We start from the raw sequence: 72,089 nt of genomic DNA, 5'->3' as shown, positions 1-72,089 counted from the left end.
ATTCAACATTTTGCGACTTTTTCACATATTAGTTTCCGTCGGAACCCCTTATGATCCTTTGATAAAGCCTACCAACATGGGCTAGAACTCAATCCTGCTAAATCAAAAAGTCACCTAAACCATAAGGGTTCACACAATATGAAATCGAATATTAAGGTTATGAAAACCAAAATTAAACATCCAATAAACACATAGAAATAATATAAAGAATTCAAGCACAGGCTATGTAATTGAAAAACTATCACAAGAAAAATTATAAAATAATAATTTTATTCATAATAAAAGATAATTGTATTAAACATAGACTTTATTGAAATAATCAAAGACTAATGCCTATTTTTCAACAGATTTTTCAAAGATCATCTTCATTTTCCTCAAAATTTCCAGGATCTTCATCAACAACATCTCGACTGATATCTCAAATTCTGCACACAGTACCTTGATTATGTTCACAGGCTAAAGAATTAAACTTTTGATTAATATTCCGAGCATATTCCCTATTACCGATCCCAAGTTTAATCAACTTTCTTTGGTTACGGATAACAGTTCTTAATAGTGCCGCCTGTCTATGATGTGTTTCGATAGTACTGATGAGGACTTGTCGAAAATTGATAATATCAATCTTAGCATCCAAACTATTTTGTACAAGGAGATGAGTCATATCTTCCTTTTAGTTTTCTTTATCTTCACAACCATATTTTTTGAAGGTATTATCAAGATGAATAGCTTCATTAGAAGTCATTACACTCAAGGCTTTCAGAAGTTTTTCTTGAGATCTGGTTTGAGGATACATCATGTTACCATAGGTTCTCAAATAATATGAGTTCATATATTCGAGAAACATTTAACACATTCCAAACATAGGAGTCATCCTTAAATAAATATTTATGACCATATTTGAAAAGATTTTCGCACCTAATGTGTTAGAAAATCACAAAGATTCTTTAGAAAGAATCAACCTTTTAGATCAGACATCTAAAGGTGTTCTCAGATGAGAAGATTTATCCTGTTCACACAAGTTGTTGTAAAACAACCTTTCTATACTTGAAGACAGTTTAAGCATCTCTAGGTAGATTGTGTGTACTCTCTATAATGAATAATAGGTTGACATGATACCGATTGCCCAGGTATATGTGCTTCCTTACATCAGTAGACTGGGCATTGTAAGGATGCACATTCCAACGCAATAAAGCATTGGGGTGAGGATCTTCCTCACCGAATTCCTTTTGAGGAATTTCTTCCTCCTTATCTATAGTGACACTATCATGTTCCCTTGTGCAGGTTTTGAATCCATCCTTTTCGTTGGGAAGATTATGAGATGCAATATCCTTGATTACATATTGTGCCCAGGATGGTATGTTCCTTGAACTCGAACCCGTGTAGTCTAGATCTGCCATCCGAAAAATCGCTGATGTCTCTTGTTCAAGACATTCTATATGTCCTCTTAAGGTATACATTCCTTGTTGGAAATGTTTTTCTAAACACCTGTCTAGATATACCTTTTGACATGTCTCTGTAAGAATTTTCTCAATAAGGATCTTATTCCTTATTTTTGAATGTTCTAGCGATTGAGTAAGAATTTCACACTCTGTAGTATTTTGATGAACTTCGTTGCACAAGGAAAATTTTTGTTCCAAATAATCCGCCAGATTATTTTGAAGACTGAGTGTTTCTCGCTTTCCTTCACAAATTCATACATTCAATTGAACAATAAGTTCTAAGACATCATCTAGACTATCAATGGTTTTTCCCTTTTCGGAATAGTTTTCAACATGTTTGAAAAATCTTTCTAACATTTTACGAAATCCAGAACTTGGGCAGACTAGTGAATCTAATATCTTTTCACATTCGGAAACAGACGATTTTTTACTAGAGATTGGAGTCAGATCCAAAACATGTTTCGTGAGTTTCAGATTCATTCTTTTCTGATCAGGAACCTGAATTTCCATCAAGTTATTAGTCATAGACTTTTTCTTTGATTTTCGAAAAGACTTACGAGACCAATTTCCATTGACCTTCTCTGAGATCTTATTCTCATTATCTTGACATACGTTAACTGAGTTCTTCATAAGTTTAGCTTTGCTTTTTTTATTTTGACTCACATCTTATAGGTTGGATCGCACCAAACACAGATTGTTAGATCTTTTCGTGTTTGCCTGCTCTGATACCAATTGAAAAGACGAGGGTACCCAAATATACCTCAATCTAAAACTTTTCCACCTATAAGTCCTTTCTCCGAAAGTGATTGTCTATGGACTGAGTTGAGACAATACAACGAATCGGTTCACACTTCGTGTGATCGTCTTTGGATACGAGATCGAGACAATCCGACAACAAGATACCTTGCGTGATTGACTATGGATACAAGATCTAGACAATATAATAATGAAGTATGATTACTTAATAATAGGTTCGGACTTAACCAAACACTATAGGATTGCTATCAAGTTATTCGGAATTAACGTTTGCGTATATTACTTCTAATTATAATAAAAAAAATTATAATTGCGGAAATAGAAAAGTAAAAGACACAACAATATTTTGTTAATGAGGAAACCGCAAATGCAGAAAAAACCCGGGACCTTGTCCAGAATTGAATACTCTCAGAATTAATCCGTTATACAAAATCTTACCAACTTCGTATAGTTGAGACCAAGCAACTAAACCTATAGTTCACTTAGTTCCCTTAGTATCCCTGCGCCTCCAACTTGTAATAAGTCACGCACTTGGAACAATTCCTTTGGTTCGCATTTTAAACAGTAAAGGAACGACAAATTTGTTCGGTAACAACTCATTTCTAAAAACGTGATATGAGTTTGACAAAAGGCTCTTCCGTTTATCCCAATAAACTCCTTTGTCGGGTCCGAGATCTATCTAAAAATACAACTACCAAAGTAGTTGGGTTTATATTTTGCAATCAATACTCTTAGTCACAAAGACAATATATTGATGCCGAACTACACAACTAATCAATCAAGGTTATCACAAAGATAAACTGATTATAGCTGAATCCCTCCAGCCAATCAAGTTTTGTGCACACCAAAGATTATGAACTCAAATAAGAAATATTCTTTGTCTTCAAATCTTTTTAGATCTTCAATAAACACCTGCACACAAACAACTTGAATCTCTTGTGACCAATCACACGCAGAACGGAGTCTGTTAACTATGGATTATCACAAGACATCTTTAGATTTACAAACAGTCTAAAGACCCCCGTCGACACTTCGATCTAGTTTGAGTGAATCTTATATCAGAAGATAAGATTCTCAAGCATAAACAAACTAGTTGCAATCAAAGTTCAACAACCGTTAGTCAATCAAATCAATCGAAAACTAATAATAAACTGCAATTATCTAGTTTCCCACCAACGGTACTCGTAGAGCTTCTCAATCCCAAAGAAGTCTTTAAAACGAGCGGTCGTAAGAGATTTCTCCTAATTAGGGTACTTTCCTCTCCGAATAGACGGCTCAACCAGTAACAAAACAACTAGGTAGTTTTGCTGGCTCTGAGGATAAGTTTGCCCGAAATGCAAACTTCAATATCTATAGACCAATGAAGTTTGGACACCAAGGAATTTCCAAAACCGAATATTCTCAAAGATATGCAATAAAGCCAAAATAGGTTTCCATAATTCCTAGAAATGCACTGTCCAAATATTGACCGAAATCTCAGTAGAAAATCTCCAATTAGTAAATTCACATTACCAATTTTTATTTTCTAAAGATATGCATTTAATTGTTGGAAATTAAAAGCATATAAAAACTAAAAACCTTAATTAAAATATTCTCAATTTATTTTGATCCGGGGTTCTCCTATAGTTACTAAGGAATATCTTTGAACAATAAAAGATAAAAATTACTGCACATGTTCAAAGTATGTCGATATCTTTACTTTGTAAATCCTTTTTCATATTTACAATATTGGAACCGATTTTCCACACTTCCAAACAAGTTTAGAATTGGTTCATCTGACTTCCAAGAACTATGTGGTTGATTATCCTATCAAATCACCATTAATGGGTTTCACGGTTCTACCAAAACACAAAGCTTCGGTTCTACCTCCATGTGGGTATTAGGATCGGTCACACTAGCTTTCCAAAAATTGGTTGACTAGGTACTAGGATCGGTTACCACATTATTATGGAATTTACTTGTGATCGGTTGCATAAGTCATAGGATCGGTTACCAATTACTAAGTGTTTATGGGTGAAAACTATTGCTGCCGGTTTTGGTAATTTGGTGTGTGTGGATGAGAAATGAATCTTAACCCTAAACAAATGCACTGCACGGGAGTGCTTGTGATTCGAGAAATAAATATGTACAACTCTGGCCTAAACCAAGAAATGGCCGTTCCAGACTTGCTTCGGTCACAAAGTGAAGGAGATGGGTTGATCTTAGGGAGGGAAGCGAAGAAGGTGTTGAGATTGTGAAGGTGTTGGTTGTGTATGAATTGTATCAGAAAGTTGAATTGGCTTGCAGAGAGTAAGCTATCAGTTCTGGTGTTTGGATACGATTGTATCAACACTTGGTTTCTGCCTTGTCCCGTTCTGGAAATAGGGAGGAGAACCTATTTATACAAGTCATTGAGCCTAACCCTCGTATATCGTGGGAAGTGAAGTGATGGAGTAGTGGATTCGTGTGTTAGTTCCACACGATCGGTCTTGCCCACTTCTCCCGTCATCACTAACCGTTCATGACTTCCTGACACGTTCTTTTGATGGCGCGTTGTGCGCTGCACGCTGTAAACCACCAGACCAATACCCCATTAAGTATCCCCCAGTTTGTGACATGTTTGATGTCTCGAATGTGTGGATCGTGGGACCCACAGAAAGTAACATGTGATGCTAGATTAAATAACTAAGTTATTTAGGAAGTCGATATTTATGAAATATCGTGTGTATTCTATACAACATGTATGAAGCATCGTTGTTTTAAGGCTTAACGGTGTAAGTCACGAATTTAAGCGTCTTAAAATAACATCACATCCAGCCATCTTAGAGTGATCGTTTGGAGGCTATACAAGCAAGCCCTGATTTGTCCGATCACCCCATGTGGAAGAGTGGTGGACGGTGATCGTGGTGATGCCTCACTGGTCGCCTAAATCTTGTCTTAGGTTGTCCATTCAAGCTGGCGAAGTTGGACGGGCGAGATGACTTGCGACCCACATCTGCGACCGTCGGATTAAGGTTTAGGAGGTGCGCAAGTACCTACTTTCAGCTTGGTCGAATCCATGCATGGCAGATGTTTTTGGCAAGACCCACCGGGCATGCGTGTAGACAGCTTGCCGGTGTACACGTTCGTACCTCACTGTCCCATGGAGATGTGATCTAAGCCACTCGATTTGTCCGGCAAGGTTGAGTGGTCGAGGTCGGTTTGCAATTGGAACCGCGCGACCATGTCTAGTTTGGGCGCACGAATCGAGGCATCTATCCATGGTCGGACTTGGCCGATTGGTCACGCGTGTAGGCGGGCCCACGGTGATCGTGTTGACATGCTTGGGACCCTTTGAGTCTACATCTACACCCTCCATCTATGCCTGCGAAGATGGATGGTCGCGACTGATTTGCGACACATGTATTATGCCGCAAACCCTAATTAGGGTTTCATGTCCACGACACTTTGGCTGGACGAATTGGCAAGCTACGCTCCTATTTTGGGGAGGCCGACCATGCGGGGTCCACATTGGGCCGATGGTGAACATGCCAATACCTGTCTGACGGCTATGGGTCTGATCTAAGCCATCCAAACATGCTGGTGAAGTTGGATGGTCGTGATCAATTTAATACCTTTAGTGGAATTCCCTGCGACCATTAAAGCATCACGCCGACCGAACTTTGGGAGAGAGTTTGCTCCTCCCTAGCTAGGTCGTGAGAAAGTCGGTCATGTAAGGAGATAGTGGGCCCGCAGGTGTACAGGATAACGCTTGTCCAACCGGTCATGGGATGATCCACGTCGTCCAAACATGCTAGTGAAGTTGGACGGACGTGATGGATTTGAGACTGCCGTAGGCAACCTTTGCTCGTACGAGCTCCTCCAAGCCACTCCATACCAGCCTGGACATGCAACTTCAGGCTGGTGTTTGGTGGTCGTTTGGGAGGCGTGGTACGTATTCGACCGACCAAGGCATAAACGGGCCCGCTGGTGGTCATTAAGGTGGTAGCCTGCTCCTGCTGAGGATCGTCTAGGCTGGTTAAATCATGCGACCAACTTGCGTGGTCGTGATTTTTTTTTAGACTGATATGGGAAGTCCAGATTCAAATATGCTCAATCGGGCTAGTATAACACACCGAGAGATGTATGCTCAATCGGGCTAGTATAACACACCGAGAGATGTATACTCAATCGGGCTAGTATAACACACCGAGAGATGTAGCTTGTACGGGTATTTCGTGCATGCCTCACTATTAACACTTGGAGATTCGTGTTACTCTGCTGAGAGCAATACTCAGTCGTCATGCCGCAATAATAATGAGATTTCTGCGTGAACAACATAGGAAATACAAGGCTCGTCGCGCATTAATCAATAATGCTATAAATTCACAGGGTATATGGGATTGTTGCTACATGCTCCAACCTGGATGAATTTTGTGTATTTAATTCACAGAATACTGGGATTGTTGCCACATGCTCCATTCTAGGTGAATTAGTAAAGTGAAGAAGTATTCATCACTCAGATAGCCCTATCCTTTGCAGGATGTCATCATATTAATTTTTGGTTTTACAATTTTATCTCTGAACTAAAATCCACCATCAACATTAAGCCCCTGCCTAGCACATAATGGTTGCATTGTTGTGGGGTAGGAATTAGATGGTGACAAATAAAGATAAAACTTATGAGACAAAGTTAGATGTTACCAGGAGAGACGGGTCGTCCTGTCCTTGGAGCATGTCACGTTCAAGAGGTGTCCAGGCGAGCGTTCCCCTAGCATGATGTCGGTCTTTCCTGCTTCGGTCGACCTTGCTATGTCTGCTTCGCTCGACCTTGCTATGTATGCTTCGGTCGAGAGCCTGCTTCGTGTTTGCTCCTCTCGAACGTGGGATTGTTGTGCCTGCTTCGCTCGATCGTGGGGTTGTGCCTAATCGACAGACTGTTGCGCCTGCTTCGTTCGTGGGAGTATGCCAGGTGTGACGACGACCTTGGTGGGACCGGATTCCTCCTTCGGTTATTTGAGCCAAAAAGGGAATAGAACTTGTATGCTCCTCTTCCCATAGAAAACCGATCATGTAACCCTGGACGGATGTGGACCCACCATGTATATGCTTCGACCAAACGTCACCCTGTTGCACCTGTTTGATAGGCATGTGGGCACGCCTACTTCGCTCAACCGTGGGACTCATCATGCGCCTGCTTGATCGAACGTGGGCTTGTTGTGCCTGCTTCGGTTAAACGTGGGTCCACTATGTGCCTGCTTTGGTCGAACGTGGGACCCGATGTAAGCATGCTTGCTTCGAACATGGGAAGATGTGCATGCTTCGATCAAACATGGGTCCACCATGTACATGCTTCAAACGTCGGCCCTGTGCTTCGACTGAAAACCGACCCTGCTGTGTGCGCCTATTTCATTCGAATACCAGCCTTATGACCTTGATCAACACCGGCTTCGTGGACTCGAACAACACCGGCCTTGTTTGTTTACGTGGCCCAATACCAGCCTTGTTTGCTGACGTGGCCTAATACCATCCTTGTTTGCTGACGTGGCCTAATACCATCCTTGTGACCTTGATCGGCCTTGACCAATACCGGCCTGACGTGACCCAATACCAGCCTACTTTCGTGACGTGATATCAGTCTTTCTTGCGTGACGGGATATTAGCCTTGCGATCTAGACCAATACCAGCTTCGCGGACTTGAGCAACACCGGCCTCGTTTGCTGACGTGGCACAATACCAGCTTTGCTTGTTTTGCTCGTACGGTTTATGTGCTTGCTCGAGTGTCATCCTTGCTACTTCGACCAAACACCAACCCAACTAGCTTGACCAAACACCGACTTGCCTGCTTCACTCAAACGTGGGACCCACCGCGTGCTTGTTTTCCTCAAAAATGAACCTTGTGTGATCAAATGTGAATGTGGGTCCTGCAGAGAGCGTTGAAGCGGCTTCTGGAAAGAGCGTTGAAGCGGCTTCTGCTGCAGGGAGCATTGAAGCGGCTTCTGGTGGAGGGAGCGTTGAAGCGGCTTCTGCTGGAGGAAGCTTCAGTTTAACTCCCCCTTGAGAATTACATGCTTCTTGATTGACCACCTCTCTTGTGTTGAAGAAGTCCTTGACTTTGTCCATAGTGGTTATGGTGAAGCTCGGGATTGGCAGTCTTCATATAGTGGTAGAGCTTGTCTCGTCATCAGAGGGAGAAGATAATGATGGGACCGATAGCTTCCTCGATGCTGCCTCATGGAATGGAAAATAGGGAGACAGTCCCCCACCCACGAGTATCCACTGAGCCTTCGACTTATAAATGTTGTCACGCTAGGTTCCTGAAGCCGTCTTTAAGTCTCTTAGATCCCAGGTGCAATCTCCTTTGATAAAGCAACTACATTTTCTACGGTAGACGAAATTATGAAACTGTCTCTTATTGATGTTTCTGCCGTCAATCCATACATGGAATATCTTGGACGTTGTTTCATCATTGTGGCAGTAGTGCATGCGGTACTGGAGTTGGAGTTGACACGCAGGATGTTGTAACTCGGTGGCTTTCCTCTTACTGCTTCAGCGAAACTGCTTACAAAAGGCTGAAGGTTGTATTGCCCGTTGGTGAAATATATGCTTCCACGAACATCATGAGGCTCTTCATTACTGGTAGGATTGTTGTTTCTAGCAGGGAAGGTGCTGCCACAACTGAGCGTTTAGCAGCTTCACAGAGTTCAGAGGATGTCGAAAGCGCTGGTTTTTTAACAAAGCATGATTGACAGGTACCGCCCTGTTGATGCGAAATTACACCTTGAGGTGTCGGCTCCAGTAGATCTGAAGATGTGCCGGGTCCGCTCTCGTCCGGGCTGACATAATAGGAGAACCCTTTGTGATGATTTGAAGATGACAATATTCGTTGAATCTTCAGAAACGCTTCCTACTGTAGTGCGGTCCAAACGAAACTTGCTCCTTTCTTCAGCAAGGGAGTGAATGAAGCAACGAGCTAGGCTATCCCAGGTACAAAACTTTGAATGTAGTTCACCTTGCCCATGAAGCTTTGGATCTCCTTCACGGTTCGCGACAGCGGCATTGTGAGGATTGCTTGAGTCTTGGATTATGCTCATACATCCTTATCTGGTTGTAGCCGCTACATCCATCCATGGAGGAGAACATGCCGTGTCCGCTGGTGGCATCTACCAACAGGTCGATGTTAGGTAGAGGAAAATCGTCTTTGGGGAAACATTCATTCAAGTCTCTGGAATCCACGCAACACCTGATCTCGTGCCTGAATTGCCTCAGAGATTGTTTGACCGGCTTGGATCGGAGATTGTATGAATGCCTACACAAGGTCGAGCTGATGGAGATAGACCTAGGAGATTCCTCATCGTCGAGCTCATCAGTTGTGGAGTTGGTGCCGTCTAGCAGGGTTTCAGAAGCGATGTTTCTACGACTGACAGAAACAAGATGGCACTGCAAGCACCATGTATCAATCAAGGTTTTCCTGATCTCGAATGAACCAATGACATTATAATCCTTCACCAACCGTTCAAGACACAAGTGAATGGTCTAAATACACAATATGAGTGTTTTGCGACAAACCCGTCTGAAGTAATTTTACACTGCCCTGTACAAAGCGACGATCTAGGAGCAATTGGTGAAGAATTTAGGGATGGGTCATATACCGTTCTCTTCGTAGAGATGTCCTATACAACATATCCAAAATTCACAGTAATTGGAGAAACAAGCAAAGAGATGTGGCCAAAACATTGGACTACATGCCAGCTGAAAATTTTCTGGAAGTCTCCTGGAAGTTTACTGTTTCGCCTTTTTCATGCCCTAAACATGCTCAAAACTCAAAAAGCTTCTTTGGTTAAAGCTTGGAAATCCGACTTCGAACGAAGATACATATGCATATCGCGAAAATCCGACTTCGAACGAAGATTCTACGGTGTTATGGTTAAAAGGCTGAAGTCTGAAATTTTCTGGTGACGTATTTCAGCAAAATTACTCGTATGCTCACATGGATTCTCATTCATTCACAAATCAGAAATTTCATACTTCTATGAAGAGATTGCAGGATATATGCTTACTAGGGGAGTCTCTAAATCATTTGAAGGCTCGGCAATGCCGGAATCTCCATTGGCAACGCCGCTATCTCCATTCGGTTCGGATTTTGGGAATTCTCCATATTCCCATATCCCAAAGTAGAGCACGCTTCATCAACATGCTGCTTATCTACAATGATTTCTTCCTGGATTCATCAACAACAATTATTATTATTTCATTCAAGGAGATGCCACAATCATCTGCACGAAAGAAATACTTACATCGATTTCTTCATCAGATTCCTGAATTGTTTGGCCGGGAACAAGTTGAAGACCGTCAATCGATGGAGCAAAAGTATGAAAAGAAGTAACAAACCTTGTCTTGTGATCCTAATTGCACGGTCAAAGTCATGACACAAGGAGCGCTAACAACTCACCAAAGAAACGGCTGGGGACTGCACGTCATTTGCTAACATCATGCAGTCCTTACTTCTGGATTCTCCACTCCCGCAGACTTTCTTCCATTTCCGTGGAGTCTACATTGATCCAGGATCTCACTATACGATTATACTATGGTAAAGCTAATGAAATAACCAGGAGTACAACTCAGTATGAAGGATCTCTCACCACCACTCAGAGGTCCCAGAAGTACCATTTCTTAAAGTTTCGTCCATAGAGATGTTATCTCTGGAAACACCATCTTTGGAAGTGTCATCATGGGAGTCAGTCATTCTTGCAAAGTGGCTACTTTAGCACGTCGTTCATAGGATTCAACAAAACAATGAATCATGGAATAAAGGTGTTCACAACAACGTCTACAAAAATGGTAATCCTCAACTCTTACCTATTTACGGTTTCACGAACTTAGTGATAATAACGTAAAACCCTCAAAAAACTTGCTCGCTTCTTCAAACTTGACAAGACGAGCAAAATTCATTATTTAAAGTCAACACCTGACTTTTCATGAAACTATGAATAATTCACATAACCTTTCATGTGAACATTCGCTGATTTTCTACATGTGTGCATACACTGTAAAATCGCCAAACTCATACATACATTATTTCATCACGTATACAATTGTTTGCTTTCAACAATTATTCAAAACCATAACGTGATTTTCATAAAACTGTGAACAATTCACGAAACTTCCATCATGTAAACAATTCACATAATTTTCACTTTGTGAGCCACTCCCACTAGGTGAGCATTTCTGGGTTTTTGTGCATACGCTGACAAATCACAGAACCCAAACAATCAACGTTTTATCAAAAAATTGTTTACTCTAACAATTGCTGGAAATCAAAATTTTGATTTTACATAAATTTTTACTGAGTGAACATCCACTGGTTTTTCGAAAATTGGACAGACATCCATTCTACAATTGCGAAAACTCACATACATATATTATTTCACCGTGAATAATTGTCTACTTTCAATAGTTGTTCAAAATCAAAACATTGATTTTACAAAAATATATAACGTGAAACTCACGTAACTTTGAAAATATGTATTTTCTTGGTCCCTCTCGTGAGCATCTGTCTTTGAAACGAGAGTATATTTTCAAAAATAAATTTTTTCATGAAAGCTCATAGACAAAATTTTATATCATTAGACTCAGGTCTATTGGTTTGTTTCTTAAACTAACGAACGAACGTTTGTTCTTAAAACAAGGATTTCCTTTTTGGGTCGAACCCGTAAACGTTAAACTGACCAAAAATGGACGTCCGACCGACCAAATCAAATCAGCAGTGCCTCATCTCTCCGTGCTCATGGGATGACACTCTATCACACTATCAGAATCCTCACCCGAACATTTGCTCGTACATGACATCATTGGGGTAAATCGAGGATTCTGAAACTACCTATGTAGGCTGAGTTCAACCAGTGATCTCGTCAACTGAATCTCACTAAGCAGGGGACTTAATGTAGATGGTGGATTTTCAACAAAGGGCAAAATCGTAAAATCATGAGGCATGTTTTGACACGTCTTTCAGGCATGATTCATATTTTACGAAGCCATGACGAATATGTTTTCGAAAATCCTCCACTAGCAATGCGTTCGATCCCAGGCATTTCGTCGTGCCCTCTATGCAGAATAACGTATTTGGGCGGTTCTCCGTAGATTGAGAACTTAACGCCTTCAGGACGTCGGTGATACTCACTGTTCCCTGACTGTAGGAGAGAGACCCCCCTCCACATAGAAGAATAGTTGGGCGGCGGACGCCTTCAGGACGTCGGTGACACTCACCGTTCCCTGATTATGTGGAGAGAGTGCATAGATTCAGGAGGTTCTCCGTAGATTGAGAACACTAACGCCTTCAGGTCGTAAACAACATCGTGACTCCCTGACTGTGCACCATTCAGAATGGATGTGACGCTTTAACTGACTAATATCTTTTCTGAAATGGATTACTTCTGTCGTGACATTCACTACTGAATTCCCAGAATAATCTATTATTGCTCCTATTCCATGGTCGAATCCACGTCCTGATCCCATGGAATGGAAATAACAATTTCTCTTATTCCATGGTCGAATCCACGGCCTGATCCCATGGAATGGGAATAACAATTGCTCCTATTGTATGGTCGGATCCACGGCCTGATCCCATGGAATGGCAATAACAATTTGCTCTGATTCTATGATCGAATCCATGGCTTGATCTCATAGAATGGCAATAAAACAACGGTGCTATCTCATTACTCCGATTTCATGATCGAATTCACGGCTAATCTCATGGAATGGTAATAGATAATCATATTACTCTGATTCTATGGTCGAATCTACAATCCCATAGGGTGGTAATGTTTGTTTTATTATTCTGAATTCGTAGTCGAATCCACAGCTGATCCTATGAATTAATAATGAACTTCTATTCACTTTTATTACTCAGTTTCAATTATTCTCCACTGAATCTCATAAATTGGTAATAAATACTCAACAACTGGGCATCTGGACCATCACTGAGTAAGCCCCACAAAAATGGTGCGAGTGTATTCGACAATGATGCACGACTGAGCACCCGGATGCACGAACGAGCATCCAAAAATATGAAACAATGAGGAATCCTTCACAAAACAGGAGAGAGAAAATAATAATAATAAAATAATGGAGAAGCGCCCACGGGCCAGGCCCACCGGCTGGCCGTGCCCTAGTCATGGCCGGTCCCATGCTTCCTCCATTATTTTCCCCTTATTTTTGTTGTTTTCATAAACTCATGAAGACTTCTCCATCTTAATTCCTTATTTGTGCAAAACTCGTGAATTTTCCACAACTTCGTGGATTCACCAAATAATATTATAAATAAGGAAAGGTGTGCCAGATCGGGCATCCCAGCCGGCCGGCCATGCCCAAGCCATGGCCGGTCCCACACCTCACAAATCCTTAGCTTTTTATAATTAGCATTCCTAATCTCACGAAACTCCTCCGTTTCAACAAAAACTCATGGATTCTCCACAACTTCAAGGATTCTCCATAACTTCAAGGATTCATGAAAAATAATAATAAAATAGGAAAAGGTGTGCGGGACCGGGCAACCTGGTCGGACGGCCATGCCCTAGCCTTGGTCGGTCCCACACCTTGAAATCCCTAATATTTCATAATTATTATTTTCTCAACTCGTGAAACTCCCGGGTTTGAGCAAAATTCGTGATTTCTCCATGTTTTCTCAAATATTGCTCGAATCACGAAAAAACCAAAAGCCAACATGGTCACACGACTGGCTAGCCTCCCACATCAATTTTAAATATTAAAACACTTTTATTTTAATATTTTCAAAATATTGATGAATTGAGCATACATGCTCATTCCACCAAAAATCGAGAATTCTCAGTCAAGATGAAACTCTTCTGAAAATTCACGATAATGCTCAAACGCGCATCAGAAAATACTGAAACTCTCAGTATCGTGACACGGACATCATGGCGACACGTGCATGCCTCCATTACCGACCAGGTCATTCCTAGGGCTTGCACGAAGTCGGTCCCACACATTTTTGCACCTAATTTGCTCAATTTCTCATACTGGGCCCGAACTCTATCCAACCAACTGGAGAATCCACAAAAAGACCAACAATTGGTCGCGTGACCACCAAGGGCCGGTCCCATGCCCTCTTGGTCGGTCCCCATCTCTCATACCTAGGTTTCACCACCTAGTGCTGAATCCAGCAATATTTTCAGTAAATGGTGAAACCACCATCTAACCATTATTTTTCACCAACTCTCAAACTAAGAAGCCCTGGTGCGTGTTCACTCGAGCACTGGGCACCACATGGACGTTCCTCATCCCATGTGGTCGGTCCCTATCATTCATGATCAATTTTCAGAAATTTCCCAATTGATGGAGGATTGACCAAAAATTAGGGTTTCGAATGAACACTCTGTGAAACCATCATTCTGAGCACTCTTCAAACACTAATAAATTTATGTTGATCCAGCAATCTATATCTAAATTAATTATACAATATTTGGTAATCTACCAGTATTTTAATTAATATTTTACTGGGTCACGTCACCAGTAAATAATTGGTCGAATGGAGCAATACTTGCTCAATTTCCCGAATATTAGTCAATATTCAGCAACTCATCATAATTTGTCGAATTGAGCAATACTTGCTCAGTTGCACATCAGATTATCAAAAATCACTAATTTAGTGAATTGAGCAATACTTGCTCAGTTGCTCGTCAAATTCTCAATATTCAGCAATTTGCAGAATTGAGCAATACTTGCTCAGTTGCTCGTTAGTAATTCATCAATGAATCAACAATACTGACATCCCTTCAGAGAACCACATGTTCGATCCACGAATCGCGAGCATTCAACATTCATGCTCGATTCAACGAAACTACTCAGACTCATTGTCAACACTTGACTAATCAAAACACGTCTGCCCTGCAGACTCCACGATTTGTGAGACATCAATCACGTCACAAATGGGGGGATATCACGTAAGGTTTGGGTCTGGCGGTCTACGGCACGTGGATTCATCCACAACAAGAAATGTGCGTCAGTTGTGTAAACGGTTGAAGGAGTTAGCAAAGTAGTGGGTGCACGATCAGAAGTCTCCACACGACATGGAACTGACTTTACCACGATCTCTCATTTTCCCACTCTTTCACTCAATAAACCGTCACACTTACAGGGATCAAGGTGTTCACGACTCTGACAATATAAATAAGTCTCTTAAACCATGATTGAAGAGGATAGACTCTCGTCTAGGTAGAATTTCTCGAGCTATCACTCTCAGGATTTCCTTAAATCCATCAGAACTTATTAGAACTTATCAGTTCACCATTATTGCAGAAACCTTCAACACACCCAAAATCCTCGATCATCACTGATCCCACACAATTCTCAGCTTCCCTCCTACAGATCAACCCATCTTCCTCTTTGCGACTGAATTGACTCTGGAACGGCCATTGTCTTGGTTTAGGCCGGAGTCATACAGATTGATTTCCCGAATCTAAGCACCCCTTTGCAGCGGTGCATCTGTGTGAGGATTAACATTTTACCCGGCTAGGGAGTCTCGACAGCACGCTCGACTCTCCACTTTCCCGAAAAACCGGCGACCCGTTTTTCCCCATCCACAGTTTCATATTCCTATAATTTCTAGTCTAACCTATACAAAGTTGTCTCTAGTACATAATCAAGCGACTCTTAGATGAGTCTTGATTCACTAAAATATGACAACCAAACTTGACATACCAACGCTTGGTGGGTTCAACTGAGTTATGCTCTAACATAAGAGTTGATACGACCCAAAGTCGAAGATATAAACAAATTTGTCTCCCACAGAAAAGTCTATTCTGATAGATAAATCTGTCTCCCACACAAATACCTACGAAGTTTTTGTTCCGTCTTTTGATAAATCAAGGTGAACAAGAACCAATTGATAATCCGGTCTTATATTCCCGAAGAACAATCTAGAAATATCAATCACCTCACAATAACTTAACTATATGGTTGTAGAACAAGTTATTGTGGAATCACAAAGAATGAGACGAAGAGCTTTGTGATTACTTTTTATATCTTACCTATCGGAGATAAATCTCGAGCCAATCTTATAGAAGATAGTACTCAATACGATAAAACAAGTAAGATCAGAACACGCAATACAGAGAAAATAGTTGAGTCTGGCTTTAAAATCCGAATGAAGTCTTTAAGTCGTTAACCTATAATGGTTTTAGGAAAAACCTTGGTTAAAAGAAAATCGACTCTAGTACGCAACTACCGTCACACAAGAGGTGTGGGGATTAGGTTTCCCAGTTGTTAGAGTTATCCCTTATATAGTCTTCAAATCATGGTTTGATAGCTTTGAAACAAAGCAATCAATATTCACCGTTAGATGAAAACCTGATTTAAGATTCAAGCTAAGTTTGCTTAAAACTAAAGCAATATCTCTCCACCGTTATATGGTCTTAGCTTGTTACACACAAATGAAATATACCTTCATTTAGATATGGGTAGCCGTACCTAAACGTGTATATTAGGTTGGCTCAACAGTAGTTAACCATAGTTAGCCATATGAACATTGTTGTATTAACCACATTTATCTGACACTTTTAGATCAAATGATAATCAAACGAATCTAATTGTGTCACTCATAGAGTTGTTCAATTGCTTATATTCTCGTAGAAGTATACAAGACACAATTGAAACAAAATCGGATTGATTCAAGAGAATCAATTCATGAACATTAAGCCACGGTTTGCAAAGATTGCATTCCTTAATTTATAAATGTATTTGTTCACGAGTATGAAATCATACTTAAATGATTTTAGAACTTAAACAAACTTAGTTTGCAAACGGGTACGCAAACTTAAGTTCCGGACTTTGGTCTTGTCCGACAGTTCGCAAACCGGTATGCATACTGCCGTTCCGGACCTAACTCAGGTAGAACTAAGGTTGCACAAGAACCGGTCTAGAGTCCCTGTACCGGCCTGGAACTGAAAGAACCAGACCGGAACCGCACCGGAACCGGTGTAGCCGGTACAGGGACCGGTTCTCAACTTTCAGTCCCGGTCAACACCAGGTACAGGGACCGGTTCTGGGGGAAGTACTGGTATATACTAGCTTGAAAGTCCCAGTGAATAATAGACGTTAGATATTTTAGTTAGAAGTAATTTTGGACATAGATCCTAGGTATATACTCATCTCATCTATCGAGTAAACACTAGTCTTCTTCTTATTTTCTCAGAACTGAAAACCAGTTCACTTCTTATTCTTCTTTTTCTTCTTCTTCACCATCCATGAGTCACAGACAGTGAGTCTCTATCAGATTCACCATCACCACCACCTTTTTCTCCGCCACCACCACCAGATACACTCTATTTTGAATTGAAGAAGGAATTGATTGAGATTTAAGTGGAGAAGAAAAACAAAAATGAGAAGTAGATTGAATCTGGTGTTCTCGATCGATGAGATTTGATAAATTGAGAAGGAAATCTAGTAGGTTCTGCTAGTGGTGTTGAATTAGGTCGAGAAGAACATAAATATGGGTGGTTTTGAGTTTTGATGGATGATTGAGAATAAGGAATTGAAGTTAGTGTTTGAAATTGAAATTTTTGGGTTTCATTTAGGTTTTGAATTAGTAGTGGTAATTGGATTAAATTTGTGGAAGAGATGGGTGTTATTCGTAATTGGTTAACACCAATTAGTAGTAAGTTTTGAAGACATGGTCTGGGTTCTCCATTTTGGATGAATATGGTATTTTGTAAGATTTAAAAACTCATATTTCTCTTACATTTCGTATATGGGGTGAATGTTTATCACAAATTATTCCTATTAGTAAGTTCGTTGTTTATAATTCCTGCATTATTTGAGTCCTTGGTGTGAGTTTCACTTTCATCATTTGCTACTTGATTTACTTCTCAATGTTTTCTGGGAAGTAAATAAGTTGTCACACTGAAATATAATAACATTGTTGCAGATGCTTGCTTTCGTATGATGCTTAGCTTGCAATCGAGCTTTTGAGTGTGGAAATGAATTTATTCTTCTTAGGTTCTAAAGATGCTTTTGTTTCTCACATGATTTCATTACCTACATCAAGACAAAGCAAGAAATGGGTTTTAGGCGAGATTTCTAGGCTGTTGTACAGCCAGATAGTGAGTAGTGTTTTGGGAAATTTAATTCCATGTTTGATCGAATTTTTGAGTAATGAAAATTGGAAAGTTCAGGTAAAATCCCGGTACCGGCCAACACAAAGTACGGGGACCGGTTCTATAAGAGAACCGGGACGTACCGGACCATGTGCAGCCTTAGGTAGAACCATCCGCATACTGGTATGCAAACTTGGTTTCCGGATCTGAATCATATCACAACAGTTTTCATAATGGTATGCATACTGTGTTATATCCATACAATGGTTAATTGTTCTAAACTCCCATTTTAATCATTGAAACATCCATAGAAGACTATAATAGCTATCTCACACAAACTATTAGATTATAAGTAATTTTCAAGTGATCGAATGATCAATACGAAACATATCGACATCAAATGAGTGTCTCACAAAAATCATGTAAGATGTTTCAAGGAAATTTTCACATGATCATCTTTTAAGTTATTATTTAGTTTCCAACAAATAAATTGCTTCCAACTAAACTCGTCAAGAATAATGATGAATGTAGCTAAAGAAAAAAGCTTCCAACACATATTTCGAGAAAGTTATAAGCGAGTTAAACTCAGATCTAGATATCAAATGTGTATAATGTAAAAGTTTATATAGATATACGACTTAGTCTCAATAGGAGATAAAATAGAATAGACTTCTGAGTGATAGATAAGTTTTAGTCTCCACATACCTTTTGTTGATGAAGTTCCTCCAAGCTCTCCTAAGTAGATCTTCGTCTTCAATCGATGAACGTCGTGAAGTATAAAGCTCAACTATCCTAGTCCGAGACATAACTATAGTTTTGATCACCTAAACTTGACAAACAAGCTTGAGATAGCAACGCTTGCGAGTTCGACCGAGCAGTGCTCTAACATATATAAATAGATTGGTTGGAGGTCATAGGAGATTATAGAAATTTTAGGGGAGATTACCGAGGAGTTGTGTAAAGTTTTGAAAACTGCAGTGCGAGAAAGAAGAAATTATTGCTGCTGCAAGGGACGAAGAACACGAAGAACATTGGGATGATAAAGTCAGTCACAGAAGCAGTCTTATAGTCAACCACAGAAGAGAAGTATCGCCGTTTATTTAGTTCCAAAGGGCTTTCTGCGACTGCTGTTTTATTCTTTTTGATTCTTTTCACCTTTGTAAACATCTTTTGAGCAATGCATTCATATTTTAAGCTAGTTTCCAACAAGATGAGCTAATTCCCTTGAAACCAACGCAATGGATGAAGCTATTTACGCATGATTGATGGGTAACTATTTTATTTTCTCTAGTTTTATTATATAATTCACTTAACCACTGCTTCTTCAGAGTTTTAATTTGTTTGCATGATTTTCCTAATTATTTGTCATTCAATTTGATAGGTTATGCTTTGTTAAATCTATTGATAATCTATGCTTAAAAGTTGACTAGAGTTTTGAATTCCTTATCACTCAATCATGAGTAGTAGTGAAATCCAGAGTCTTGGTTATTTCTAATATCCCGATACCACTTTCAATTAAGTTTTATTTATTTTAGCATTAGAAATTATTCTGAAACCAAAATCTTCACAAGTCTGTGAACGAACTTTTCTTATCACTTAAAAAACTACATCGATTTTTGGCGCCGCCGACGCGGACTTGTCTTTAAGGTTTAGGTTTTAGAATTTTCTTCTTTTGTTTTTAGTCTTTTTTTAATTTAATTAGGATTTTATTTTATTTTATTATTTTATTATTTCCTAGATTTTACTTTGGTATTTTTTGTTTTTGGTGTGCAGGATTGACTCTAAACTAAAGTTGGAAAGTTGGACTTGCTTTCTATAAAAGGAGAAAGCCGGAAATTTTATTTTTAAGAACTTTTATTTCTTAGTTTCTTTATTTCCTTTTGGACTTGTAATTTTTTTTTATTTAGTTGCTTGTTATTATTTTATTTATTGAAAAAAAACACGCATACACCAATTGCATTTTCATCCGACACCGATTTTAGGAAGACACGTGGTTTAGTACGGTTAACCTTTTGGGCGTTATCATCTGAAACACCACAAACCTCATCCTTGTACCTGTGACCAGTCTTTGAATGTAGGTATATTTTACTGTAAGTAACCCAAGCTTACCTAATTTAGTGAGCCTAGCATTTGTATATGCGCAGATTTTGCCGAAGACTTGTATGCCTGAATGCAGAAGAGACAAACAAGGACGGTTTATTAGTGAGAAACCTAGTAGTTCTATTTTAGGAAACAAGGATCTCGACTACCTTAATCTGGAGAGTCTTAATTTTGGAAAATTCAGTTTTGAACGTCCTCTAAGTGAGAAAAGTAACACTAATACTCCGGTAACGCCAGAAATGACAACTTTGAAAGCTTTGTTAAATCCTATTAGGACTACTCGTCCCTCGTGTATCAAGTTAGCTGACACGGAAGAAACCTATGAACTGAAACCTGGGACCATACAAATGCTCCCAATCTTTTTAGGGAAGGAAAATGAAAACCCCTATTTCCATGTTAGGGATTTTGAGGAAATTTGTAGTACCCTAAGAATTAGAGGGTTAGATGATGATGCTTTGAAACTTAGGTAATTCCCTTTTTCCCTGAGAGATAAAGCCAAATCGTGGCTATATAGTTTGACTTCCGAGTCGATCGAAACATATGAATAACTTACATCTGCCTTTTTCGATAAGTTTTTCCTTAGGCACAAAACATCGTCTATTAGGACGTAAATCTGCACTTTTGCCCAACAAGAGGGAGAATCTTTTTATAGGTATTTGGAAAGGTTCAACGATTTATTAGCCCAATGTCCTCATCATGGTTTAGAAAATGTTAGGCTAGTTCAGATCCTTTATGAGGGTATAGATTATTCCAGAACAACCATGGTTGAGTCTATGTGCAATGGTGGGTTTAAAAACCAAACTGTTGATGCGACGATGGAATTTTTGAATGAAATCGCCGAGAAAACCCAGCAATGGGAAAATAGTAGGCAACCCCTGAAAATAATTCTTCTAGGAAGGGGAAACATTAATAGAATAGATGGAAACTTTGAATCAGATGCCAAAATTGTTGTTATAGCAAAAAGGTTAGAAGCTCTAGAATTGGGTCATACTAGTGGTAGAATTGAGCCTTTTTGGGAAGGCCAGTCTGTTGAAGAGTAAGCCAATGCTCTCTATAATAACACTAGATTCGATAACCATCAAAAGTTTGATCCATATTCAGAAACCTACAATCCTGGTTGGAGAAACCATCCGAACCTTTCATGGTCGAAGGGCCAGAATCAAGGTCAATTTAGTAATTATAATGCTCCCCTAGGTTTTGGATATAGTAAAATCCTTCAGGACCAGCACAATTACAGTACCCTCTAGATAAGAAGGTCATGATATTAGAAGAAACTCTCGCTCGTTTATTGAAAACACTTAAAAGATTCACCAATCGTTTTCACAAGGCATAGAATAAAGTAAAAATATAGGTCAAGCTAATTCTCAGGCTATTTCTGAGTTAAAAACCCAAGTTAATTTGATAAATGAGTCTTTGAGAAAAAAGGTAGGTTCCCTAGTCAAAGACAACCTAACCCTAGAGGAGTTCATGAAGTAGGTGCGAAACCATCACATCAATTGAATGCTATTAGAACCCTTAAGAGTGGTAGAGTTGTAGACAATATGGTAACCATGCCCGATAGTGAGCATACGATAGTTCACCCCTCAGGACCATCCATAGCTGAGGAGACTGATAAAATCTCTGATGATGCCAATTCGGTTCCTGAGAGGCCCTATTTTATGCCTAGAGCCTCATTTCCACATCTACTAGTACCAACAAAGAGTGAATCCAACTTTAATGACATAATGGAGGTTTTAGGAAAGTTACCATAAACCTTCTGTTATTAGAAACAATTAGGAAGCTTCCTTATTATGCCAAATTCCTTAAGGATATGTGTACGCGAAAGCGAAAGCTTAATGTCCCTAAAAAAGCCTTTTTAGTTAGTCATGTAAGTTCGATTATTCAGAACCCCGCAACTCCTAAGTATGAAGACCCAGGTGCGCCTACCATTGCTTGCACGATAGGAAAACACAGGGTAGAGAATGCTTTACTTGACTTAGGAGTCAGTGTGAACCTACTTCCGTACCATGTGTACTTACAGCTAAAACTTGGTGAATTGAAACCCACCAAGATAACACTACATTTAGCTGATAAGTCTGTTAAAATTCCTCGTGGAGTGATATAAGATGTTCTTATTAAGGTCAACAAGTTTATTTATCCTGTGGATTTCGTACCTGTCCCTGACCCATAAAATCAGATACCTGTGATTTTAGGTCGACCATTTTTAGCTACATCTAATGCGATCATTAACTGCCGAAATGGAATCATGAATCTATCTTTTGGTAATATGACTATTGAGTTGAATATTTTTAATAACAAGCTACATTCTGAGCTAGATGACAAATGCATTGAAGAGATGAACATGATAGGAACCTTAGTTCAGGAGTCATTACCAAACATCGGATCGAAAGATCCATTAGAGAGTTGTTTGTCCCATTTTAGTCTGGATTTCGATGATGATAACAACATTGAACAAGTAAATGGTATGTTGAATTATATACCTGTATTAGATACTAATAGATGGAAATCTAGGTTCGAACCATTGCTAGATTCCGAGTCTACCTTAATCCCTTGTTTAGAAGAGCCTCCTAAGTTGGACCCTAAATATGCATTTTTAGGCCCATCTGAGACTTTTCCTGTGATTATAGCTTCCGATCAGGAGATAGTCCATAGATCTTTCTTCAAGACAATAAGGAAACTTTAGGGTTGACCATAGAGGATATGAAACATATAAGTCCTACAGTTTGTATGCATCAGATGCATTTAAAGGATGAACCACCTGATTATAACTTAGAGAAAGCAATTGACCTTTTTCAGGAACCTGATGGTCTAGAAATTAGGAATACTGTGACTAGTCTATCTAAAATACACAAAATTCTAAGTTGGGGGGTGGATTTGAAATATATGCCTCTACCATTTCACAAGAGTATCTTCATAGAGAAGTTCAGTTATTAGACACCCATCCTCTGGTTGATGTGGTTTGCGGAGGCTATTATACCAAGATTGACCTTATTTTCCCACCAAATATTTTTCTTCCAAGAGTAGGAATGTATTATTTTCAAATGTGTCAAGTATTAAGTTTTGAGACTAAGCCTAAGTACTTTAGGATATTGGAATCCAGACATTTTCTTAAGAATGACCATCACTCTCATTTTGGTCAACCTATGTGAGTCAAACCTAATTGACTTAGAGGATCCTCAATTATTCAGGTTATTGTTATGTGAGTTTTTCTAGACTTTACAACCTGATAATTCAGATCTTACCTATGAGGAACACAAGCCCAAAGAAATTTATTTGGGCCCGTTTATAGAGGCTGAACCTGAGCCACAACTAGATGTAGTTGTCTTAAACATGAAATTATGCAAGGATGTGCTATGTTTGTTCATTTTTTTGGCATGTTGCAATTCTCTTTTATCCGTGATGAGACTTTTTGATGCAGATGACCCACAGTTGCTATTGCTTTATGATATGAGGTGATTAATTCTTTCTTATGTCTGGCTGAAGACGTTAAACTTATCACTTCTTGGGAGGTAGCCCATGATCATGCAACACAGTAATATCTTTCCTTAACTCCTTTGCTTCAAATGGTAACAGTTTCTCCTTGTTCATGCTTTTAATTTTATATTTAGAATATTGAGGACAATGTTAGATTTAATTTTGGGGGTATGGGAGAAACTTTTTAGTTGCGTTATTAAACTCTGGAGCCTAGAAATTTATGCCAACTAAGGATAACACTAACCAATCTAAGTGGATGGAAGCATCTTGGTTGTAGGAGTTGAGGAACCCAATAATAGAGTTTACTTATAAAAACACAGAGTTCAGGTGTTAGAAATAACATGGTAGTTTCACCGTATCTCAGAGTCGTCATCATATCACTTTCTGTTTTTATTTTTTTTTAAAAACTTATATGTTTCTCTAAGTGATTTTTTTGGGCACACGCATCGAACTGTTACCACCTATGGGATGAAGTAGAGTGATTGAGTTACTAAAAATAAAATAAAGAGACCAGGCCAATCATACCAAACGGAATGAAAGTAAAAAAAAAAAAAAAAGATTAACACTTGGATAGCAATATGTGTGTGTTCTCCCTGTCTCTGTCGCCTAAACAAACATGGAAGGCAAGATCCACGGGAATTACCATTCAATCTGATGACAAGAAGCATATGCTTGGATCCACAAGGTCTAATCATGTTGTTAGGAAAAAGAAAAAAAAAAGTGTGTTTGTTGATGTTCAATTAATAAATCGACCATTGGTTCCCTTGTATATGCCAGTTGTGTTGATATTAGTCTATACCAGTACCTCAATCCATTAGGATTCATAGGTTCGCCTTGGACGTGGCCTTCAGACAGATATGGAAAATACCGTTCACCTTAGTCAACATCATTGTAAAACATCTATTATGTCCATATCCATCTTCTTAATCTATTCACATGTGATTATGGTTTTTTGACTCCAGATATCGATGTCCATAGTGCGACTACCTGAGTAGAGCTCTTTCACTCACATCAGGGTACTTCCTCTTGTAGTCAATGAGAGTATGCCAACCAAGGAGATTCTTTAGTGCCTTCCAAGGTTCTGCATAGTGAGCTAGGGTTTGGAGTAAAAGGTTTTGTGGGTATTGTAGATGGGGAAAAACGATTTGATGGGATTTTAGGAAAGTGAAGAAACAACCGTGTGGACGAGACTCCTCAACTGAGCAAACTGCTTAACCTCAAACAGATGCACAACATGTGAGTTCTTTGAGTTTGAGAGATCAATCTGTAGGACTCCGTCCTAAACCAAGTCAATGGCCGTTCCAGAGTCAATTTGGTCACAAAGAAGGAGATGGGTTGATCTGTAGGATGGAAGCTTAGAAGTGTGTGAGATCAATGATGATCAAGGATTATGGATGTGTTGTGGGTTTCTGCAAGTTTTCTGTGAACTGTTGAGTTCAAATAAGTTCTTGGTCGATTGATAGAATTCTTGAGTGTGATTACTCGAAAAATTGTCTTGTCTTTCAATCATGGATTCAGAGACTTATTTATATTGCTAGAATAATAGACACATTGATCTCCAGTAAGTGTGACGGTTACTCGAGTGAAAGAGTGGGAAACTGGGAAATCGTGGTTTCACCAGTTCCAGGTCGTGCGGAGACTTGGTTGATTGTCCACCCACTACTTTGCTAACTCCCTCAACTGCTTGCACGACTTACTCACATTTCTCATCGTGGATGAACACACGTGTTGTAGGCCGCCAGACCAAAACCCTAATGGATATCCCCCATGTGACGTGATTGATGTCTCACAAACGTGGAGTCTTCAAGGCATACGTGTATTTGATCAATCAGTCGTTGACTCGATTAGACGATGGGTCTAAGTATTGTTCAGTGGAGCATGATTGTCGAATGATCTAGGATTCATGGATCGAGCGTCTGCTAGGATGCATAGTTCTCGAAATAATGATGTTGATAGTCTGAGTAAGTATTGCTCGTATACTGACTTGTTGAATATTGATGGTTGAATCAATATTCCTCGTTTGAGCAAATATTGCTCGTTTGAGCGAATATTGCTCGTTTAATGATTATTGGTAGCATGACCAACTAAAATATTAATTAAAATATTGGTAGCTGAACCGAATATTATATAATTAATTAAGATGTTGATTTCTGAATCAACATAAATTATTAGTGTTTAAACTTGCTCAAAATTACGATTTGCAGAGCATTCAGTTCGAAGCTCTAATTTTGATCAATTGCTGATCAGTTGGTGATTTATTGAAGATCAATCACTGAGTGAAGGATGAACCGGATACATGGGATGATGGACGACCATGTAGTGCCCAGGTGCTCGTGTGGGCATGCACCAAAGTACTTTGTTGATCTGGTGAAGGGATGATTAAATGTTGGTTTAATCATTTATTAAAATAATGATTGTCTGAGAATTAGGTGATAAAACCTAATTATGGAGAAGTGAGGGACCGACCAAGAGGGCCCGAGACCATCCCTTGGTGGTCGTGGGACCAGCTGATGGTCGTTTGAGAAAATTCCAAGTTGGTTGGAAAGAGTTTGGACCTAATAAGAGCAATTGAGCAAATTAGGTCAAAATTGTAAAGATGTGTGGGACCGGCTCCTTGCAAGGTCCTTCCTTGGTCGGTCAAGGAAGCATGCCCGTGTCGGTCTCAGTCCTGAGAGTTTTGGTATTTTCTGGTGTGCGTTTGAGCAATATTTTGGATTTTTCAGAAGAGTTTGATCTTTGACTGAAATTCTTGATTTTGCTTGTTTGATCAATATTTTGAGAATATTAAAATAATAATACTTTAATATTTTTCGTGAATAGCCTAGTCGGTCATGTGAACATTTGACTTTTTGGCTTTTTCATGGTTTGAGCAATATTTGAGAAAATATGAAGAAATCAAGGTTTTTGCTCAAACGGAGGAGTTTCATGAGATGAGGGACATAATAATTATGAAAACAAGGGATTGCAAAGTATGGGACCGGCCAAGGCTAGGGCATGGACGGCTGGCTAGGTAGCCCGGCCCCGTGACACCTTCCCCTATTTTTATTATTTTTCATCGTTTGAGAGAAAATATGGAGAAACCGTGAGTTATGCTCAAACAACGAAATTTGCTCGAATGAAGGAGTCTTCATGAGATTATGAAAATAAGAAAATAAGAAAAAATAAAGGAAGAGGTGTGGGGGACCGTCCACGGCGGCATGACCGGCCGGCCGGTGGGCTCGGTCCCTAGCCGCCTCTTTTTATTTTATTATTATTATTTTCTCTCTCCTATTTTGTGCAGGATTCCTCGTTTGTCCATATTTTTGAATGCCCATTCGTGCATTAGGGTGCTCATTCGTGCATCATCGTTGAGTACACTTGCACCATTTTCTAGGAGCTTACTCGGTGATAGTCTAGACGCCCGATTGTTGAGTAATTATTACTAATTCATGAAATTCAACGGAGAATGATTCATGAAACGGGGTAATAAAATGAATTGAGTATCTATTACTAATCCATGAAATCCAGTTGGGGAATTCAAGGAATGGAGTAATGAGATAAAATGGTTATCTATTACTAATCCATGAATCCAGCCGGGGGATTCAGGGAACGGAGTAATGAGACATAATAGATTATTTTATAAGAATTCAGTGGATGAATGTCACGATAGAATTAATCTATTTGCAGAATCGAGATATGAGATAGTTGAAGCATCATATTCGTTCTAAGGGGTGTATAGTCAGGGAACAACGAACGGCGTGACGTCCTGAAGGCGTTAAGCTCTCTAACAAACAATTATGTCTAGAGAACTACCCAATCATCAAGATTTTATACACGGTCTATCTACATAGTCAGGGAACAATGAACGGTGTGACGTCCTAAAGGCGTTAAGCATTCTAACAAACAATTATGTCTAGAGAACCGCCAAATCATTATTCTATATAGAGGTGAGTCTGTCTATGTAGTCAGGGAACAACGAGCAACGTGACGTCCTGAAGTTGTTAAGCTCTCTAACAAAAAATTATGTATAGAGAACCTCCCAATCATTTGATTCCATATAGAGGTCATGATGAAATGTGCAGCATCGAACGCTCAGCTGGGAGGCCTTTCGAGAAACATATTCATCATGGCTCTGAGAGGAACACTCACTCAGTCATATATCGTGAAACGGTTCACGGATCTTAAAATATGAATCGTCACACGCATTCCCGAAGCCGGATCAGAAACATGCAGTATCATGATTTTACGATTTTGGCCCTTGTTGAAAATCCACCATCTACATTATGTCCCCTGCTTAGTGAGGGACAGTCATGTTCCACAGTAAGCATTGAATGGTGATTTTCCAGTAGACGAGATAAGTAGTCGAACTTAGTCGTACAAAGGCATTTTCAGAATCCCCGATTTGATCCAATGATGTCATGTACGAGCAAATGCCCAGATAAGGACTTTGTTAGTATGATAGAGTGTCATCTTATGAGTACGGAAAGATGACGCACTGCTGATTTGGACGGTCGGACGTCCAGTTTTTGGGTCGGGGTAGCGTTTACGGGCCCGAACCCCAAAAAGAAAATCCTTGTTTTATTAAAATTGATATAAAAGGGAAGAAGCCCTAAGTTTTTTTTTATTTCTCCTTGATTGTTCGTTCAAGGGTTGTTCAAAACGAAATTTCATAGGTATACGTGCATGCATAGGTTTTATGAAAAATTTGTTTTTAGCAAACAGACGTTCGTCCGTTCGTCGGTTTAGGAAACAAACAATAATCCCTAACATGAAAGAGATGTGTATATATTTTTGAATAGACGTGTTCTGGTTGCAGTAGAGAAAATTTTGTCTATGAGTTTTCATGAAAACAAAATTTTATTTTTGAGCATGAGGACCTTTGTAGAACTTAGGAAAAGACCCATTTGATAGACGAACGCTTGTTCGAGCGATTTTTTTTCTGTAGTGAGTTATTCGCGTAATTTTTTTTTTCTGTTTTTTGATTTACGTGAGTTATTTACTCACGTCAAAGATTTTTTTGAAATTTACGTGAGTTTAATTTTTTAAAAATCAAATTTTGATTTTTCGAGCAATTGTTGAAAGCAAACAATTACGTGTGGTGAAATACAATTTTCGTGAATTTTGCAATTTAATAGTGTATACACAAAAATCAATGAGTGTTCACTCGGTGGGAGTCACTCACACGGTGAAAATTATGTGAATTTCTCACATGAAAATCAAGTTATTATTTTGAATAATGAGTTTTGTTCGTCGCAGGTTCTAAAGGAGCGAACAATCCTCAAGATTTTGCGTTGTTATCACTACATCTAGTGAAATTGTAAACAGGTAAGAGTTGGAGAGTTACCATTTTAACGCATATTGTTGCCAACTTGTTTTGACTCCAGCACTTCCAGTGACAGCTAATGGCGGATCCTGATGATGACCACGTCTCTGAATCTTCTGGGAAATGCTCCAGAAATACTAAACCGAAAATGAAATATTTAGCACATGTTCATACGAAGGATGATCAACCTTTAGACAGGGAGAGAGAACTGGTACGCAGCATGCCTCTTAACCTTCTTAGAGTGATTCGTGCCAAAATATGTGAGTTCTTGAACTTTGTGAATGCGGAAGCAAAACTGAGACGTGATGAAATATCTCAGAGGAAAAGAGATGAAAATGAGAAGCTCGCAATTTATCGGTAGAAACGACGTCGAGTTCAGCAAACAATGTTAGCAGCAGAAGATGAATTTCGATCCCATGCTGATAATGTAGCTCCTGATTCAGATGCAGACGAGGTTGAATCTGCCTGGAAACCTCTTGAACGCAGGATCAAACCACATGAATCCGGTATGAGAGTTTAACGGTTAGCCAAGGCTGATCTCCGAGTCAAGTATGAAGAAGATGAATTATTAGACGGGATGGATGATGATCCTGAATACCAATTGGAAGAAGTTGCCCAGTAAAGATTCTGATAATGACTCTGAGGAAGAACTTGAAGAATATTCCATGGAGGATGATGATCGTGAAGATGATGATGGATCCGATGAATCCGATAACTAGTCTTGCTTGCAATCCTCCTGAGTAGTTGACCATTTTATTTCTTGTAGAAGTAGATGTATTGATCATTTGAGCAATTTTGTAGATATTGAATTAGGATTTTCGAATGACAATCCTTTCATTATACATATTACTATTTTCTTTTATGCTTATGTTTTGAATGAAGTGGACGAACTTCCATATCATAAAATATTGATCATAACTCCTTATGGTATCCGTTTGTTCATATGTTGAAAATGCTAGACCGGGTAGACGTTGTTTGAGCTGAAGAAACGTGTGATATGCACGAACGGTCGACTCGAATTAGTATGCCGACTCTTGACCTTGTCCAATAATGGTCACCGGCTATCAGTCCCTGGTATGATTACTTTTCTTTGCGACGTGACCTTTTCTTTTCCATGTAATTAGGATCACAAAATAAATATTTTTTACCTTATTTCAGAGATTTGTTTCATCGATGGTCTTTCGACTTGCTCCTGCTGGGCGAGCAAACCATGCATCCAACACCATGGATGAAGACGAATCGATGTAATATCTCCTTCGTGCAAGCGATCATGACATTTCCTTGAATGAAATAATAATAATTTCTGTTGATGTATCCAGGAGGAGATTGTCGTGGATAAACAAAATATTGGTGAAGCACATTCCTCCTTGGGAAATAAGGAGACGGAGAATCTTAGAAACCCGAAATTGAAAGGAATTAATAATGCTACTAACGGTAGTTTCAACGACATCAATCCTTCGAACGATTTAGAAACCCTTCAAGTAAGTGCTCCTCCTATACTTTCTTCATAGAAGTATGAAATTACTGATTTTTGAATGAATGAATGAATGAATGAGAACCCATATGAATGAATGAAAATTTTTAGAGAAATACGTCGTCAGAAAAATTCAGAACCCAATCTTTTAGAAAAAACGTTGTAGAGCCTCCGTCCGATGTTAGATTTTCGCGGTCTACCCATGTTTTCTCATGCCCAGAAATTTTCCAAGATTTAGTGAAGAAGTATTTTGAGTTTTGAGCATGTTTAGGGACAGAAATAGGAGAAACAGTAAACTTCCAGGAGACCTCCAGAAAATTTTCAGCTGGCATGTATGTAGTCCAATGTTTCAGCCACATCTCTTTGCTCGTTTATCCAATTTTTATGAAGTTTTGATATTCCTCACCAATTTCTCCTAGTTCGTCGTCTTATACAGGGAAGTGTAAAATCTCTTCAGACGAGCTTGTTGTAAAACGTGTTTCTATGACTTTCACACTATTTTCTCACGTCTTGAATGTATAGTAAAGAACTTAGATAGTGTTAATTCACTTACATCCTGGATTTTATGATTGAAATTTGAACTCCATGCTTGGGCGTCCTAATCCAGTGTAATCTTCATGTCAAGTGCCAAATGTCGAAGTAGAGAATAGTGGAGCCAATGATGATTCCAACCATATGGTGAATCGTGTTGATAATATTACCATATATGCGCCTCAATTACATGAGAATATTGCTACTGAAGTTGTCTAAGATAATGAAGCACAAATCATCATCACTTCAGGGGTAGAAGAAACCGGACCCAGAATGGAAGAGACTGCTCCAACAATAGAAGAAACTGTTCCCACGACTGCTGAAGTTTCTCTAATGATTGGGAATCGCATAATAGTGCATGAATATCCTAATGCATGGATTCCTTTCGATCCTTCGTTCGGTGAGTCACTCCCATATTACACACTAGTTTGTGGATTTAAAGTTCCCAAAGGGTATGCTGCTATGTATGAGAAACTATAGAAGATGTACGGTTACATTGTTGTTTCCAAGGATCCAAAGCGCATTTAATTTTTGACAATGCAAGTAGGCCTATCTTGCGTGTCATAGATGATATACGGACCAGGGCTAGAAGTACTGTTACTCAAGATGTACTCTTTGATCGGGAGTATAACTTGAACAAATCTAAAGAAATTGGTTTTAACTTGAAGTGGCTTCGTCAAAGGATCAAAGCCATCAAGGATGCAGTAGAAAACAATGTACCTTTTACTAGTGATGCTGTGGTGAAGAAGATGGCCAAGATCGCTAGATTGACTGAAGAGTTGAAGTTGGAGAAAGAGGCCTTGCAAGTCTTGGACAATGCAGAGAAGCGGAAATATTACTTTGTCGGCTTCCTTTACTTTTATTTCCATAATCTCTTGAACCTTGAACTTCTGAGAGATGTGAGGTTTTATTTTGGTTTTGATTTTTTGATTGGTTTTGGATAAGTGAGTGATTGAGGATTTTCTTTTGGGTTTGATAGAGATTTTTCTTTGAATAAAAAAAACTTTGATAAATTACCGAATTCAAATACTGGATGCAAGTACTGCAAACGTTTTGGAGGAATTGAAAATACAGATGAAAGAAAATCCTAAAATGCATTAGGTGTCACGAGCATTCGTTCGTGCCTTGAACATGTGATACCCTAAATGCTGAATGTCTCAGGCGTCAAAGGCTTTGAGCCAATTCTCCTGCATAATTGGTACACTCGTCTTGCCCTTCATATCAGCCAGCTTGTAGTATCCTCCGGCCGTGGACTTGGTGATCATAAAAGGTCCTTCCCAGTTAGAATTTCATGTAGAATGGAGATTGCGTTTAGCTGCCTTAAGAACTAAATCCCCTTCATGAAATTTGTTAGGCTTGATCATTCGTGACCTGAATATATTCTGCTGGTTTGGAATTCCAGTGGGATTCCATGTTGGTGGATCTTTCCAATCTTGCGGCACATGTGGACACTCGTGCAAGGGAAAATATTCAGGATACTGCTTTTGGTGCTCAGTCATTATCCCAGCAATGACTGTATCAGTGAGACGTTTGATCCGGAGAGGCTCTGCGTCCAACCACTTGGTGAAATATTGCTGAGGTGAGGTTATCCATTCATAGCATTTTGAAATAGCTAAGTTGTTGGTGGAGTCTGATGTTTCTCAAAAGTTGTTGTGAATAGTGGTAAAAGGGTTCTTTTCGAACTTGTGAAGGTAACTTTTTTTTTTTAAGATTTAAACAAATAAATAAATGAAGGAAATTAATAGTAATGTCAAGATTTTAGAAAGATTAAGGCTCGGGATTCACTATTACTTCAAGTTGATTGATTATAAATAATATTTCAGAAATTATTATTAAGCTCTTTTTCTTATTAAATCACTTTTTACTTTAAAAGGTGTCCAAATATTAAGTTGTAATCCTTAAGCATGATTTATCAAAGAATATATTCTAAGCATAAAACATCAAACTGATTCACAAATAATTAAGAAAACCATTTTATCCCTTTTTTTTATATTCTTATCCAAGTGAATTAAATAAAATAAATAATTAACGAAATTATAAATAAAAATATTACCAATCAAACATGAGTGAATAGATCCTCCATTGCCTCAATCACCAGGTATTTTAGCCACTCATCATGTTGGAAAACCTCTCAAACAATTTCATTGATGCTCAAAAGTGTTTTACAATGAAGAGAAAGACAAGAAAATGATGTAAAACAGGATTGTGCGACCCACAGAAGGCGTCCAGAGTCAACGACAGAGCTGAAGTGTTGTTTTCGTTGGGAAACTACGACCCACAAGTGACAGTCGATGTCACTGTTGATAAACGACGGCCTTAGAGAGTCTGTTCTTCACGTTCTTCCTCCTCGCAGCAGCAGCAGCAGCAGAACCAGAATCTCTGCAACTTGGATTTTCTTGCTCTGTAGTGCTCTAAACCTCTCCCAATTCTCTCTAAACTTCGCTAACCCCTTCTGATCGACACTAGGGACCTATTTATACACAACATGTCACTCCAATCCTTGTAATAACTCCAAGAATATCCGGCCATAAAAAGAATATTTTCCGAAATATTTTTTATTTATTTCTCTGATTTGTTACGGATTGTTTCCTGGTTTATCTCTTTCACGCATCATCTCTGAGCTGTAGGAGAAGTTTCCAGCCAATAGAGTTAACCCATGCACATCTCTTCCATCCAACAATTCTAAGAATAGAATATCTTCCCTATTTGAGAATATCTTCCATGTTTTGATTCCCACCGATTATCTAACCAAATTTGACCGAATCCAACACCCATACCAGCTCTGTCTAGGCCCTATGAACAAACCCATTTAATTTGGGCCGTTGAATCTCACTGGAACACCTTCAAATCCTCAACCCTAGTCACGGAAGTTCAAGAACAAATTTTTTCCGCCAAAATTTGAATTTCAAAAGGCTGAAGATGATATGCCCCTTATCCTGTACTGGGGTGTGAATAGAAGATGCCTTGGGGGTGACCTGGGGGTGCCCCTTAGTAATTAGGTTACCCCTCATCCAAAAGCGAGAGTCCGAATAACACTTGTCCTCCGGGTGCCAAAATCAACTTTTCGAGCCGAATTTTCCAAAAATGTTTATTTCCTAAAAATACATAAAAACACAATATTAGTACAAAAATAGAGTTCCAACAATACAGACATTGAGGACAAAGTAGACACAAAAATGTGTATATCAAATACCCCCAAACTTATTATTTGCTAGTCCTCGAGCAAATCTAATCTAGAAAGTAAAATGACTACACTTGGCACGTGCAGCAAGCCGTTAAACCACTAGGTGGCCCTAGTGGCGGAGTGTTGTCTCCGGAGGGTTTACCAGAGGTGTACCCACAAAACCTTTATACTTCAGACCCTAGCTATCTACAACGAACCTTGGAAGGCACTAAAGAATCTCCTTGCTTGGCATACTTATTGACTACAAGAGGAAGTACCCTGATGCGAAATTCCAATTGATGTACACGAGTTTGCACTCAAGCATACTAAAACTCATATATAAGTGACAGAGCTCTACTCAGATAGTTGCACTATGGACATCATATTCGGAGTCAAACTAATCACATGGAAAGATTAAGAGATGGATATAGAAAAAACATAGATGGTTTTGATGTTTACTAAGTGAACGACGTTTCCCATATCTGTCTGAAGGCCTTCGCCAAAATGAACCTATCCTAATGGATTGAGATACTAGTTTGACTAATATCAACACAATGGCATATACAAGGGAACCAGTGGTCGATAACCTAACTCTAGGTCAACATAACTGGCATATACAAGGGTACCAGTGGTCGACTTTATTGAATTTATTCCTTTTGGTCAAATGGTCTGGTCTCAATATATATATTTTTTTGGTAACTACCATTTTTTTTTCATGGTATCTCAATTACTCTAATTCACCCTAGCATTGGTAACAACTTGAATCGTGATCCCCACCTATCACTTAGAGAAACATAGTTTAAAAACAAAATAAAAATAGAAGTGAAAAGGACTCAACGAGATATGGTGCAACTATCATGTTATTTCTAACACCTGAGCTCTGTGCTTTTATGAATAGACTCTATAGATGTTTCCATTTAATCAGATTGGTTCCTCAACTCCTACAACCAAGATGTTTCCATCCACTTAGATTAGTTAGTGCCATCCTGAATACGCATAAATTTCTAGGATCTGGAGTTTATTTATTGCAACTAAGAGATTTTCCCATACCCCCAAACTTAAATCTAACATTGTCCTCAATGTTCTAAAGATGAAGTTAAAAGCATGAACAAGGAGAAACTGATACCACTGGAGGGAAAAGAAATAAGGAAGGATATTACCGTATCACATGAGCGCGGGAGCCTCCCAATAAATGCTAAATTTATAGTCATTAGCTAGACATCAAATACCTCTAAAGGAATTGTCACCTTCCAAAGTCGTATACCAATAGTCGAAACAATTGTGGATCCACAAGACCAAATAGAGCTAACACAAGTATGAGACAACTACATTGGTTTAGACAAATGAAAAGAAGAAGCACGTCCTCATCTAAGGTTTCTGTCAAGACAACTGGGTTTGCATGATTGAGCTTCATATGTGTGTCTCGATAACTAGAGTCATCCGCAAAATGGGTCTCTAATACCTGGGTTACCTCCTGCACAGTATCAGGAGGATCGGGTTGCGGAGTCTGAACAGACTCTATTAGTATCTCAGACGTACAAGGTTCGAGTCCCAAGTTAGGGACTCGAATTAGGGACACTTGACGATCACAAGAATCATCACTACCCCCAAACTTAGGATTTTGGCCACTCTCAGACAAACCTCTGATTATTTCTTCAATTTCCGGATCATCCCAGTTCTTAAAATACTCAAGAGATTCTTCTAGTTCTCTACTCCAAAACTTAGGATTTTGGTTGTCTCTACATAGAGTGGTCACAATATTCCTAATTTCTAGACCATCGGGTTCTTGAAAAAGGTCGATTGCTTTCTCTAAGTTATGATCAGGTGGTTCATCCTCTACTTGCTTTATATCTGCTATGGTCCACTCTAAAGCTTCCTTATTTTCTTGAAGCACGGTCTCTGGCCTATTCTCATGTTCACTATCCAATTCGGAAGCTATAATCACAGGAAAAGACTCGGGTGGGCCTAAAAATGTATAATTAGGCTCCAACTCAGGAGGATCTTTAGGCTCTTCGGAATAAGGGCTTAAGGTAGATTCGGTAGCTAGTAATGGTTCAAACCTAGATTTCCATTTATCGGTATATCAAACATAGGAATAGAATCCAACAGAGCATTTACTTGTTCAATGTTGCTATCATCGTCGAAATCCATGCTATAACGGGCTAGACAACTCTTTAATGGATCTTCTAACAAAGTGTTTGGTAATGACTCCTCGACTAATGTTCCTATCATGTTCACCTCTTCTATATTCGAGTCATCTAGTTCAGAGGGTAGCTTACTAATATTAAAAATGTTCAGCTCAATAGTCATATTACCAAAAGACAAATTCATAATACCATTTCGACAGTTAATGATCGCATTGGATGTAGCTAAAAACGGGCGACCTAAAATCACTGGTATTTGGTTCTCTGGGTCAGGGATAGGTTGGGTATCTAGGATAACAAAATCCACCGGATATATAAACTTGTCGACCTCTATGAGAACATCCTTGATCATACCACGAGGAATTTTAAGGGACTTATCAGCTAACTGAAGTGTCATCTGTGTAGGTTTCATCTCACCAAGTCCTAGATTAAGGTACACATGGTATGGTAGTAAGTTCACACTGGATCCTAAGTCAAGCAACGCTTTCTCAACACGGTACTTACCTATTGTACAAGCAATGGTAGGGGACCCTGGGTCTTTATACTTAGGAGTAGTGGTATTCTGAATAATTAAACTCACATGACTAGCTATGAAGGCTTTCTTCTGGACACTGAGCTTACGTTTTCGCGTACACAAGTCCTTAAGGAACTTGGAATAAGAGGGAATCTTCCTAATTGCATCTAATAATGGAAGGTTGATATTAACCTGCTTAAAAACCTCCAATATATCATTAAAGTTGGACTCCCTCTTAGTCGGAACTAGCAGCTGGGGGAACGGGGCTCTGGGAACAAAGCCGTGCTCATCAGGACCCTCATTCGTCTCTTTGGAGACTCTATCAGTCTCCTCATTTTATGGCTCATAAGGGTGAACTACAGCATGTTCACTTTCAGGTATGTCGACCTTATTATCAACTTTCCTTCCACTCCTAAGGGTCGTAACAGAGTTAACATGACTGTACGATTTCTCTCCTCTAGGGTTAGGATCAGTATGACTAGGGAACCTTCCTTCCTCTCTCTCATTAATATACTTAGCTATTTGGCCGACTTGAAGTTCTAATTTAGCAAAAGACTTGGCACTATTCTTAAATTTCTGTTTGGTTTCCTCTTGAAAATTACCCTGGATTTTTACTAACATTTCCTGGCTTTGTGATAGCATTTCCTGGCTCTTCCTTAATATACTAAGGGTTTCCTCTAAGCTAGTTATTCTATTCTCAGATGGGTTTTGGGTCTGTCCTGAAGGGTTCTTAGTATAACCAAAACCTGGGGGAGGCTGAGAATTACTAGATTACGTGCAATACATTTTACGTTTTAATCGTAATGAATTAAAATGCCATAGTCGTGTGGATATAGCATTTTTTAAGGTCAAAAGGAAATGTGGGTCTGGAAAATCTGGATTTGCAGAGTTTGCACTGATTTATGAAAAGAAATTTGCCAATTTAGCAGTGTAGTCACAATGGAAACGGCTGTAATGATTTAACATCTAAAGATCTAAAAATAGAAAAGGAAAGGAAGAACGTCTCTATTTCTCCGTATCTATTTGATGTCAAAACTGCTTTATTCACCAATTTGAACAGAAATCAGCCGCTCATTCCTTTTGCCTGTAAACATTATTATCATTCAATTTCTACCACAACAAAACCCTAGATTGGTTAAGCCTACTGCTATGTTCTTAGCCACTCCCACCAATTGTTTCATTAGTATATAACCAGTTTTACTTCCCAAAACCCCCATAACCATGTTTTGGCACAACACTCATTTTCCTCTATTGGTTAGTTAATGACAAACTTACACCTTTTTCCGCTTCATAACCTGTCATGAACTGCTGAATGCTGCGGCAGATAGTGGGAGCAATCCCATTTCCGTAATCTGCTCTGAGTTGTTTGTTCACCCGTCATCTGATGCTTTCAGCCTGGTGGTCAATAATCATGCCATTAGAACTCAAAAATCTGGCATGCCACTTGACCTTGAAGTATACTCTGAGACCAGCTTCAAAAACATGGATGATTTGTTCTCCAATAATCGCGCAGGAGTATCAAACTCTGCAACTCGACCTACATCAGAAACACATAACTAACTCAGTTGAACTCTGCCAAAAGACACGATTGATGAAGGAATGAATCAAATAAAAGTTTAAGAAGGATCCCATTGTAAGCTACACGGTCTAGTTACACAGCAGCTACTCGGTTATACTGGTGTAAATGGAAATGATCGAAGTTTTGATTCTGTGGATAATTTCTAAAATCATCCCAACAAGGCAAGTGCTCTACATATAAAACCCTTGTAAACAGTTCATTGAAAATTTAACACTGTGAAGTATGATCCATGTTATCTACTGGATGACTAGGATCGCCCAACAAAGGCAGGTTCGCATATCAGGATTGAACCCTATACCTCGTCCAAGCTCCTATCCTGAGTTTTATCACCATTACTCAAAGCATCCAAGTTTAAATGCAAATTCAGGGTACTGATGTACTCACCATCACTGAGGACCAGAACCAGATCACTATCAATAACGGTTGGAATACGATGAGCAATAGTGCAAACAGTGCAGTCTTTAAACTCTGTTCTGATAATTTTCTGGATAAGATTATCTGTGCTTGTATCAACTGAGGCTGTTGCCTCATCTAATACTAATATCCTTGCTTGTTTTAACAAAGCTCTACCCAAAGAAACAAGTTGTCGTTGTCCAACACTCCAATTATCTCCATTTTCCAGCACTGCCAATTATACATAGAACTCAACTGATTAGATACCTACAAAGTCGGGTACATGTCTTGGTATCTTGCGACTATACGGATCTTGCACATTTCATTTAACGAAAACCATAAAACTTTACCAGGGGTGTCAAGCTTTTGCTCTTTTTGGCGGATAACTTCTCCAAGCTGAGATTTATCGAGTGCCTAAAGGAAATTTGCGAACGTTGTAAAAGAGGATTTTAAAATTAAGCCTGGAATTGTAAACAAAGAGTAACACTAGGAGAAAAGGTTGGGATTTTAATTTACCTGCCAAACCTCTTGATCTGAGTGCTCTTCAAGGGGATCAAGATTGCCTCTAATGGTCCCTTCAAACAAAGTTGGATCTTGAGGGATGATACTTAAACGGCTACGTAAATCGTGAAGACCTATCGTTGAAATATCAATGTTATCTATGATAATCCTGCCACCTGCTGGTTCAATCAAACGGAACAGAGCCTGGATCAGAGTTGATTTCCCACTTCCTGTGCGCCCAACAATACCGATTTTCCTTGCACCAGGAAATGTGCAAGTTACTCCATGAAGGACCACCGGAAGGTTCTCCTTGTAGCGAACCTGCCAAGGTTAAAGAAGAGTCGGATAAGATAAAAGCGGTACACATATACATGTTAAACAGTTTTTCGGATGAAGATTTTGAGAAAAAATTATCTCAACTTCTTGGTAGAACGAAATAATAACAACAAACTCTTGACTAACGAGAAACTGACTTCAAACCTTTAAATCAATAAGCTCGATGGTTCCATTCTCTGGCCATAAGGGTGAAGGGCGAGAGTTCTCAATTATGGATGGAGCTTCACTTGTAATTTGACAGTACTGATTAATACGCTCAATGGAAATGATTTTGTTTTCAAGCTTACAAAAGCTAAGAATCCATCTTGACAATCGAGCGTTCAAATTAAGACCATAAGTCACGGCAAGACCTGCCATACCTGTACAGAACAACAGCAAACAAGAAAGTTTGTGAAACCAGTCGAATATACAAAAAGATGTGTCACATATACTAAGATAAGGTAAGAAAGCACTACATACTTGGATCAATACTTCCATGCGGGAAACTCACAAGCAAAGTCATGCAGAACGCAAACACAAATGTCGAAAGTAATTCCATGCGCAAGCAGAGCCATTCAATGGCTGCAATGCTGCAAAAGAATGGACGGGCGAAGCAATCGAGAAGGTATAGGTTCCTCTTCATAAATCGTTTTTCTTGACCAAACCCTCTAATGGTAGCAGCTCCGGCGATTGATTCCCCAAAGAGATGGATAATAGGAGATTTTTGGATGCTAACAATGCGAACAAGTTCCCTTGACGAGGCCATGTAGTATTTCTGTATTTTACATAAACAAGACTTGTAGGAATACATACTCCAACCTTTGAAGCAAGACTACAAACATAACTTTGCATTAACTGGCACAACAAATAAAATAGTACTACGACAGCGAATAAGGATGCATGAAATCAATAACCAAACTGAAACATGATTGCTATACAGGAAGCCGTATCATCTACACGAGATACAGAAAAAATGGATGTAAGATATGTTTGCAATATAAACTTGAGTTTGAGACATATATAAATACACCACATTAATACACCACATTGAACCGCACTATAAATCCGGCCAGACCCAATATAGATCTAGCCTGGACCTAATCCGTTCTATACACTATTCACAAATCAAAACTACAGAAGATTAATAAAAATAAACAAGCTTGATATTTCTGAACACAGAATGATTTCTTCTGAAGTATCTAAGGAAGATTAATTATACAAAGGTCTTGAAAATTTTCGTTACCTGCATCCACAAGCAAGCGATGGCCATTGGGATGACAAGAAGTAAGACTTGCCATGTAACTGTTGTCATTACACCAACTATACCGAGAAGTTGTATTGTCGTAGATGCAAATCCACCAAGTCTGAAAGGAATATCAAGATCCACAACACTTTGATCCACGGAAACCTGGTATTTCATAAATAACCATGCAGATAGAGAATGTAAATTGAGGCAACATGACGGAATTTCATGAGGAACAATACATTTACAACATAAAACTCACTCGGTTCAATATTCTTCCAGCTGGAGTAGAGTCGAAAAAAGACATTGGCGCCCTAAAGACACATCTAAGCATCTTTATGAACAACTTCTGTGCCGCTGCTAGACCAAATGTAGCTACCAGAACAGCCCTAATGAAAACAAACCATGAGCTCCCGAATGCAAGGGCCATATAAACAAGAAGAAGGGTCATATTACTCGTCTTAGGATGGTCTCCTTTGGTTTGTGGATTTGCCCAAGCCATCCACCAGTTGCTTGCTATTTGGAGGACTTGAAATGATACTTGCGCAAGAATAATCAATGGAACCAGCAATCCTTTATATGCTGCAGCCATATACGACAAGTAGACCTTCATGCTGACCTTTCCTCTCTCCCGTTCCTCTTCTTGAACAAGTTGTTTTTTCCTCGACCGTTTTGCTTTCTTTTTTTCCTTCATTGCTTTTCGATCTGCAACTGATTCTTTCTCTCGGACTTGTCCCAAACTATCTAGATTACTCGCTGTTGAGTCACATTTTTTACTGAAGACTACAGAGCCCACTTGAGAAACATTTTCATCTGAATCATCTGAAGTTTGCATGGGAATGTCCATAGAGCCAATTGCTTCATGGTGGGCACAAACCAATGCATTGAAATCTGTACCAGCTTGCAAAAGATCATCATATTTTCCAGCTTGTATGATCTGGCCGTCCCTCAGAACCTGTAAAAGGGGATGAACTTATCACAAGACATTATCTTAAAGATGCAAAATAATTTTAATTGTCATTCATAAAGATCGTTATATTTATTTTCACTAGCTTTTCATTTTCTTTACAGTCAAAAGTTTAGCCTCAAATAGTGCAGTAAACAGCAGAAATGCAAAAACTTAAGGAGACTGTACCAGTATCAGATCAGCAGCTGGTAGAAACTCAACCTGATGGGTAACAAACCACTGTTTTTGTGGCTAGTGCTGTCATAATATACTCCTGCAGTTCAGTTTTAAAAGTTTAACCAGAAATGCCAAGTTATGTAAACCATTCTCCAAGTTCAGAACTACAGATTCAAGGAATCAATTGAAGTACTTTTTACCTTAAATAATTCTGATCCAGTGTGTGCATCTACAGCACTGAAGGGATCATCAAGCAAATAAATGTCCGCATCCTGATAGAGAGCCCTGGCGAGCTGCACTCTTTGTTTTGGCCACCACTAAGGTTTATGCCTCTGTCACCAATTATGGTCTGGTCTCCATGTGAGAAAAGTTCCAAATCCTTTTTCAGAGAGCAAGCATGGAGAACATTCTTATACTTTGCCTTATTCATTGGGCTCCCAAACAGAATGTTGTCCTCTATGTTGCCAGATTGTATCCAAGCTGACTGAGAAACATAAGCTGCAGACCCACATACTCTAACCTAAAAGAGCACCAGTAATACCAAGAAAATGTCAAAAAATAAGTCACCAACTTTACAGGGAGACGGTAACAAACAGTCTCTCTTTTGTATTTTTACATCAGCTCTTTTCTGATTTTCTCAATTTTCAGAGGTAAGAAAAAACAAATTTTAAATATAAAGATATGTGATTATTAGCTTAGTTCTTTTTTGACAGGTAAGATGAAACAAAGAAATGTGGTTACTAGCTTGATATAAACAACATACTTCTCCAGAGACTTTGGGTATCTCTCCGAGGATGCAAGAGAGGAAGCTCGATTTACCAGCACCAACCATGCCGCAAACAGCAACACGCATCCCACTCTCCACTCTCATTTGTATACCTGATAATGTCGGCCTAGTGCAGGAAGGATCCCAGCAAAATTCACCATCTTTAATTTCTATGGCCATATTCGTAACACCTCTAGGAAGAACAATTGTAGCATCTCCTTGAAGCTCTTCCTCCTGCAGAAAACCCGCAATTCTGTCCAAAGATACCTTTGTTTGAGCCATCATTGATACCAAATCCGGGAAATTCCTAAGTGGTTCTTGAAGGATTCGAAATGTAGCCAGTGCGGAGAGAACACTTCCAGCTGTGAGTTGACCACCCAACAGTATCGATGTACCAAAAGTAACAACAGAGACAAAAATGGGGGAACCCCAGAAAATGAATGTTATAAAAGCTTGCGAGTAAAGAGCCTTCCTTAGCCACCTGAATTCCACATTTCGCATGTCTTCCAGAATCAATCTATACCTATCTTCCCATGCTTGCAACTTGAGAATCCTCATATTCCTGAGACACTCTGAAGTTTTCCTCATCCTTTCATCCTTGGCAGTCATCAACTTGTCTTGATAATCTTCTTGCATTTTTGCAAGAGGAACAGTAACCACAATGGAGATAATAGTGGCAACTAGGGTTGCCAATGCAGCAATTCCAACATTTATGTATAAAATGGCTAAAGCAAGAATAATTTGCATAGGAAGCATCCATATATCGTGGAGATACCACGAGTAATCACCGACTCTTTGCACGTCAATCGCCATATAATTTACTATCTCACCACTGGTGTGGCTCTGCCTGGCTGAGCTTGAGAGCCTGAGGCCTTTCCGATACACCATTGCTGTTAAGGCTCCTCTTACATGCATACCCAAGATATCTACCCCTAAGTACCACTGCCTAGTGCTTAATGTTTCCACTAACTTAGAAATAAAGAACACTCCAGCTAAAATGTAACCCTCGTTAGGAAAAGCTTGAATCCCACCTAAATAATCGACAAAATAGCGAACCATGTAAGGGCCTACATATGAAACCAAAGTAGTCAATCCAGCAAATACAGCGTTACAAGCAGCTTCCTTCCAGAACGATTTCAATATAGCCCAAGCCAAAGAGGGCTGTTTAGAAGGATTCTCAGCCTTCAATTTCTCCCAATTAGAGTTTAAAACCTTATAAGATGTCTTTGATCGATCTTTTGGTGCTAAAAGAGGAATATCCCTGAGCTCAAGAGGACTTTTTGCACCAGTTGATAGCAGTGGGTTCAACCATGAAAGTGTAGCTAGACAAAAAATTCCTGCCCCACTATAAGGAGTAACCTTAAGACAACCAGCTTCTTCCTCTTGCAGCAATGGCTCTTGAAGACCAGCATTTCTATATACTTGTATCCCAGTAACACCTCGAATCGCAACGAAACATAGAAACGCAATGGCTGGTATGGCGACAATATTATCCACAACATGCACATTCAAAATCTCAGACCCATTTGCAAAGAATCTTTTACCATCAACATATAGTGAACACAAACAGATAACAAAAGTGACTAACCACCATATTCTTACCAACAATGGGTATTTCTCTAGCCCCTTGAATTTACAGTGAAACGCAGAGAAGCTTAACACAAACCAAGCTAGTATTTGAGCTATGGGTAAGTATATAAGTGACCAGTCATCTCTATCATCTCCTCCCCTAATTAAACTAGTAATATCAAACCCTAAGGCAAATACTTGTAGAAACAATACATAGAAACAAGAGCAAACAGTAATCTTAAATGCAGTACCAATCTGAATATTGTGAATTGAATCAGAATAGTCATCTCCTCCGCCTCGCCGTTGTCTACCAGTGGCATTTGATCCGTCTTCTTTGATGAGTGAATTCCCTCTATCAATACTACTCAAAATCCACTTACCTGATATGAATAAAAGATAGAATATGAATAACGATAAATGGATCGAAATTGATGCCTTTTCCAATATAGGTAATTCTTGAAACCCCTTAAGAAGGGATTCCATATTCGTCTCTGTTTCTGTTGATCTTCTTTTGTTTTTGAATAATGAATAAGATTTGATTGAATAATGAAAAAGGTCAGTAGTATCTGGGTTTGAAGAAGTGATGAATAATAATAATAATAAGTTGTTCTTATGAGCATTTCATCATATAGGTAAGATGTGAAAAAACCAATTGCTTAGAAACAACGACAGGTTTCAGAGATGGGTTTTTAGATAAAGAATCTGCAGACACATTGCACATGAATACAAATCAGATTTTTGTTTCTCATCTACCCAAATCACGGTTACCCAAAAACCAAAAAAGAAAAACTACCAGAAAATTTCTCTCTCTTTTTCTCTCTGTCTAATTCTAACGTAGTTTTATCTCTTTTAACAAACCACAACCAGACAAAAGAAACCAAAACCAAAATAAAAGAAATCAGAAAACCCCAGACGGTAAAATTGTAAAGTGAGCCGGTGCAGATTGCCGAGGCTGCTCTGATTTGTGTCGTTATAAGAGCAGCTGAGCAAACAGCAGCAGCAGCTTCTGCACCACCTTGTTATTATTAGAAGGAAGGAATCAACAAATTGGTAATGATGGTGAGATTTATTGACAGTTTCTGAATGTGAGTTGTTGTTCTCTTTCTCTCTCTCTAACAGAATTGAGCTTCTTCTTTGATGTATCGAATGTACATGTTGATGATATTGATGTACTTACCAAAACTATTCTGTTTTGATTTTTTAGTTCCAAAAGAAAAAACCTCTGTTTGGTTTCTCACTATCTCATTAAATAAGAGAGATAGATTTTAGAGACGTGAGAACATAGAGTTCTTTCTGAAAAAAGGAATGTGTATGTTTAGTGGGATTTACACATAATAAAATTACTGTTGTCATGTGTCACAATGTCCATTAATGTCTCTCAGATTGAAGTGAAGATCCTTGGTAGGAGTATACAAAAAAAAAAGGATATTAGGGTTTTTGTTCCATTGGGTTGTATCGTAGTGGTCTTTGTAGGCGCTGGTTTCGTGGTGGAGTCTGATAAAGCCGTGAGTATGAAACCATTTGTTTTTGGACTAAAGTTTTTAGTTTATAAATTATATTTATATTTATGGTATTAACGTGATCATGTACTATCAAAATCTTGAGTTACTTTGGATCATTTTTTTATTTTTTATTTTTTTTGCTTGTACCGTATTTTCTAAAAGGCTCGACTTTCTTTCATTTTTCTTTATATTTTGAGTACAAATATCTTGATTAGTAAAATAGGCATCAAATCATGTCTTGCCAATTTTTGACACCAAGGTTCGGCTGTTGGAGGACTGATTTGGATGCATGACTGAAATTGTTTACGGTGGTATCGCGAGGCTGTTCACCGTAGAGTTCTAGTGACTCAAAAGCAATTTCATTCCTAAACTCATGGTACATGGGGTGGTGGAGAAAGCATTACACCTACTTTTGACCATCCAAACAAACACGAGGGGTGAAGATGTTCGTTGGCTTTATGGAAAAGAGATTTAGAGACAAAGTAATCTGATTTTTCTTTGGTGGAGGGTGACTACTCCTGTTTAGGACCATGTTTATTAAAGAAAAAAAAAATGTAATTACAAGAATATCCCTGACCCTCGTAATCCAAAGGGGTCAAAGAAAAAGAATAATTACAAACAAAAAACACAAAATTGGCCAAAAAGACCAAAAGCAAAAATTCCTGGGTGAAATAGATTTCTAGGATTTGATACTGTTAAAGTCTGCGGGCATCCAACTCAAAATCAATTGGCAATGAGTGGAGCGGCCCTTCCATATTATATTTTAAGTTCATTATGCGGAAACTAGTGATGTGAGACTATTGTCCTTTCACACCCTCCCTCACGTGTAAGGCCAGACATTCGGCCTAACACGTGGACCTACGCATGTGTGGGTCATGGGTGTGCAGGTGACATTCGGTCACGGTCCACCCCACGTACAGGTCATACGAGTGACCAGTCATTCGGTCACGGGTGCACATGTGAACCAGTCATTCGGTCACGGTGGCCACTAATTCGGCCTACAACCCGCGTACGGGCCTAGCACTGATACCATGTTAAAGTCTACGGGCATCCAACTCAAAACCAATTGGCAATGAGTGGAGCGGCCCTTCCATATTATATTTTAAGTTCATTATGCGGAAACTAGTGATGTGGGACTATTGTCCTTTCACACCCTCCCTCACGTGTAAGGCCAGTCATTCGGCCTAACACGTGGACCTACGCACGTGTGGGTCATGGGTGTGCAGGTGACATTCGGTCACGGTCCACCCCACGTACAGGTCATACGAGTGACCAGTCATTCGGTCACGGGTGCACATGTGAACCAGTCATTCGGTCACGGTGGCCACTAATTCGGCCTACACGCCGCGTACGGGCGTAGCTCTGATACCATGTTAAAGTCTGCGGGCATCCAACTCAAAACCAATTGGCAATGAGTGGAGCGGCCCTTCCATATTATATTTTAAGTTCATTATGCGGAAACTAGTGATGTGGGACTATTGTCCTTTCACATATACTGTTTATATGGACAGTAATAAAAGAAATACTGTTTAAATAGCCACTTTGGATATTTCACCCAAAAAAATGTAAATAATCTAGATATTTTTGCCTAAAATAACCTTAATATGATATAATTTCTAGTGTAAGAGCTATTATTGAGAAAAGAAATAGATATTCGTTAAATTACAATTACTACTCCTACACAGTAAACGCCCGGCTTGTCTGTTAATCACACTACTTCATGTGCTAGCTACAATATTATATATCTTAAACATTACTCGAGCTAATATTCCCTACTTGTCCACCACCACCAATAGCTTTGTCATCTACTACCAACCTAAAGTCCTAAATCGTTCATGTAACTTATATCAGGAATCTTGTTCTTTTTCAGTGGTGCCTAGTACTTTTCTCGATTACCTATACATCCACACCACCAGCACTGGACGCTCCTTTTTTCGGATACCTAAACGGCAGAAATATACTGGGCAGGCACGCAGGTTGTACACACATTATTGTAATCAGAAACCACCACCTAGTTTTACCTATTTAGCTTACCAATATAATATAACGAAGCTCATCAATTCGATGTGCAACAGAGTTCGCTCCTTGGTGGAAAGGCCTGTAGATTCAAAAATAGTAGAAGTTAACTTAAGGTAGTTGCAAAACCCATGACAATTACTTATCTCACCCACATTTTCCATTTTCAGGTAACTGCTAGTTAATTTTTTTTGAAGACTAAACAAGATTAGAGAACAATTAACTGGGAATTAAATCTTGTGTACTTACTGCAGCTTATGTTTCAGAGCACCACCAAAAATGGATTTTTCTGGATTGGCTAATTTAGTTTCATTGGTAGCCTCTGAATTAATGATCCTTATGCATGTTTCCTGACCAAGATACCAGCATTCATGGTTTGTTGTTCTCAATTTCCAAAATCCAACATTTTATAGAGAAATCATGATCGGTGTCCATGCCCCTGGGAAAACCTAGAGAGAGCATAAGGATAAGTTGATTAACACCTTGAGCTAAAAGATACAAAAAGTATCTATGAAGGTATCCAGGAATATGCATATGTGTGATATATGGTTTCCTCCTGCATGTTTTGATGAAAATGCAATTATATTACAATCTTACAACTAGATGAAATTGGTTTCTTCCTGAGTATTCTGACAAAATTGAGGTATATCAACATGTAAGCTATATGAAATTGGTATCATCCTGCATATTTTTACCAAAATACAATTATATCAAAGTCTACAACGAGATGAAACTAATTTCATCCTGCATATTTTGTTGAAAATACAGTTATAAGACAATTTACAGCTAGATGAAATTGGTTTCATCCTGCTACTGACGAAAATTAAGGTATATCAATGTGTAAACTAGATGAAACTGATTTCATCCTGCATATTTTGTTCAAAATACAGTTATAAGACAGTTTACAACTAGATGAAATTGGTTTCACCCTGCGTATTCTGAAGAAAATTAAGGTATATCAATGTGTAAACTATATGAAACTGATTTCATCCTACACATTTTGTTGAAAATGTAGCTATACGACAGTTTACAACTAGATGAAATTGGTTTCATCCTGCTTATACTGACGAAAATTAAGGTATATCAATGTGTAAACTAGATGAAACTGATTTCATCCTGCATATTTTTTTTTCAAAATACAGTTATAAGACAGTTTACAACTAGATGAAATTGGTTTCACCCTGCGTATTCTGAAGAAAATTAAGGTATATCAATGTGTAAACTAGATGAAACTGATTTCATCCTGCACATTTTGTTGAAAATGTAGTTATATGACAGTTTACAACTAGATGAAATTGGTTTCGCCCTGCTTATTCTGAAGAAAATTAAGGTATATCAATGTCTACACTACATGAAACTGATTTCATCCTTCCTACCAAATACAACCCAAAAAAACTAGTATCATCGGTCCATGCTTAAACTTTGATGAAAATAATTTCAAACCAATCAAAAAATGATGAAAACAGTTTCATACAAACCAAATTCAACCAATTTCAAACTAGATTCTACAGAAGCTTAACTTAGATGAAACTGGTTCCATACAAACAAAATTCTATGATTTTTAAACTGGATTTTACAAAAGTTAAACCAATATGAAACTAGTTTAATCCAAACAAATTTTAATCATTTTAAGCTAAATTTGCACAGTACGTCAATGCAAGTCATTCAGAAATTATAATTAAAAATAAAATTAGGGTTAAGAAACTTACGTTGTGAAGGATTATCAAGAACCAATTCATTTTTCGAGTTCCCATTTTGTGAATCCACGGATTTAAAACCCAATTTAACCTAATTTAAGGTTATGATATGATGATGAAATTGAAAAACTTTTAATGAAATTAGGATATTCAAATTTGTTGGTGGAGGAAGATGGTGGTCGGTGTTGGTTATAGTTGTTAGATAATGGTGGTGGTTGTAGTTATTGTAGGTGATGATGATGGTGTCTTAGTTATTGTTGATGGGGGTGGTGGCTGTGATTATAGTTGATGATGGTGGTGGTGGTGATTGTAGCTAATGGTGTGGAGAAAGAGAACATCAAGATTGTGGAGAACAGAAGATGTATACGATGGTAACGGGGGTGTTGATGGTTTTTTTGGAGATTGATGAGTTTTGGAGATGGCAGATAGAAGTGAAGAAGATCGACAGTTTCTTTGTAAAAGAAAGAGGAACCAGGGTATAATAGTTAGTTTCTAATAAAACTATTCCTTGTCCGTTTGACCCGGAAAATATTTTGCCCGTCCATATGGACCAGGAAAAGTATTTTTTTGGCTAAATCACCCATTTTCTGAACAAAAAACAATTGCATCACACCAAAAAAAAAAAGTCTAGCTACGATAGCCAACTCCTCTCAAACTTCCTCTTCGATTACTAATTCTATAAGGTTTATTTTTGGAAAAAAATTGTAGACATAATGTCCATATCCTCATAAAACCCCTCATAAAATTCTTATTCTGCATAGGCACCCGACACAAGCTTTATTGGAGATTTAGCCGGTTTCTTAGGTGCCTGAACCCTTAGATCTTGTTTTTCCTTAAGATATTCTTTTCTATAGGCAGGATGCCTAATGAATTTTGCACGAATTTCATCATTTTTAATTTTACTGACAGAAGATTATAATCACGTTGCTCCTTCGAAGTCCTAGGAGACGCTCCCTTAAGCACCTTTTTACCAAGCCCGGTGTTAAGAACTTCAATACTTTCTCCCGAATCCGAACCTTATCAACATCTTTATGACCCACGGAAACAGTCCCAAGTCCACAAAAAAAAACAATAGAGAAGTGGGGCATCGATCCTCATACCTCTCGCATGCTAAGCGAGCGCTCTACCATTTCTTTTGGAATACTTACCATTATACTACAACGAAAAAATGGCAGCTTCAGGCTAAGCAAGACTGACGCCGCGTAGCATAACCACGCATGGCTAGCTACTAACGAGACCAACCTAAAACTGAATAATTAGAGGACACCAAATCGTATATGTTGGAGCTCATCAAATTAGATGTATCCAAATGGAAGAAAATCGATTGGACTATCATTGATCGCCTTGTTTGGTTTGGAATGACCAAGCCTTTTATGCTAAGCATTATGGTGAGGAATTTCTCTTAGCTATATCTTATCTTAAGCTGAGGGAAACGGGTCCCAGGCCAAATTCACCATGGATGACGCTATCCCTTAGCTAAACCCCACGGAAACTCATTTTCCGTGTAAATATTGCCAAATAGAAATTGAGCACCTATTTTCTTTTTCCAAAATATTCTTCCGGTGGAATATTTGTATAGGTTAAAAGATAATTAAGAGGAAAAAAAAAGAGATATAATAGGTAAAAAGAATCAGTAAATAAGAACAATGAAAATGAGAAGTTTTAGTATAAAAGAGTAAACCAGAAACAGATCCGTTGAAAATCACATAGAAACTGAGTTTCAGTAAAGTAGTTTTTCAAAAGAAACTTAGTTTCCGTGTGATTTCCCTTAGCTACAACGTGGATCAGATCTAATCACCGTTCAACTGTAGTTAAGGGATGTTGCTACATTTAAGCGACACGGAGGACCATATTAGTTGGATTTCGCTACAATTAAGCTATAGTGAAGCGAAATCGTGGAACATAGTGCTTGGCCTTAGGTTATGCTTATTTTACTGGTTTTTTTTTTTTTTTTTTTTATGAACAAGGAACCTTTTCATTAATGGAAATCCGAGGTTACAATGAGTTTAAGATCGAAAATAAGATAATGCAAAGTAACACGAACATACCATAAAAGTATAATACCGAGAAATCCGACAAGAGAAAGGGAAAGATTACAGGTGTAATACTATGAAAAAGATCCAATTAAATTAGAGGAAGATGGTTTTTCTCGGAAATAAATTCCAACCATTTAGTTTGTCTTTCTTCTTTAGAAAGATGTGATCCCAAAATAGGGTGAACTTCTCAAATCTCTTGTAACTAGTAATGAAGCTTCCGTCCTCAATGAAATCACCGATGAAAATTCCGTCGTCGGATAAGCTGCTGATGAAGATTTCGTCGCAGGAGACAACAAAGAAGATTTCGTCGTTGGAGAGCATCACTATTGATCTTAAAACCCAATCTAATAACCAAGAATCGTCATTAAAACGAAGATAAACCTCAAAAGAGTAGATAAAATCACCATAATGGTTTAGATAAGTAGTAAACATAATAACAACTAAGATAAAACTACTAATTAACCTAGAAAGCAAAAAATAGTGAAGAAATCTTAACAAAAGGTGAAGGGTTGTTATTGATGGTTTTGTTGAAGAAGAAGGAATGAGAGAGATAGAAGAGAGGAGATTAGAATAAGGGTTGTTTATTTTACCGATTGGAATCCCTTAATAAAAGGTTTTAACAAAACCTTTTGACAAAAGTTAGTAATTGTGGGATGTCATACATCTATTGGTTTTTTTAGGTGATGTATCCTTTAATTAATTTACTCCTAAGTTGTGGTTTTAAATATGTCCAACCAAACCTAAATATAGAAATTATAATGAAAAAATAATGACAAAAGTTTATGAAAATGTATAATTGTATTTGTAAATCTATTAGATTGAAAATTAATCTTATTCACATACTTTCCTCTTATAAAGAAGACAATAATATCCATTGCATCTCCTTGATTTACACTCGAAATTATTATTTTTTCATGAATGTTTTGAATAGTATACATGGAATCATCAATCAAAATATCAAAACTTGAATTTAGGAGGAAGGGGCAGAACTTTGATTATATTATGTTGTTGGATTAATTAATTTTGCTTTTAAGTCTCTCTCAGCTCACCCTTGCATCCAATAAGATTCGGTCTCTTTGTTTGTATGACTTGCTTTGATTTTGAGTTGTCATGTCAGTTACAAAAAAACAAAGTCATGCAACATTTTAGAACCAGATGAGGACAATGATACAAGGATCTTTGGAAGATACCTTCTTCCTACAAACATGCCGATTCACATAAAAAAATCGGGAAGGAGATTGAAAATAAAAAACCATCGTAAAGGAAAAAAAATCATTTAAGTTTATGATTTGATATTCTTTTCGTCTGTTGAACATTAAATTCTTTTTCCGGAAATTTGTTATTTTTTCTTAAAACTTCTCATTATTATATTTTCTTTCCTATATTTATGCAATCATGTTTGACTTGTCACTTGTTAAATCCAGACGCATAATTAAGTGTCATATTATCCAAAATATAAGTCGTTTAGATATCTGGGGTCTTATGGTTAGTAAATTTTGATGAAAGGTTTTGTCAATTTTTTTAAGGGATCTCTATCCTTATTTTATTGGAATGACGTATGGAGCCATTCATTTCTCGGAAAATGTCTGTCTTATGACACTCAGTGGACAATCTCATTAAGACTATTCATATGAAACGTGGCAACATTACCATACCAGGTAGCCTGTCAAACCAGCTGAGCTACTATGATAAAAAGAACTACGTGATTGAACCCCTATCGAGCGATATTGTCTATATTTTCAGTGATAGTGACTCTATCGATGGCTATTTTCTGGATATCGCTCGATATTGTTAATATCACCGACGTTCGACTCGATATCGCCAATGGTCAACTCTATAACACCCATAAATACCACACTTCCCCTCTTATATGAGTGAGAAAAGAAACAGAAACAAAAAAGTCAAAGAATCTACTAGCACCCCAGCAAGTGGATTAAATTATGTGCAGGATAAAAAAATACGAGTTTCAACCTTTTAGACAACTAGACGTTGATGGTGTATTCCTTATGCACATGTCTGGCCATCCAGAGGGAGTTAATTCAATCGCTCTAAGAGGTGGGTGATCTGAGTTCCGTATGATGTTCAGGTTACTTCCCCCTTATATTCAAGAAAAAGTCCGAAGATATCCTTGGTGGCGTTTATATGATATACAATCTAGAAATCATATGACTCAAATAGTTCAATTTATATTGGATCGATGGTGGAAGACTACGAACACGTTCTTTTTCAAAGATTTTGAATGTGGTAAGTTTGTTTTTTCTCGTAATTAAATTTTTAATTTTATAAAATTCAACAAACTCTAATTATGAATATGTTGTTAAATAGGAGTTACACAATTAGATTTGTACATGTTGATGGGAATTCCATGTGAGGGAAATTCGAAAAGGAGAGGGTACCAAGAACACCACCAACTTTTTCGCTCGGAAACTTGTATGGACAAAACTTAATACAATTGCAAGTAGACCTGAAAAGGCGAGGGTACCCAAATATACCTCAAGCTGAAACTTTTCCTACCTATAATTCCTTTCTCCGAAAGTGACTGTCTATGGACTGAGTCGAGACAATACAACTAATCGATTCACACTACGAGCGATCGTCTATGGATACGAGATCGAGACAATACAACAAGGAAGTATGTTTACTTGATAAAAGGTTTGGACTTAAAACACAATAGGATTGATATCAAGTAAATAGGAACTAACGTTTGTGTAATTTACTTTAATTATAATAACAACAATTATAATTGCAGAAAATAAAAGTAAATGACACAGCAAGATTTTGTTAACGAGGAAACCGCAAATGCAGAAAAACCCCGGGACCTTGTCCAGAATTGAATACTCTCAGGATTAAGCCGCTACACAAAATTAAACCAACTTCGTATAGTTGAGACCAAGCAACTAAACCTATAGTTCACCTAGTTCCGTCTGTATTCCCAAGCCTCCAACTTATGAATAAGTCACGTACTTGGAACAATTCCTTTGGTTCGTATTCCAAACAGTAAAGGAACAAAAAATCTGTTTGGTAGCAACTCTCTTCAACCAAGTGATATGAGTTCGATAAAGGCTCTTCTGTTTATCTCAATAAACTCCTTCGTCGGGTTCTTAGATCTATCTTATTCTCAACTACCGAAGTAATTGTTAAGATTTTGCAATCAATACTTTTAATCACAAAGAATTATATTGATGTCGATCTATACAACTAATCAATCTAATGTACTACAAGGATAAACCGATTATAGTTGGATCCTCTATACCGAAACAAGTATTGTGCACACCAAAGATTATGAACCCCAAATCAGAAATCTTCAATATCTTCTTTGTCTTTAAATCTTCTTAGATCTTCAATAAACACCTGCACACAATCAACTTGAATATCTTGCGATCAATCACGCACAGAACGGAGTCTGTTAACAATGGATTATCACAAGACGTTTGTAGATCTATAAACAGTCTAAAGATCACTGTCGAAACTTCGATCTAGTTTGAGTGAATCTTATATCAGAAGAGAAGATTCTCAAGCATAAACAAACTAGGTGCAATCAAAGTTCAACCACCGTTAGTCAATCAAATCAATCGAAAACACAAGATAAACCGCAATTATCTAGTTTCCCACCAACGGTACTAATAGAGATTCTCAATCCCAAAGAAGACTTTAAACTGAGCGGTCGTAAGAGATGTCGCCTAATTAGGTTACTCTCCTCTCCGAATAGGCGGCTACACCAGTAACAACACAACTGAGGAAGTTTGCTGTCACGAAGGATTAGTTTGCTTGAAATGCAAACTTTCATATTTATAGACCAAGGAAGTTTGGACACCAAGGAATTTCCAAAACCGAAAATATTCTCAAGTTCCAAATTCGGTTTCCATAATTCCTGGAAATGCTCTGTCCAAATTAATGACCGAAAATCTCTTGGAAAATCTCCAACCAGTAAATGCACATTATTAGTTTTCATTTTCCTAAAATAAAATAAAAACCTTAAATAAAAGATTCTTAACTTATTTATGTTTCGATCTTGGGATTTTCTTCCTTTATCTATTAAGGAATAACTTTGAACAATTAAAGATAAGCGTTACTGCACATGTTAAAAGTATGTCGACATCTTTTTACGTTTCCACATTAACCAAATATATTTTCGGTATATCTAATATTTCTAGAATAATAGAAAATTCGAAAATATATTTTTGGATAATTTTTTGTGTTAAAAACACAAAACGTGCTCGGATTGGGTTGAGATTTCTTGTGACCGATTGCACATGTTCATAGGATCGGTTCCCACATATTTATGGTATCTAACTTGTATTTGTTGCACATGTTCATAAGATCGATTCCCCTTTCTGCTAAAAATTTGTTGCACCTCATACAAGGATCGATTCCCCTTTGTGATAGGTTGCACCTCTTACTAGGATCGGTTCCCGTTTACCCAGAGTCGGTCATACACAAAATCACAAAATCGATCATACCATCTCAGGTGATTACTTAAGATCGGTTTCACTAATAAAAGTCATACCAATACAAAAGTCGGGCCTTTGTGAATAGTTTTACCAAGAACACAAACAAGTCATGAAAGGTTATACTAACCACATATATTGGTAGTTCAAAAGATAACAATACCAATAATGCCTAGATATTTCCTTTTCGATTCACAAAACAAGTTTATGAATTCACTTCCTTAAAACACATGTAAAACATTGTTTCCTAGGATGAAATACTCACCTTGTACCCATACATAATCTCAATAGCATTCAAAAGATTATGTTGATGTCTTATCTACAAGGTTTAATGGTTAAGCAATAAAACCTCATATTGTATTCCTTAATACTATGTCTAACTAGAGTGTTCATGCTTCGCAGTTTTGTTTTCAATATGCACGACTTGAAAGATACGTTAGGGAATGAAACAGTTCAAGTCAAATATCACTAACCTGAACTGGAAGGATGATGTTGTCATTGTAGATTCTTACTTCTTCACTTCTTCAAGTCTTCGCAATACTTGTAATGTCTCATATACTAATGCTTTCAAGCTAACCTATACGAAGTTGACTCTAGTACATAATCAAGCGACTCTTTAAATGATTTTTGATTCTCTAAAATATGACAACCAAACTTGACATACCAACGCTTGGTGGGTTCAACTGAGCTATGCTCTAACAATCTCCCCCTTTTTCAATTTTAGTGACAAAACTCTTACATCATATGAATAAACAAATTACAAGAATTCATTACACATACGCTTGATTCCCGTATTCAACAGCACAATAACCTGTATACATTCAATCCTTAAATGTCGTTGTTGACATTATAATAACAAAGAATATTACTCCCCCTAAAGGTAAGATAGGTACATTTTGTCAATCCGCACGTCTTTGTTATTCCCTTTGTAATGATATGTTACCCCCCTTAGTCTATGCTTTTACTCTTTCGTTAAATAAACGTTTAAGCACAATTGTCCTTTCCCTTAGTGATACCAATAAATGCAAATCAATACCAGTATCACTTGTTTACTCCATATATTTATCCCCCTTTTCGTCACAAAATAATAATGAAACGAAAAAATAAAGAACAAACCGAAAAGAATCTTACAAATCTCAAAATAGACTTGCAACCTATAGAGTTAAGCACGAGGGTTCCACACACCATTTTTGATAACCAATATCAAAACCGAAACTACAAAGTAATTATGTTTTGATATGTTATAAGAAAACAATTGCCCGAAGAAATTTTCCCTAATAGTTTAGCAAACCAAAAATCAACTAAGCACCTTAGTTCCTTTACTAAACCGATTGTACAAATACAATCGCTTGTTCGATAAGACCAAAATAAAGATAACTCTATTTTTCTCATCAGGTTCTAATTATCCATATAACTTAGACCTTTAACTTTTAAACAAGACAAGTACTAGGTTAGTTAAGTAGCATTTCTTGTTAAGGCATTCGATTAGACTTGAATAACCGAAACCTCCACTTTGATAAGTCTAACTAAGATCAGAATTAACTTAGTTTCTCTTATCCGGAATCGAATTGGACTAAACAATTCATCATGTAAACCTTTTATTTCGTTAATCCATAAACAATTCATACAAACCAAAATAAATCAACTTGCATAATTATTCACCTCAACCAGAAGCAATTGAAACAACATAAACATTAAAGCACCGCAATTGCACCAAAATTTTGTAAGCCTAAACAATTGATACCACACAATAAAGCAAGATAACAATATTTTTTCTTAACCGGAACCAATTGAATCACACACACATCCATACACACATAATGGAATAAAACATCAATTATACCGAAATTTTGTTAAGCAAAAGCAATAATATATGAAATAAAATCAGGCTTTTGTTAAACAAGAAAACAATTAACTAACAAGATTGTTACCTCAAATTTCGCATCCACTTCTCCAATATGTTTGCATCTTCTTTCAGGGAGAACTGATATCGAAATATCATTATGTTGTCATCCTTATGCAAAAAAAAAGAATAACAACAACCAACCTTTACCAGAGAATGGTTTAAAACCGATTTTTAACTATTGCAAGCAAAAGTTAAAAACCCCCGAAACACATATGCTTTTATGCTAAACCAAAACCGATTCAACATATTGTGACTTTTTACGTATTGTTTCTATCAGAACCCCTCATGATCCTTTGATAAAGCCTACCAACATGGGCTACAACTTAATTCTTCTAAATCAAAAAGTCACTCAAACCATAAGGGTTCACAACATATGAGATCGAATATTAAAGTCAAAAAACCGAAATCAAACATCCCATAAACTGAATATTCAAAGCAAAAAGATAAACATTCATTCGTATGAATTTTCTTCTAGGAATCGGTCGTACCACACTTCCAAACAAGTTTAGAATTGGTTATAACATACGAATTCATACACAAAACAGTTTTAGACATAACTTTTACATACTAAGTCTGAATTCAGTGATTTTTGGCTCGTTTTGACCACGAAATACAGAGCTACACAAATATGATCAGTAGATATCAACATCATCAACTCAAAATTACCGTTTCTATCAAAAGCTCAAAAAATAGATAGAGAAGGTATGAGTATAGAAGATAAATCTCCATAAAGATGTTAATTAGTCATAAAATAATCGAGAGATCATATGCTCAGTTTTTCATGTGCTTTCTCACCTTTAAAAAGATTGAGCACTAAGGTGAGTATGCACATTCTAACACAACTAGGTGGTGTTAAGTTGAGCCTTATCTTGTTCGTCATGAGTGACTAAGAAAGACTCATCATTCTTGACCTCTTGATTGGTTTGTTTTCTCTTGTTCCATCTCTTGTTTCTCTTATTTGACTTGTGATGATGATAAGCACGAAAGTGCTACATTTTATACCCATATTTATATTAGCGAGGACTCAATATTTTGACTAATGACACTATTTTAGTGCTTTTGCAGAAAGTACAAGTGAATTCGATCATCCAGCGAATAAACATCAAAATGTGAGACTTAATGGTGAAGCGATTCGATCTCAGCACACTAATGCCACCTAAGATTGGTCAAGAGTGACTTTATTATTGTTAGCATAAGAATGGAAGAATATCACCTCCATGACCACGTGCAAATGAAGAAAAAGGAAAGATTAATATATCTTGTCCTTACATAAGTACTCTTGCTATATTTATATAAAGAATCCGAAGGAATATTTAAAGCCAACTGACGTCATTTTGCAAATACAGTTAAGGTGGGACCCAGCAAATGCAAGAAAATATCATGCTTTCTAAATGAAATTCATATACTATGGAAAGTGGATATTCGATGATACTTTACAATGTCTCGTCATATTATGACACGCGGCACAACATCATTGGGTGAATTTATATTTTCATGACATGTGGCAGACTTCTATTGGGAGGTAATGTGGCGACGAAGAAGAAAAACGTGAATTCATTTGTGAGCTATATTTATGTGTTGTTTCAAAATATACTAGGGGGGACGCCCGGCCACAGAGCTGGAAGAGAAACAGGAGAAGGATTTTGGAGTTTTTCTTATCCATTTTTGCTTAGCTATTTGATTTTAATCTTTTTATGGTTTTTTGTGAAAGCCATGGCTAGCTAAAGCTATGTTAGGGTCTAGGTAGAACCCAATTTTATTATGAAAACTCTATATTTATATGCTTAATACTGAGTTGATTGATTAGTAGTTTTTCTTCATTTGGCTTGGTATTCTATTGTTGGTGTGATTTTCTAGATTATTTATGCTTTTGAATTGATACTGCGTGCTTCGGTTAAATCCCTAGACGTGGTATGCAAGGATAGATAGGTAATGCTTTAGAATCACTACTCATGAAGAGAAGACAACTACAGCGGAGAAATAGTATTTGAAAAAGCATGGAATATACTTTTAAAGATTAGTAGAGTTTGCATAATTAATTGGTGGAAAATGAAAATCATAATAACCCACACTCGTTTTGTTTATCTTTAAATTATTTATCATTTCATTTTGTTTCGAATTTATAAAAATCCTTAAAACATTATCTTGTTGATTATTTAATTTTTGGTATTAGTTGGTAGAGTATTTCACACTCCCTGTGGGAACGAACCGCATTTGATATCTATATTACTATTGACCTGTGCGCTTGCGGATATAACTGGGTTTCATTTAATCATTAATTTTGGTTATCTAAAATCTACATCAAGTTTTTGGCGCCGCTGCCGGGGAGTGGTAGCAAAATACTCGCTAGTTGATATCATTGTATATAGATTATTTTTAATTTTTGTAAATAATTTATTTTTATTGTTCTTTTAGTTCTTTTTACGCAGTTTGTTTGATTTTTTTTTTAGGTACTTTAGCCTGAAGTGCGGGCGAAAAGAAAGTATGCACTCGCAAGATATTTGCAAGAGCCACTTGGGAGATCCATTAGAGGTTTGCTTAGCTCATTTTGGGTATGATTTTGATGACGATAATGTTATTTGTGAAGTCAATGCCTTGTTAGACTCCACACCGCTGTTAGACACTAATAAATGGAAATCAAAACTAGAACCTCTAGTTTTGTTCGAGTCTCGACTAGTTCCATCAGTCGAGAAACTTTCGACCATGACCTTTAAGCCATTAAGTTCAGAATTTTTTTGTCTTGATGATATTGATAATGAAACCGTTTTAGATGATAACGGGTCTATGAGTCATGATATTATTGCTCCATTTGAGCCAACATATGTTTGTGTGCCCTATTTTGCTCAACTGGAACCAATATCAGCCATAAAAGTTATTTCTGCTGATTTAGAACCTGATTTAGGGCGTGCACCTCAACTAGAAGCTATTGAAAAATTTATACCTCTTTGTGTGAATAATTTACATATCCTGACAATGCATGGATTGATTACTAAGGATTGTTATTTATGGGGAATGGATTCACATATATCTTTGGATGATTATAGTTTTTGCAGGTGCATATTTTCAGCTAACCGGATTGGTTGGGTTGATCCCCAACTTTTCAGACTCTATATATATGATTGGCAGCTTACTTTGGGGTATCAACCTCATTTTGTTTGAGATTATGTGCTATTGAAAGCAGGGAAACAATACATTTCGCTTCGTGGGAGTCAACGTTCCCTTTTCTCTATCTTTTATTTTTATTTGTTTATTTTTTTTTTGCAATTTATAATTTTCCACCTTGATTTCTACGTTGGATGACTCAATTACATTGAGGACAATGCAATATTTAAGTGTGGGGGAGTGGCACTTTGGTTAGGATTTACAAAAAAAAATTATGACCAGCTGTATAGCGGGTCTAAAAAAAAATGATCAGTTGTGTAGCGGGTCTTAAAAAAAATAATATTATTATCGTTATGGTTTTTAGGGTCATGGACAGCTGTGTAGCGGGTCTTTTGTATGGTATTTTCTATCACCGGCTGTGTAGCGGGTCTCTCTCTCTTTATCTTATTATTTGACTAGTTGTGTAGCGGGTCTAAAAAAAACAAGAAAAAAAATGATATGACCAGCTGTGTAGCAGGTCTCTATATTCATATGACCAGCTGTGTAGCGGGTCAATTCTTTGTTTTGCTCGAGGACTAGCAAAATATAAGTGTGGGGGTGTTGATAAGCACGAAAGTGCTACATTTTATACCCATATTTATATTAGCTAAGACTCAATATTTTGACTAATGCCACTATTTTAGTGCTTTTGCAGAAAGTACAAGTGAATTCGATCATCCAGCGAATAAACATCAAAATGTGAGACTTAATGGTGAAGCGATTTGATCTCAGCACACTAATGCCACCTAAGATTGGTCAAGAGTGACTTTATTATTGTTAGCATAAGAATGGAAGAATATCACCTCCATGACCACGTGCAAATGAAGAAAAAGGAAAGATTAATATATCTTGTCCTTACATAAGTTCTCTTGCTATATTTATATAAAGAATCCGAAGGAATATTTGAAGCCAACTGACGTCATTTTGCAAATACAGTTAAGATGGGACCCAGCAAATGCAAGAAAATATCATGCTTTCTAAATGAAATTCATATACTATGGAAAGTGGAGATTCGGTGATACTTTACAATGTCTCGTCATATTATGACACGCGACACAACATCATTGGGTGAATTTATATTTTCATGACATGTGGCAGACTTCTATTGGGAGGTGATGTGGCGACGAAGAAGAAAAACGTGAATTCATTTGTGAGCTATATTTATGTGTTGTTTTAAAATATACTAGGGGGCACCCGGCCACAGAGCTGGAAGAGAAACAGGAGAAGGATTTTGGAGTTTTTCTTCTCCATTTTTGCTAAGCTATTTGATTTTAGTCTTTTTATGATTTTTTGTGAAAGCCATGGCTAGCTAAAGCTATGTTAGGGTCTAGGTAGAACCCAATTTTATTATGAAAACTCTATATTTATATGCTTAATACTGAGTTGATTGATTAGTAGTTTTTCTTCATTTGTCTTGGTATTCTATTGTTGATGTGATTTTCTAGATTATTTATGCTTTTGAATTGATACTGCGTGCTTCGATTAAATCTCTAGACGTGGTATGCAAGGATAGATAGGTAATGCTTTAGAATCACTACTCATGAAGCGAAGACAACTATAGCGGAGAAACAGTATTTGAAAAAGGATGGAATATACTTTTAAAGATTAGTAGAGTTTGCATAATTAATTGGTGGAATCCGAAAATCCTAATAACCCACACTTATTTTGTTTATCTTTAAATTATTTATCATTTCATTTTGTTTCGAATTTTTAAAAATCCTTAGAACATTATCTTGTTGATTATTTAATTTTTGGTATTAGTTAGTAGAGTATTTCACACTCCCTGTGGGAACGAACCGCATTTGCTATCTATATTACTATTGACCTGTGCGCTTGCGGATATAACTGGGTTTCATTTAATCATTAATTTTGGTTATCTAAAATCTACATCAGATGAAGAGTGTCATTATCACAACGTCCATTAGTACAAGAGAATTCAGACATGATGTCTTTCTTTAGTCTTTCAAGAAAACTCTTGTAACTAAATTTTGGTCCCTTCTTGGCTAACTTTTTTCACCAACAATTAACAGCTGAAAGTCATTCTTGTGACTAACTTTAGAGTTGGGTTTCGCAGGAGCAGCTTTCTCCTTCATATCATTAGGATCATTGTCCTTTTGAATATTTTGCGAAACACCCTTTCTCCAATTTGGAACATCAGATCTTGTTTTTGCATTTAAAAAGTCATCTCTATTTCTATAATTAGGTCTTTTATGAAACGACCTTGTCGAGTGATATGCAAAATTTGAACTATCATTATAATAATTCTTTTTCCTAAACTTAGGAAAATACCGATCTGAGTTCCTTCGGGGAGCAATCTTAGCCAATTCGTTTTATACAAAATAAAGTGTGTCTTTTAACTTACGAATATTGCATCCCCATTCCACATGCCCTTTATTACCACAATAACTACAATGCTTAGTAACATACGAAGTGTGACTTTTAATGTTACCTTTTTGTGGATCCTCTTGCATTGGAGCTCGACGATTCTTCTTCTTCTTCTTCTTCTCTTTGTTCAACATTGTTGGTTTCTTAACATTAGCAGAAGTGCTCTCTTTGATTGCTGCTGGTTGAACACAATTCTTAGGCTTGACTGGTTTTACTTCTTTACAAGAAATACGAGCATCTTTTACATCGGTGGAAGCCTCTGGTTTAGAAGAATTTGTAGCTTTAACGAATTTTACCTCTTTGCTAATATTTGAAGCATCTATTCCCTTATAGCCCAATCCTCGTGTATCACAATGATTTCTACTTGCTTCTAACATTGAGATTAAATTGTTTGTGCTATCATTGAACTTTTCAATTACAAATTTTCTTCTTCCAACGTCTTGATTTTATCAAGAGCAACAACTAGCTCAGCCTCAAGGCATTTTTCTCGTGAGAGATATGTGCCTTTCTTTTCTTCAAAACTCTTTTGTTGAGAGATAATCCTTGCTTTAGATTCAGCAAGTTTTTCTTCCAAGGATTGAATCTCCAAGGAAGATGTATTCTTGAGAGAATCTAATTCCGCTGTCAAGGAGGAAAGATCATGAACAAGTTGTTCATTTTCATCTTGCAAACAACCTAATTCTTCTAGAAGTTTTCCTTCTCTTTTTAGCCCAAGAGTGAGTTCAGTTGCACAAGAGTCAAAAGATTGTTTTAACTCTTGTAGATCGGAAGTTTTTACACATACATGATCAACCTTTTCATCTCCTACAGAAGATTTTTCAGACTCGAGGTCCTTGATCATAAGTACAAGACTTAACTTAATCTCATCTTGAGAATATTCAGAAGTATTTTCAACTGAGCTCGTAGAACTCGATGAGGATGTCCATTCTAAGCATTTTTTAAAATCAAAACTTCCAAAGTCTTGCAATACATTAATTGAGTCCTTCTTAAGTTTTTGCTCTCGCTTAACTTTCTTTTGACTCATGTCTTATAGGATGAATCACACCAAACACAGATTGTTAGATATTTCGTGTTTGCCTGCTCTGATACCAATTGAAAAGGAGAGGGTACCAAAATATACCTCAAGCTAAAACTTTTCCTACCTATAAGTTCTTTCTCCGAAAGTGATTGTCTATGAACTGAGTCGAGACAATACAACTAATCGGTTCACACTTCGTGTGATCGTCTATGGATACGAGATCGACACAATACAACAACGAAGTATGTTTATTTGATAAAATGTTCAGACTTAACCAAACACAATAGGATTGCTATCAAGTAAATAGGAATTAACGTTTGTGTAATTTACTTTAAATGATAATAACAACAATTATAATTGCGCAAAATAAAAGTAAATGACACAGTAAGATTTTGTTAACGAGGAAACCGCAAATGCAGAAAAACCTCGAGACCTTGTCCAGAATTGAATACTCTCAGGATTAAGCCGCTACACAAAATTAAACCAACTTCGTATAGTTGAGACCAAACAACTAAACCTATAGTTCACCTAGTTCCGTCTGTATTCCAACGCCTCCAACTTATGAATAAGTCACGTACTTGGAACAATTCCTTTGGTTCGTATTCCTAACAATAAAGGAACAACAAATATGTTTTTTAGCAACTCTCTTCAACCAAGTGATATGAGTTCGACAAAGGATCTTCTGTTTATCTCAAAAAACTCCTTCGTCAGGTTCTTAGATCTATCTTATTCTCAACTGCCGAAGTAATTGTTAAGATTTTGCAATCAATACTTTTAATCACAAAGAATTGTATTGATGTCGATCTACACAACTAATCAATCTAATCTACCACAATGATAAACTGATTATAGTTGGATCCTCTATACCGAAACAAGTATTGTGCACACCAAAGATTATGAACCCCAAATCAGAAATCTTCAATATCTTCTTTGTCTTTAAATCTTCTTAGATCTTCAATAAACACCTGCACACAATCAACTTGAATCTCGTGCGATCAATCACGCACAGAACGGAGTCTGTTAACAATGGATTATCACAAGACGTCTTTAGATCTACAAACAGTCTAAAGATCCCTGTCGAAACTTCGATCTAGTTTGAGTGAATCTTATATCATAAGAGAAGATTCTCAAGTATAAACAAACTAGGTGCAATCAAAGTTCAACCACCGTTAGTCAATCAAATCAATCGAAAACACAAGATAAACCGCAATTATCCAGTTTCCCACCAACGGTACTAATAGAGCTTCTCAATCCCAAAGAAGACTTTAAACTGAGCGGCCGTAAGAGATTTCGCCTAATTAGGTTACTCTCCTATCCGAATAGGCGGCTACACCAGTAACAACACAACTGGGGAAGTTTTCTGTCACAAAGGATTAGTTTGCTTGAAATGCAAATTTTCATATTTATAGACCAAGGAAGTTTGGACACCAAGAATTTCCAAAACCGAAAATATTCTCAAGATATGCAATATATTCCAAATTCGGTTTCCATAATTCCTGGAAATGCTCTGTCCAAATTAATGACCGAAAATCTCTTGGAAAATCTCCAACTAGTAAATGCACATTACTAATTTTCATTTTCCAAAAATAAAATTAAAAACCTTAAATAGAAGATTCTTAACTTGTTTATGTTTCGATCCTGAAATTTTCTTCCTTTAGGTATTAAGGAATAACTTTGAACAATTAAAGATAAGCGTTATTGCACATGTTCAAAGTATGTCGACATCTTTTTACCTTTCCACATTAACCAAATATATTTTCGGTATCGCTAATATTTCTAGAATAATAGAAAATTCAAAAATATATTTTTGGATAATTTTTTGTGTTAAAAACACAAAACGTGCTCGGATTGGGTTGAGATTTCTTTTGACCGACTGCACATGTTCATAGGATCGGTCCCCCCTTGTTGCACATGTACATAGGATTAGTTCCTACATATTTATGGTATATAACTTGTATTTCTTGCACATGTCCATAGGATCGGTTCCCCTTTCTGCTAAAAATTTGTCGCACCTCATACAAGGATCGATTACCCTTTGTGATAGGTTGCACCTCTTACTAGGATTGGTTCCGCTTTACCCAGAGTCGGTCATACACAAAATCACAAATCGATCATACCATCTCAGGTGATTACTTAAGATCGGTTTCACTAATAAAAGTCATACCAATACAAAAGTCAGGCCTTTGTGAATAGTTTTACCAAGGACACAAACAAGTCATGAGCGGTTATATTAATAACATATATTGGTAGTTCAAAAGATTAACAATACCAATTACGCCTGGCGATTTCCTTTTCGATTCACAAAACAAGTTCATGAATTTACTTCCTTAAAACACATATAAAATGTTGCTTCCTAGGATGAAATCCTCACCTTGTACCCATACATAATCACAATAACATTCGAACGATTATGTCGATGTCTTATTCAAAAAAATTAATGGTTAAGCAATAAACCTCGTATTGTATTCCTTAATACTATGTCTAACTAGAGTGTTCATGCTTCGCAGTTTTGTTTTCAATATGCACGACTTGAAAGATACGTTAGGGAATGAAACAGCTTAAGTCAAATATCATTAACCTCAAGTGGAAGGATGATGTTGTCGTTGTAGCTTCTTACTTCTTCACTTCTTCAAGTCTTCGCAATACTTGTAATGTCTCATATCCTAATACTTTCAAGCTAACCTATACAAAGTTGACTCTAATACATAATCAAGCGACTCTTTAAATGAGTTTTGATTCGCTAAAATATGACAACCAAACTTGACATACCAACGCTTGGTGGGTTCAACCGAGCTATGCTCTAACAAGACCAACTTAATGATCTTTTTACATTTCTATCTCTTCTCCATTAGTATATATAGACAAAGGAGTCTGTGAACCCGATTGTTACAAGAAGTACTTGGACGATCCCAAAAATCAATATCCAAGATCAATCTAGTCGTATCCAAGATCAATGTAGTTGTATCCAAATAATCTAATTAGAAACATTCGCATACTAGGTACGCAAACAAGGTTCCCGGACCTTTACAGGTAAAACCGTTCGCATACTAGGTACACAAACAAGGTTCCCGGACCTGAATCATAACAATACATTTCGCATACTAGGTATGCATACGTGTTGTATCCAGACATGGTTAATTGTTCTAAACTCCCATTTCAATTATTGAAACATCCTTATAAGAAGACAATAGTGGTCTCACACAAACTATTAGCTTCAAGTAATTTTCAAGTGATCGAATGATCAATACGAAACTTTCCAAGTCGACATCAAATGATTGTCTCACACAAGTCATGTAAGATATTTCAAGGCAATTTTCACATGATCATCTTTTGACTTAATATTTAGTTTCTTTTTTTTTTCTAAATCATGAATTTTATTACTCAAAGATTATTCAAAATACAACAATCAGCCAAGTAATTTCCAAGGCCAATTAAATTAAAAATAAAAACTGAAAATTTAGAAAAAAGTAAAAACTACAAAAACACTAAGTATTCCGTATGAGAATCTGAAATACATATCTTCTTCATTCTCCAATCTTCCAAGAAATTGTGGCTTTATATCATAGTATTGAACAACACCTCTGTTTAATAAGACTTCATTCTTTGCCATCTTGTCAGCAGAGAAATTGGTTTCTCTGTATGAATGTCTCAAACTGATTGATGGAATTTGTTTCTTAATCCTTTCCCTTCTACTTTTTACAATCCATGACACCTTGTTATTTGAAAAAACAACTAACACTGCCTTTGAATCCAGATTAAAGCATACATCAAGAAAGTGTTTGCTAGCATCTCATTCTCTAGACACTTCTTTTTTCCCATAAACTTATTAATGACAATTAATGCTCTGAGAAAGCTCTATGAAAATTAATGTGGCAGCAGCCCATTCTCCTACCACAATCAGAGCCATTACCTCTGCTAAGTAATTAGTTGTTATTCCCAATCCACTTGAAGAAGCTCCAATACAGTCACCTGAACTGTTTCTTGCAATAAATCCTAATCCTGCCATCCCTGGATTACCCTTAGATGCTCCATCACAGCTTATTAGTATTTGGTTTAACACAAGCAGCTTAAAAAAGCACTGTTTCACTCTTGTAGTTTTAGTTTTAACCCCTGAGATTCCAAAAAATAAGAGTATCTGTAAATCATACATAGTCCCCCACATCTCTCCTCTCATTCTTGCACTGCATTCACTTGTAATTCTTATTATTCTCTGTTTGAATTTTTCCACATTTGGAATCACATCTTCATAAGTTACTGAGTTTCTTGTAAGCCAAAGTTCCACCATTGTATTAAATGCACTGTTGTACCATACTTCCTTGATTGCAGAGATTTTACCTTTGGCCACATCCACAACTTCCTCAAAATATTTTGGACTTGAGCAGTGAAAAATTACACTCAACCAATGTCATATCTGTTCATTGAAACTACAAGACCAGAGAATATGACCCATTGTGTCTTGATTATTTCCACATAGATAGCATTTAAGTATAGTGGAGAATCCTTTTTTCCTAATTGTTTCCTCAGTTGCACAAGCTCCTCTTAAGATTTTCCATAGATTACAAGAAGTATAAGGGTGAATACAAGGTTGCCATACCTGATTAGCTCATGCCAAAACTGTATATTTTTTCCGTATCATCTGAGCTGCACCAGCCACTGTAAATTTCCCAGTCATATCATTTATTCAAACATTTTTTTCTTTCCCATTCATCAAAACAGGAAACTCACTAGTATCAAAGTATTTTAATATTTGAGCTGGAATTTTCCATTCACCATTTTGGATTAGATCTTTCACCTTGAGGTCTGCATGTTGTATTACATAATCATCCTCAACATGTCTGTCAATTAAAGCATATTCTTTAATCCATTTATCCTTCCAAACTGATATCTTGTGACCATCCCCCACAATCCATCTACTTCCTTCATACATCTCACCCATTTGATCCCATGCCAGATAGAAGATTGTTTATAATATTTGATCCACTCACCATTTTTATTCTTGTATTTAGCTCTCATAAACGGAGTTCATTCTTCATCTTCATTTTCTATCTTCCATAACAACTTCATTAGTAAAGATTTGTTCATTACTTCAAGTTCTCTTAATCCCAAACCACCCTCCTCCACATGAGAATTTACTTCATCCCATTTTACTGTAATTAATTTTTTTGCAGCAGGATCCCCTGACCACAAGAAATTTCTGATAATTCTTTCACAAGTTTGGATAACTGACTTTGGCCATTCGTAAACATCCATAGTGTATATAGGCATGCTACATAAAACAAACTTAACCAGAGTAAGTCTTGCTGAGAAAGCTAACAACTAACCCATCCATCCGTCTAGCATCTTTTGCATCATTTCCACCATTCCCCATACTTGTTGTGTTTTTACTCTTCCTGGATTAAGTATAACTCCCAAATACTTGTCAGGGAAAAAATTTCCATCTGTAAAAATTCTGCAATTCCCTGCAGTTCCCCGCAATTCCTTGCTTCCATATGGATTAAGTATAACTTCCTGGATTGATATTTATTTTACAACTAAACTCGTCAAGAATATGATGAACATAGTTATAGAAAAAAGCTTCCAACACATATTTCGAGAAATAGACAACTGAGATAAACTCAGCTCGAAATATTAAATGTGTATAATGTAAAAGTCTATATAGCTATCCGACTTAGTCTCATTAGAAGATAGAATAGAATAGACTTCTGAGTGATAGATAAGTTTTAGTATCCACATACCTTTTGCTGATGAAGTTCCTCCAAGCTCTCCTCAGTAAAGCTTCGTCTTCAATCGATGAACGCGATCTGCAACATAGTTATAAGTAGACTAGAAATCAAGACTATAGTTTTGATCAACTAAACTTGACCAACAAGCTTGAGATAGCAACGCTTGCGAGTTCGACAGAGCAGTGCTCTAACACACTAGACATGTATTATACTGTTGTCAACAACAATAATATTATGGCACCGCCACCGCCGCATACTCTTATATTTGGGTATATGACACTATTACCTATTTTATAGTTAATAATCTACATTTCCTCAATCAAACTAATTAATTACCAAGTATTAGCAATAACTGGTCATAAAATAGTTTCAACGTCCAACTATGTTAACACACACCAAAATAAAATATGAGCCAGAACTAGGCTGAGATTCGTGATAAAACATAAAGAAATTTTATTTAAGTATGTCTAAGTATAAGTTCATTATCTTCTTCTATGTTTTTATCAAATGACAGTATCCCATATTTCAAAACACAACAATGATGAAATGACACCTAAAAAATACCTATACATAAATGATTCCTATCATTACCCTGTTGATTCCACGTCTCCACCACCACCATAACAACAAAGAAAAACGCAAAGAAAGTAGCGCTGAGAAAAAAAATTTATTAAGAGACAATGGACTTCTCATACTTCTCCTTCTACAGATGACATAAATAGAGTAGCATAAAATGTGAGAACAAAAATGAGCCTGTAATACCTTTAAAAACCACAAATTTAGCATAATCGACATATAGCCCGCTGAATCTGAATTGGGGAAAATTCAATACCTAAAACACGAATCTACATCTAACAGGTCAATTATTAAGCTTCAATTATACAAAATTATGAAATCCTCTTACCGAAAATCGAAACCTAAATAAGATTTCTTGATTTGTCGGTAAACTCCATTCTCCGTCAACCAAACCAAATCTTCACCACCAGGTCCACCACCACCAACAACAATAATGTTACAGCACCATCACCACCGCCGACAGAAACTTAAACAAGAGAAATAAGATAAATACTGAATCCCCTTTTATCTCCATCACCAATTTAGGAATTGATATAACTTGAATTTCGATCTATAGAACGAATCAACAAATTGCACCTCCTCCTCCACCACCACCACCACCACCACCACCACCACCATCATCATTATTTCTTGAAACTTCGATAAATTCGAATAAGTTCAACTCTAAAACCAGAAACCGAAACCTAAAATCAGATTTCGATCTCTTTGAATATGATTTTAAAAAGTAGGAAACACCAATTAGTCATAAGAATAATATATTAGAGTTAGTTTGGTCCAGTTGACCCTGTCAACTGTCTGTTTGGTCTCTTTTAAAAATATATATTGCTGTTTGGTCCTAGAAATTATTGTTTGGTCTTAGGGTGGATAATACCCACGCGGGATGACGTCATGGATGATGTAATTTTCGTTTGGTAGTGGCAGAAATACCCTTTTTGGGACCATATATATGCAAAAAATAAGTAGAAAATATTTTATTTTCAGATTCACTTTCTCTCTCTCTTCTTTAATTTCAGATCTAGTTTCTCTCTTCTTTCCATTTTTTTATTTTTTGATGATGAAGAAGATGAAGATGATGATGATGATGAAGACGATGAAGTTTTTTGGAGATGAACTCTATTGAAGATGCTGCTACTACAACTTTTGAAGACGATGAACTCTGTTGAAGATGTTGTTACTGTTTTGATG

The 72,089-nt window shown here is 37.4% G+C and overlaps 1 pseudogene; it reads right to left on the bottom strand.

Annotated features, from left to right (window-relative positions):
• Positions 1 to 37,899: 37,899 nt before the first annotated feature.
• Positions 37,900 to 45,812, bottom strand: LOC113318125 (annotated as a pseudogene).
• Positions 45,813 to 72,089: the final 26,277 nt, after the last annotated feature.

This window comes from Papaver somniferum, chromosome 10 (genome assembly GCF_003573695.1).
Source record: "Papaver somniferum cultivar HN1 chromosome 10, ASM357369v1, whole genome shotgun sequence".
Classification (NCBI taxonomy): Eukaryota; Viridiplantae; Streptophyta; class Magnoliopsida; order Ranunculales; family Papaveraceae; genus Papaver; species Papaver somniferum.
Note: the sequence above shows the minus strand (reverse complement) of the source record. Positions and strands in the feature narration are given on the sequence as shown.